General features: G+C 49.8%; 3 protein-coding genes across 6 annotated transcripts in view; all 3 read left to right on the top strand.

Moving 5' to 3' along the window:
- Positions 1-2,511, top strand: part of TUSC2 (tumor suppressor 2, mitochondrial calcium regulator) — a 4,897-nt gene extending 2,386 nt beyond the window's left edge. The window contains exon 2 of the mRNA XM_089664210.1: positions 1,671-2,511. Coding sequence (XP_089520336.1) covers positions 1,671-1,736 — 66 coding nt within the window. The 3' untranslated portion in view covers positions 1,737-2,511. The remainder of the gene's footprint in view (positions 1-1,670) is intronic.
- A 21,294-nt stretch (positions 2,512-23,805) lies between these two features.
- Positions 23,806-55,133, top strand: LOC149434023 (hyaluronidase-2-like). Of its 3 annotated transcripts, none has more exons than XM_089664209.1 (4): positions 23,806-23,881; positions 49,279-50,249; positions 52,379-52,468; positions 54,030-55,133. In XM_089664209.1, the coding sequence occupies exons 2-4, from the start codon at positions 49,305-49,307 to the stop codon at positions 54,441-54,443; spliced, it is 1,449 nt and encodes a 482-aa protein (XP_089520335.1). In that variant the 5' UTR covers positions 23,806-23,881; positions 49,279-49,304; the 3' UTR covers positions 54,444-55,133. The 3 variants fall into 3 exon arrangements, with proteins under 3 accessions (XP_089520335.1, XP_089520333.1, XP_089520334.1); XM_089664207.1 differs by lacking the exon at positions 23,806-23,881 and adding an exon at positions 39,754-39,991; XM_089664208.1 differs by lacking the exon at positions 23,806-23,881 and adding an exon at positions 46,841-46,990.
- Positions 55,134-66,677: 11,544 nt separating this feature from the next.
- LOC149434022 (hyaluronidase-2-like) overlaps positions 66,678-72,089 on the top strand; it is a 10,855-nt gene continuing 5,443 nt past the window's right edge. The window contains exons 1-2 of one of the 2 annotated variants that reach the window (XM_089664205.1): positions 66,678-67,126; positions 67,897-68,859. In XM_089664205.1, the coding sequence (XP_089520331.1) occupies positions 67,930-68,859 (930 nt within the window). In that variant the 5' untranslated portion in view covers positions 66,678-67,126; positions 67,897-67,929. Of the gene's footprint in view, positions 67,127-67,180; positions 67,417-67,896; positions 68,860-72,089 lie in introns of those variants that run through there. The other variant, XM_089664206.1, reaches the window with a different exon arrangement.

Here is a 72,089-nt window from a genome sequence, read left to right as displayed (position 1 = left end):
CGCAATTTTGCATTGATGTCACTAGGGGGCGTTTTTGCATTATGGAAGTGACTTTGCATGTAAGTCTATGAGACGCGGAGACTTCTGATCTGAGCCATTTGGGTGATTTCTGTTATCATTAGGATTTAAAAAGGAGCCAAACAACTATTTAATAATAAATGGCTTCATAGGATCATCATCCTTCAATAAAAGAGTATTTTTTAGCATGATCAGTCAGATTTTCAATATCAATGCCAAAATTTCACAATTTCTGCTGGGGGAGGAAAATTTTTGAGTACAACTGTAAGTCTATGAGATGCAATTTTGCACTGAAGTCACTAGGGGGCGTTTTTGCAGTAAAGTCTATAGGGAAGTGACTTTGCATGAAAGTCCATGAGACGTGATTTTGCATTTAAGTCACTAGGGGGCATTTTTGCATCATGGGAGTGACTTTGCACATAAGTCTATGAGACGCGGCTTTGCATTGATTTCACTAGGGGGCATTTTTTGCATTTTATCAGTAGAGGTGCGACTTTGCATGTAAGTCTATGAGACACAACTTTACATTGATTTCACTAGGGGGCATTTTTTGCATTAAGGTCAAGGAGGATGCGACTTTGCATGTAAGTCTATGAGATGCAATTTTGCATTTAAGTCACTAGGGCGGCGTGTTTGCATAAAAGTCAATGAGGACGTGACTTTGCATTTAAGCCTGTGAGATGCAATTTTGCACTAAAGTCACTAGGGGGCATTTTTGCATTAAAGTCTATAGGGAAGCGGCTTTGAATATAAATCTATGAGATGCGATTTTGCATTGAAGTCACTAGGGGGCGTTTTTTGCATTGAAGTCACTAGGGGGCGTTTTTTGCATTGAAGTCACTAGGGGGCGTTTTTTGCATTGAAGTCACTAGGGGGCGTTTTTTGCATTGAAGTCACTAGGGGGCGTTTTTTGCATTGAAGTCACTAGGGGGCGTTTTTTGCATTGAAGTCACTAGGGGGCGTTTTTTGACAGCTGCAGCCATCATCCGGTATCATTTTTTATTTTTCAGCTGGCGCAAAAAAAAAATTGCGTTTGAAAAACCGCTGCGCAAATAACGTGACATAAAAAAAAATTGTGGACACCCACCATTTTATTCTCTACGGCCTCTGGGGGGGGGGGGGGTTAAAGTAAACTGTATCTGAGCACCACAAACAAACAAAGTGCTATTTAATTTATTTTTAATATTCAAAGTAAACTCCCCCCTCCATGCTGAGAAATCACTATGAACACTATGAACCCCCCCCCTCCCTCTCCCCCAAGCATCTCTAGCCGTGGCCATCTTGAGTAAGGGCAGATTAGTGTAGCATTTACTTACCGGAATCCATCTGCCCTTAGCTCAGTCATGCAGGCAGGATGGTGTGCTTAGCTGAGAAAACCCCTCCTCCCCTCATGGAGACTCCCGGGATGTGTGACGCCACGAGGGGATGTGTGACGCCACGGTGGGATGTATCTGTTTTTATTCTGTGAATGTTATCACATGATGTTTATAATGTATACTTGATGCTTTGTATCCACCAATCACATTTAGGCCTGTAGCAACAAATGACCAAATCCTGAATGTGATTGGAAACATTGTAACTGTCAATGAATCTGATTGGTCCAATGAATCTCGGTCCTTACACTGTCCTCACTCTCCTCCCCTCCCCCACAGGGCACCATCAAGTTAGACCACCCGTGCATCCATGTGGACTTCCCTGTCGTACTCTGTGAGGTCTGACACTGGCTACCGCCCTTGCCTGCCATGCTGTACCCTCCTCTACCAACATCCGCCCCCCACGCCGTGCTCCCGGGACAGGGAGCCAGAGGAGAGTCATGGGGAAGGGACGCACAGACCGCCCCCCGATAAAGACTTCCAAACTGTGCGACGCGAGGTACAATAGAGACGCCATATTGGACAGAATCGCTGCTGACGTGGATATTTATTTCCTGTATCCGGAATCGGTCACTTGACTACGTCCTGATCTTTGCCCCCCCCCTCTGCTTTAATATTTCCCTTCTCAATCATGGCTGCCTAGGGAGGAGGTGAGGGCTCCGCCCATCCCGTTGGGTTGTGGACCCCCCCACTAGAGGATGTTTGTGTCCGGACTCGCAGTGTATTCATATTCGATTTTGACGTCCAACGCTCGTCTTAGTCGGTTTTATGTACACCGTGTGACCAGTGACCGTGGTGGGCCGTGCTGTCGATGGACGATACATCTGTGGGATGGATGGATGGATCCTCGATACAATCACAAGTGGACGTGACTTCTTCTGTAGCAGAGCGTTCCTTCATCGTACGTTTATTTATTTCATGTATGTTTTAGTTTGTGTTCTATAATCCCGAGCTGTGAAAAGAAAGCCCCTCTCCTCATCTCCCAGCATCCTTCACTCTGCACTGCCCCCCCCCCACCCATCAGACTGTGATTAATGCTCTACCCTAACAGTAGAGGGAGTTGGAGATGTGAGGGGCTAGGAAGAAATCTCCCCAATAAAGCGTATGTTTGTAACAAGGACTCCGTGTTCTGTGTATGACTGTGAGATTCTGTGTATGGTGGTGAGCTGCGGCGGGGTCGGGCCGCGGGAGGCGAGCTGCGGCGGGGTCGGGCCGCGGGAGGCGAGCTGCGGCGGGGTCGGGCCGCGGGAGGCGAGCTGCGGCGGGGTCGGGCCGCGGGAGGCGAGCTGCGGCGGGGTCGGGCCGCGGGAGGCGAGCTGCGGCGGGGTCGGGCCGCGGGAGGCGAGCTGCGGCGGGGTCGGGTCGCGGGAGGCGAGCTGCGGCGGGGGTCGGGCCACGGGAGGCGAGCTGTGATAGGATTGAGCTAGGAAAGACGGGCTGTGGTGGGGTTGAGCCGTGGGAGGCGAGCTGTGGGTAGGTTGTGCCGTGGGAGGAGATCTGTGGTGGGGTTGAGCTGTAGGTGGCGAGCTGTGGGTGGGTCGGGTTGTAGGTGGCGAGCTGTGGGTGGGTCGAGCTGTAGGTGGCGAGCTGTGGGTGGTTCGGGTTGTAGGTGGCGAGCTGTGGGTGGGTTGAGCCCTGGGAGGAGGGCTCTGGTGGAGTTGAGCTGTAGGTGGGGAGCTGTGGGTGGGTCGGGTTGTAGGTGGCGAGCTGTGGGTGGGTTTGAGCCCTGGGAGGAGGGCTCTGGTGGAGTTGAGCTGTAGGTGGCGAGCTGTGGGTGGGTCGGGTTGTAGGTGGTGAGCTGTGGGTGGGGTTGAGCTGTAGGTGGCGAGCTGTGAGTGGGTTGGGTTGTAGGTGGCGAGCTGTGGGTGGGTTGAGCCGTGGGAGGAGGGCTGTGGTGGGGTTGAGCTGTAGGTGGCGAGCTGTGGGTGGGTCGGGTTGTAGGTGGTGAGCTGTGGGTGGGGTTGAGCTGTAGGTGGCGAGCTGTGGGTGGGTCGGGTTGTAGGTGGTGAGCTGTGGGTGGGGTTGAGCTGTAGGTGGCGAGCTGTGAGTGGGTTGGGTTGTAGGTGGCGAGCTGTGGGTGGGTTGAGCCCTGGGAGGAGGGCTCTGGTGGGGTTGAGCTGTAGGTGGCGAGCTGTGGGTGGGTCGGGTTGTAGGTGGCGAGCTGTGGGTGGGTCGGGTTGTAGGTGGCGAGCTGTGGGTGGGTCGGGTTGTAGGTGGTGAGCTGTGGGTGGGTTGAGCTGTGGGAGGAGGGCTGTGGTGGGGTTGAGCTGTAGGTGGCGAGCTGTGGGTGGGTTGAGCCGTGGGAGGAGGGGCTTTGGTGAGGTTGAGCTGTGGTGGGGTTGAGCTGTAGGTGGCGAGCTGTGGTGGGGTTGAGCTGTAGGTGGCGAGCTGTGTGTGGTACTCCAACAGCTGCACTCCAGGAACTGGGCATCATCTACCTCTGCCCTGGAAGGGTAAATCCTTAGGTAGCAGGGGTGCCAGCGCAGGGACTAATACTTACCTTCCTCTCTGACATGTGGCGGAGCTCCTCTTCCCTCTGACAGGAGTGCTCCATGATGGGGGGGGGGGGGTTGGATATGTTGCCTCCTCACTGCCTGTTTTTTCACCTGAAAATGCCGACCCGCTGCGCCCCCACCACACGCATGTCACTTCGATGGGTCGTATTTGGCGTATGCCAGGCCATGGCTGCGGCACGTTTCCTCCCCGGAGTGGCTGCGAGTCCAGGTTTCGGTGGGTGGGGGGGGGTACTTTTTTGAGCTGCAGACAACCCAGACACAACGCGTCCGGCGCACCAACCGATGATATAGAAACGCACGTGCTGTCAGCTCAGGAACTCCATCCTCACTCCACCCGGAGCCAGGAAACCCTTCCCGGAACATTCCGACGAGTCAGCAGATCCCACATCTCACTCCTCCCGCTGCAGCCGCTGGGAGACAAACAGGCCGAGACTCCGGGAATGTCCGCGGAGCGCCGTGCTGACCGCTGCTGTTTGTTTTCCCAGTTTCTGAAGTTTGAAATGGAAGATTCTAGTAGTGAAGAGGGTGAGATACAACATGAAAACCTCTCTGAGATCAATCATCTTTACCACATCCAGTCATGAGATTCATACAGCTCTGCCACACCCCACACCCAACCTGCAGACCTGTATTTCTGTCTATCCAGTCCTGGGATTTACACAGCTCTGCCACACCCCACACCCAACCTGCAGACCTGTATCTCTGTTCATCCAGTCCTGGGATTTACACAGCTCTGCCACACCCCACACCCAACCTGCAGACCTGTATTTCTGTCTATCCAGTCCTGGGATTTACACAGCTCTGCCACACCCCACACCCAACCTGCAGACCTGTATCTCTGTTCATCCAGTCCTGGGATTTACACAGCTCTGCCACACCCCACACCCAACCTGCAGACCTGTATTTCTGTCTATCCAGTCCAGAGATTTACACAGCTCTGCCACACCCCACACCCAACCTGCAGACCTGTATTTCTGTCTATCCAGTCCAGAGATTTATACAGCTCTGGTGCATAGTAAATCCAACCTGCAGACCTGTGTGGATGTCCATCCATTCCTGGGATTTACACAGCTCTGCCACACCCAGCCTAAAGACCTGTATTTTTGTCCATTCAGTTCAGAGATTTACACAGCTCTGCCACACAGCATGCCCAACCTGTAGACCTGTATTTCTGTCCATCCATTCCTGGGATTTACACAGCTCTGCCACACAGCATGCCCAACCTAAAGGCCTGTATTTCTGTCCATCCAGTTCTGAGATTTGCACTTGAAATCAGCATCTCACCCGACTTCATTGTAATTCTCACGATTTCAAAGTCGGGATCGGTGTGACCCGGGAAGGGGGGGGGGGGGGTAAAACAGGAACTTGGACTGACCGGGTCACATGATCGCAGTGTTTAGCGTTGAATCCATTCACTGAAATCATTTCTCTTCCATTCATTGCCGGGCGTGGCTCTTCCTAATCCTCACCGTGGGGTTTATAGCGCCACCTACAGGAGCAGGACACTAAGCTGAAAATGAAACTCAGCACCGCCTATGGGCGGTCCTAGCTGGTATAACCCCGCCTCCTTGCTATAGGCGAACTAGTTCTGTCTGCCTGTCCCGTGGCCCACGCATGCCCGATCATGTGATAAGTGACTGCTGTCATGTGATAAGCGGGAAGAGGGGGGGGGCATCTACTTACTGATCCATGGGTAACACTCCCGACACTGATCCTCCTGTCAATCAAAGTGGGGGCGGGGCAGGGGGTTGGCCCAGGTAGCACTGACAGCAGGTGCTGGGTTATATGTGTCCCCGGGGTCCAGGACGGGGCTTCTCCCAGCCAACCCAGCGCAGAGCTGAAGGTCTACATGCGCTCACTGGCCTGACTAAGTGGTTTGCCTATAGCAGAGAGGCGGGGTTATACCATCTAGGACCGCCCATAGGCGGTGCTGAGTTCTTAGTGTCCTCCTGTAGGTGGCGCTATACACCCTATGGTCAGGATGAGGGAGCGAGCCGTGTCCCTCAATGGACTTTATGGTGAGGAACACAAATCCTGCTTTTAGGTCCAACCCCCCCAACATTATTCTATGAGCAGAGACCCCGGAGAGTGGAGGTGGCGGCACGTGTCACATGTAGCGTGATATTAGCAGAGCGGCTTATCAAACACAAAACATACACTATTTAGTGCACACGCTTATAGCATGATGTCCGTCTCATATCACATGACAGCAGTCGCTTATCACATGACAAGAGTCACTTATCACATGACAAGAGTCATTTATCACATGTCAGCAGTCGCTTATCACATGACAAGAGTCAGTTATCACATGTCAGCAGTCGCTTATCACATGACGAGTCAGTTATCACATGTCAGCAGTCGCTTATCACATGATAAGAGCCAGTTATCACATGTCAGCAGTCACATATCACATGACAAGGGTCACTTATCACATGTCAGCAGTCGCTTATCACATGACAAGAGTCAGTTATCACATGTCAGCAGTCACATATCACATGACAAGGGTCACTTATCACATGACAGCAGTCGCTTATCACATGACAGCAGTCGCTTATCACATGACAGCAGTCGCTTATCACATGACAAGAGTCACTTATCACATGTCAGCAGCCGCTTATCACATGACAAGTCGATGATCACATGACAGCAGTCACTTATCACATGACAAGAGTTACTTATCACAAGACAGCAGTCGCTTATCACATGACAAGAGTCATTTATCACATGACAGCAGTCACATATCACATGACAAGGGTCACTTATCACATGACAAGTCGATGATCACATGACAGCAGTCACTCCTAAAATGCAGGCAGTCCTTACAGCATGAGAGCAGCTTCTTATATCACATGACGGCAGTCTCTTATAACATAAGGAAGGTCTCATCCCATGAGGACAGCCTCGTATCCCATGACCACATTCTCCGCCAGTCCCTTGTTACAGGCTTCTCTCCTGTCATGTGAACAGTCTGTTGTCACAGGGCAGCGCTCTCAGCAGTCTCTGTCAGTGTTGCAGGGTACTGGATGCAGTGACAGGTCCCCTTTGTGTCCCCTGTATATGGAGCACACGGTGTACTGGGGGAGGTGATGCGGCGGGTCATCTGGAGGTTCCTGTACAATACATTTCCTGGATGGACGAGGTGTGCTGACCCTCTGCTGACGCTCCCGCTGACCCCGGAGGATATCCTGGAGGGTCCCCAGTGCTCCCTTCTCCCCTCCACTCAGGGACAACACGTCACCCGCACAGCTCTCACATGGATCCTGGTGTGACCCCACTCATGGGACCATCTGACGCTGCCAGGAAAATGCAATGGTGGTAGGGGGCGCTGCAGGGGAATGATGGGGAAATAGTAGGTGAAAGGTGGGTGAATGACAGGGAATGGTGTGGGAATAGCAGAGGATTAGTGGGTGAATAACTACAGAAATAGCAGGGGAACAGTAGATGAATGAAAGGGGAATAGTTGGTGAATGATGTGGGAATGGCAGGGGAATAGTGGGTGAATAACTAGGGAAATAATGGAGCAATAGCAAAGCAACAGTAGATGAATGAAAGGGGAATAGTAGGGGCATGGCAGGGGAATAGATGGTGAATGATAGGGGAATAGTGGGTGAATGGTGGGTAAATGACAGGGGAATGATGTGGGAAAGACAGCGGAATAGTGGGTGAAAAAAGGGGAATGATGGGGGAATGGCAGGGAAAGTGGGGGTGAAAAAAGGGGAAAATTGGGGCAATAACAGGAAATAATGGAGGAATAGCAAGGGAACAGTAGGTGAATGGTGGGTAAATAACAGGGGAATAGTGGGTGAATAACTAGGGAAATAATGGAGGAATAGCAAAGCAACAGTAGATGAATGAAAGGGGAATAGTTGGTGAATGATGTGGGAATGGCAGGGGAATAGTGGGTGAATAACTAGGGAAATAATGGAGGAATAGCAAAGCAACAGTAGATGAATGAAAGGGGAATAGTTGGTGAATGATGTGGGAATGGCAGGGGAATAGTGGGTGAATAACTAGGGAAATAATGGAGGAATAGCAAAGCAACAGTAGGTGAATGAAAGGGGAATAGTTGGTGAATGATGTGGGAATGGCAGGGGAATAGTGGGTGAATAACTAGGGAAATAATGGAGGAATAGCAAAGCAACAGTAGGTGAATGAAAGGGGAATAGTAGGGGCATGGCAGGGGAATAGATGGTGAATGATAGGGGAATAGTGGGTAAATGACAGGGGAATGATGTGGGAAAGACAGCGGAATAGTGGGTGAAAAAAGGAGAATGATGGGGGAATAACAGGAAATAATAGAGGAATAGCAGGGGAACAGTAGGTGAATGATGGGTAAATGACAGGGGAATGATGGGGGATTGGTATGGGAACTGTGAGTGAAAAAAAGGGAATGGCAGGGGAATAGTGGGTGAATAACTTGGGAAATAATGGAACAATAGAGTGTTAATGGTGGGTGAATGAGCTGGAAATGATGTGGGAATGACAGGGGAATAGTGGGTGAAAAAGGAGAATGATGGGGGAATGTCAGGGAAAGTGGGGGTGAAAAAAAGGGGAAAATTGGGGGAATAACAGGAAATAATGGAGGAATAGCAAGGGAACAGTAGGTGAATGGTGGGTATATGACAGGGGAATAGTGGGTGAATGATGTGGGAGTGGCAGGGGAATAGTGAGTGAACAGGGGAAAGATGGGGGAATGACTATTGAATGAATAACGGGAAATCATGGGTGAATAACAGGGGAATGATGGGGTAATAATGGGAATAGCAGGTGAATGGTGGGATGCAGATGCTGTGAGTTGCATCATTACATGGAGACGTCAGAAATTGGCCGAGTTTGACCTGGAATATTCCATCGGCGCCCTCCAGCAGTCCCCCGAAGTACAGCTACCTATAGAAATAAATGGGAACTGCTGTGTGCATGCGCAGGGATCATCTGGGTTCATGCCGGATAGAAGATCGACCAATCAGGGAGGAGGGTACATATCCCAGGTGGGCTGAGCTCAGTGTGGTGGCATTGGGGGGGGGGGGGTGAAGTTGTCCTTTAAGGATTACACAGCCTGACAATCACTTTCTGTTATAGGGTGACAACACTGTGTCCCCGTCATTCAATTGCAATCCTGTGTTGTCACCCTGTGAGACCTACAAGTGGTGATGTGATCGCGCATTACCAGGACATAACGCAGGGTTGTCACCATCAGCGTTGGCTATATTTTGGCCCCTCCCTGCCGCTGTTTATCGGAATGAAGACGTATCTGGACCTCTATGCGGCTCTTCAGTTTCCATTTTTCTTACATTCCGCTCACTCTGGCCAGTCTCAGCGGTGTTCCCATGTGCCCAGGCCGGTGGGTGAGGGGCGCAGCCCCTTCTATCAGGAATTTCCAGCTCTGCGCAGCTCTCAGAGCGATCCTCCAGGCGTGTTTGGACAGGCGCTCGGCAGGGAAGTCAGATAAGAGGCCGAGTCATCCCGCCTGTTGACGAGCGCAGGACACGAGATCTGTGCGCGCCGCTGACCGCTGCAACTGTTCACAAACCCGCCGCCCACATCTGTCAGGACAGGTTCTCTTCAAAGTCGATGTAATCCCAATCCCCGGAATCTCATTGGACCTTGCCCGGGTCATTGTCAGACCCATTGAAACTGCAGCTCTCATTAAATGTATCCTTGGTGATGCTGCCATGGAGGTTCTCATTCAGGAACTTCCTGTTATAGGGTGACAACTCTGTCCCTGTCTCCCAATTGTGCTCCTGCGTTGTCACCCTGTCATCCTTGTTCAGGCACTTCCAGTTAAAATGTGACATCACTTCATCCCTGTCTCCCAACTTTGCTTTGGTGTTGTTACCCTGTCCTCCTTGTTTAGGCACTTCCTGTTAAAGGGTGACAACACCTTGTCCCTGTCTCCCAACTGTGCTCTTTCATTGTTATCCTGTCATATTTGTTCAGCCACTTCATGTTATACGGTGACAATGCTTTGTCCCTATGTCACAGTTGTGCTCTTGTGTTGTCACCCTATCATAGGGTGACAACATTTTGCTCTGACAATTGTGCTCCTGCATTGTCACCCTGTCATCCTTGTTCAGACACTGCCTGTTAAAGGGTGACAACACTCTGTTCCTGTCTTTTAATTGTGAACCCGCATTTTCATTCTTGTTCAGGCACTTCCTGTTATAGGGTGACAACATCTTGTCCTGTCTGACAATTGTGTTCCTGTGTTGTCACCCTGTCATCCTTGTTCAGACACTGCCTGCTAGATCTCATCTCATGATCTGACATACTCTGCATGTGTTCCTGTCTTCTAATTGTGTTCCTGTGTTGTCACCCTGTCACCCTTGTTCAGAAACCTCCTGTTAGAGGGTGACAACACTCTGTTCCTGTCTTCTAAGTGTGGTCCTGCATTGTCATCCATGTTCAGGCACTTCCTGTTATAGGGTGACAACATTTTGTCTTGTCTGACAATTGTGTTCCTGCATTGTCACCCTGTCATCCTTGTTCACACACTGCCTGCTAGATCTCATCGCATGATCTGACATACTCTGCACATGTTCCTGTCTTCTAATTGTGTTCCTGTGTTGTCACCCTGTCACCCTTGTTCAGACACTGCCTGTTAGGGGGCGAGAGTGTCTTCTAATTGTGGTCCTGCATTGTCATCCATGTTCAGGCACTTCCTGTTATTGGGTGACAACATTTTGTCCTGTCTGACAATTGTGCTCCTGCATTGTAACCCTGTCATCCTTGTTCAGACACTTCCTGTTATAGGGTGACAACATTTTGTCCTGTCTGACAATTGTGTTCCTGCGTTGTCACCCTGTCGTCCTTGTTTGGAACAGAGCACAGCGATGTTCTCATCAGTTCATTGTAAAGGGGGGGGGGGGGTGTCCTTGACCTGGCTGCGTTGCTCAAGTGGTTCAGACTGCACTGAGGTCTATGGGAGAGCAGGGCCTGGTTGTGCTGCCTGGCAGGGGTGCCCGGATCACAAGCCTGGCTGAACAGAGTCACAAATTCTTTTCTGTGAACGAAGAGTCTTTTTCAGGGATCTGAAGACATGACGACCATCGGAATGTCGTGGGAACGCTGGGACGGCGCTTTCATGGACTCCGACCATCTTCAGCACTCCATTATCTGCCGGGAGAAGCCTGCCAGAGGCGTCGAATCAAAGGACAGACTGAAGTGCCGCCAGAAATAAACCGTCTGAGGGAGACGACAATGAGCCGATTGTTACCCGACCACAAAGACTGAATCCGGAGACAACGCCGAGCCGGCCAATGACGTCCGTCCAGCGTGACCACAAGACTCGCACAGAGCGCGCTCACCCACAGCGACCAATCAAGAGGCGGCTTTTACCATTCTTGGAGCTCTGAGATGACGAAAGGAGAAATCTGATTGGGTGACGACACCCTGAGCTGCTTTATTAAAGAGACCCGCCAGACCAGGGGCGGACTGACCATTTGGGCACTCAGGCACTGCCAAAGGGCCCGGGGTCAGTAGGGGGCCCTATGAGATACCCCTAGTACCTTTCATAGGCTTTTTTGTTCGTGTCACTGGCAGGGGCCCTTGTGGGCGGTTCGTGTCACTGGCAGGGGCCCTTGTGGGCGGTGCGTGTCACTGGCAGGGGCCCTTGTGGGCGGTTCGTGTCACTGGCAGGGGCCCTTGTGGGCAGTTGGTGTCACTGGCAGGGGCCCTTGTGGGCGGTGCGTGTCACTGGCAGGGGCCCTTGTGGGCGGTGCGTGTCACTGGCAGAGGCCCTTGTGGGCGGTTTGTGTCACTGGCAGGGGCCCTTGTGGGTGGTTTGTGTCACTGGCAGGGGCCCTTGTGGGTGGTTTGTGTCACTGGCAGGGGCCCTTGTGGGCGGTGCGTGTCACTGGCAGAGGCCCTTGTGGGCGGTTTGTGTCACTGGCAGGGGCCCTTGTGGGTGGTTTGTGTCACCGGCAGGGGCCCTTGGGGGCGGTGCACGTCACTGGCATTTGTCATTGTGGCTAGCCATGCAACTTATCGATCGCATACAAACACCGATGTATTGATCTGGACCGGCTTTTTGGGGGTGGCTGGTGATGCGCAGCCAACGCTGGAGTGCATATAGACAGGAAGTGGCTGAAAGAGGCTGCAGGAGATCAGCGGCGCTGCGATGGGAGGAGGATGAAAAGAAAAGCTGACGAGCGCATAGAACACGGGAGGTCTTCTAGGAAGGACTCCCCTCCACCGATGGATGGGCTGACTTTAGCACGGCTGCGGCGCTTTCTGAATTGTTCACGCGCCGAGTGCAACTTGGCATGCGAATTACATGTCCTGTGACTTGCAAATCGCATGCCAAGTCGCACCCTATTGTCCGCAATCGCAGCGGTTTCCGCACCGCATCAGAATCGCACCCCGTTCCCACGAACCATTGCGGAGGTGTATTTTAAGTTAACGACACCCCGAAATCGGTTCGCAAACCGCGGTGCGATGTGCAGAATCGGATCGCACGAATGTGAGCACCCATGCAATCCGATTCTAGTGCAGACTAAAACAGGGTCCTGCGCCTTTTTGGTGCGGATGCCGTGTGATTTGAGCCATACAAAATGTATGACTCAAATCGCACCGCACAGAAATCGCATGTGATTCGCACAGGAATGCGGTGCGGTTCTATGCGATGTGCAGCACCGCATGTATGTGAACCCGGACTGACAACCCTATCACCGACCTTCTGTGTGTTTTGGATGCAGAAAAAAAAAAAGCAACTGAAACGCAAAACTTGCCCTAAGTCCCCGGGTGCGACTTGACATGTGATTTGCATGCCCTGCGACCAGGGGCGGACTGACAACTCATGGGGCCCCCGGGCAATAGGGGATCATGGGGCCCCTGTGTCCTTGCCCAAACTCAAAAAAGCCTATGAAAAAAGGTACCAGGCGCATCTCATGGGCCCCCCTACTGACCCCGGGCCCTCAGGCAGTGCCCGAGTTTCCAAATGGTCAGTCCACCCCTGCCTGCGACTTGCAAATTGCATGCAAAGTCGCACCCTATTGTCCGCAATTGCAGCGATTTCCACACCGCATCAGAATCGCACCCCGTTCACACGAACCGTTGCGGGTGTGTATTTTAAAATTAACGAAACCCCGAAATCGGTTCGCAAAACGCGATGTGATGTGCAGAATCGAATCGCATGAATGTGAGCACCCATGCAATTTGATTCTGGTGTGGACTAAAAAAGGGTCCTGCGCCTTTTTGGTGCGGTGCGGTGCGATTTGAGCCTTACAAAATGTACGTTTCCGATCGCACCGCACACAAATCACGTCATCTTCTGGGAATGCGGTGCGGTTCTGTGCGAATCACATGCGATGTGCCGCACTGCATGTATATGAACCCGGACTGACAACCCTATCACCGACCTTCTGTGCGTTTTGGATGCAGAAAAAAAGCAACTGAAACGCAAAACTGGCCCTATGTCCCCGGGTGCGACTTGAAATGCGATTTCCATGCCATACGACTTGCAAATCGCATGGCAAGTCGCACCTTATTGTCCGAATAACAAAAGGGTCCCGCATGCTTTTCCAGACAGACCCAACGAGACCCTCTATTCTCCTCTACGGGTGGCCAGACTTGTGTGCGTTTACATCCGGCTACCTCCACACCGATCCGGCAAAAGCAGACGGAAAGCAGAAATTCATAAATCGCATGGGGGGGGGGGGGGCAGGTGTGAGAGGCAAAGGGGTTAAAGGATCCATTGTTGAATGCTGTCATTGTTTGGTGTCAGGCCGCTGTGTGCGTTCTTCTATTTAATCGTTCGGATCCCGCGGCTCGGGGCGTCTTATGAAACTGATGGCGCTGACTCAGCGATTTCACGCCAGGCAGAGCGACTCTCGCAGGAACGGCCGGAGGGGAGAGGAGTAATCCGGGCCGGGAAATTGTTTATTAGGAAATGAAGGAGTGACATTTGTAATGAAGCGATATCACGATGAATGGCGTCTTTATTGGACGCTTCGCCCCGAACGCTTCTCATGTGGTTTGGCTGCGATTCATGGAGAAGTCCGGGGAAAAGAATCATCTTCTGTATCTAAATTGTATCAATTGTGGTCACAGACACGTCCTAGTCACCCTAACATATGAAATGCCGCCAAATGCGACCGGATGATTTCCTCCAATTAGATATTTTAATGTCCAGTTTTCTGTAAGGCCATTTTCTATTGGTTGCCGAGGTTTCCTCTTCGGTCAGCAGAGCGGTGGACGTCGCTGTGGGCAGTTGAATTTAATAAACCGTGAGCTGCGCAAACCGACAATAAATCCGACCTCTGGCCTTTCTAGGCTCAAATCACACTGCTCCTCCCCTTCGGTCTTGCACAGGTGTACCGGCTCCTCCCCTTCAGTCTTGCACAGGTATACCGGCTCCTCCCCTTCAGTCTTGCACAGGTGTACCGGCTCCTCCCCTTCAGTCTTTCACAGGTGTAGCAGCTCCTCCCCTCCAGTCTTGCACAGGTGTAGCAGCTCCTCCCCTTCAGTCTTGCACAGGTGTACCGGCTCCTCCCCTCCAGTCCTGCACAGGTGTACCGGCTCCTCCCCTCCAGTCCTGCACAGGTGTACCGGCTCCTCCCCTCCAGTCTTGCACAGGTGTACTGGCTCCTCCCCTCCAGTCTTGCACAGGTGTACCGGCTCCTCCCCTTCAGTCTTTAGCTGTCTGCCTGGAATATACATTTAGTGTTGCGCTGTATTGCGGAGCTCTAAGGGGTTAATTCCAGCGCTCATCTCCCAGCATTCCTCTATCACTGAGCGCTCAGCCCAAACTTCCTTCCTCTCCCTCTGCCAAGCTGCGAGCCTTGCAGGGTGGGGTGTCAGAGTCTCCTGGAAGGTCTAGCAGGGTGGGGTGTCAGGGTCTCCTGGAAGGTCTGGCAGGGTGGGGTGTCAGGGTCTCCTGGAAGGTCTGGCAGGGTGGGGTGTCAGGGTCTCCTAGAAGGTCTGGCAGGGTGGGGTGTCAGGGTCTCCTAGAAGGTCTGGCAGGGTGGGGTGTCAGGGTCTCCTGGAAGGTCTGGCAGGGTGGGTTTCAGAGTCTGGAAGTTCTGGCAGGGTGGGGTGTCAGGGTCTCCTGGAAGGTCCGGCAGGGTGGGGTGTCAGAGTCTCCTGGAAGGTCTGGCAGGGTGGGTTTCAGAGTCTCCTGGAAGGTCTGGCAGGGTGGGGTGTCAGGGTCTCCTGGAAGGTCTGGCAGGGTGGGGTGTCAGGGTCTCCTGGAAGGTCCGGCAGGGTGGGGTGTCAGAGTCTCCTGGAAGGTCCGGCAGGGTGGGGTGTCAGGGTCTCCTGGAAGGTCCGGCAGGGTGTGGTGTCAGAGTCTCCTGGAAGGTCCGGCAGGGTGGGTTTCAGTGTCTCCTGGAAGGCCTAGCAGGGTGGGGTGTCAGAGTCTCCTGGAAGGTCTGGCAGGGTGGGTTTCAGAGTCTCCTGGAAGGTCTGGCAGGGTGGGGTGTCAGGGTCTCCTGGAAGGTCTGGCAGGGTGGGGTGTCAGGGTCTCCTGGAAGGTCTGGCAGGGTGGGGTGTCAGAGTCTCCTGGAAGGTCTGGCAGGGTGGGGTGTCAGAGTCTCCTGGAGGGTCCGGCAGGGTGGGGTGTCAGGGTCTCCTTGAAGGTCCGGCAGGGTGTGGTGTCAGAGTCTCCTGGAAGGTCCGGCAGGGTGTGGTGTCAGAGTCTCCTGGAAGGTCTGGCAGGGTGGGTTTCAGAGTCTCCTGGAAGGTCTGGCAGGGTGGGGTGTCAGGGTCTCCTGGAAGGTCTGGCAGGGTGGGGTGTCAGGGTCTCCTGGAAGGTCCGGCAGGGTGGGGTGTCAGGGTCTCCTGGAAGGTCCGGCAGGGTGGGGTGTCAGGGTCTCCTGGAAGGTCCGGCAGGGTGGGGTGTCAGAGTCTCCTGGAAGATCCGGCAGGGTGGGTTTCAGTGTCTCCTGGAAGGCCTAGCAGGGTGGGGTGTCAGAGTCTCCTGAAAGGTCTGGCAGGGTGGGGTGTCAGAGTCTCCTGGAGGGTCCGGCAGGGTGGGTTTCAGAGTCTCCTGGAAGGTCTGGCAGGGTGGGGTGTCAGGGTCTCCTGGAAGGCCTGGCAGGGTGGGGTGTCAGGGTCTCCTGGAAGGTCTGGCAGGGTGGGGTGTCAGAGTCTCCTGGAAGGTCCGGCAGGGTGTGGTGTCAGAGTCTCCTGGAAGGTCTGGCAGGGTGGGGTTTCAGAGTCTCCTGGAAGGTCTGGCAGGGTGGGGTGTCAGAGTCTCCTGGAAGGTCTGGCAGGGTGGGGTGTCAGAGTCTCCTGGATGGGCGGGCTTGGTGCAGTGTGTGGGGGTGTCAGAGCTTTCTGAAAGTCCTGGTGGTGTGCAGGGGGGGGGGGGTGTCAGCCCCCTGGAAGGGCTGGAATCCCAGAGATCTCACTTGCAAAAGTACTTTTCAGTCTTTTTAAACCTGCAGCTTTCATTAAACCAATCCCCGGTGATCCTGCCATGGAGGTCCTTGTTCAGGCACTTCCTGTGATAGGGTGACAACGCTCTGTCTCCGTGTCCTAATTGCTCTACTGTGTTGTCACCCTGGCTTTGATGGCAATTCGCATGCCGCGGTCCTAAGCATTCCCGTTCATTTTTTCCCTTCTCTTCTTCTTCAATGTTTATAGGGACATGTGCGTTCCGGTGTGTTTTTGGTGCGTTCCGGTGCATTCTTTATGTGTTTTGCCGCATTCCAGGACAGTTCTGTCCAGGAAAAATGCTGCCTGTTCTACTTTTTTTTTCTGCAACCAGAATGCACTGGAGCTGCGAGCGCTGATGTGAACAATGACATTGACAACCATATCACCGACTTTCTGTGCGTTTTGAATGCAGAAAAAAGCAACTGAAACGCATGGAGTGTGAACCGGCCCCAAAGCCGCACACAGACGCGCCCGGCGCAGCGACATGCTCATGACGGTGGCGCTGTCCCCAGCGGAAGCCATGATTGAAATGTCACGGGTGGGGCGACCTCCACAGGAAAGGCAATAATGACAGGAAATGCGATCATCGCAATAAATATTATCCGTCGCCTCGTTACGCGTTATCAGCCCCGGGACACGGCGACTGCAGATTAGCCAATCAGAGCCGAGCCCCGAATTCTACGCACAAAGGGCGCCGCGCACACAATGGGCGCCTCTATACATTGTAATAAAGAGATAACTCCCGTCCAAGTCATTTATACAGGGAAAAAAAATTGCGTCAAACAGCGACTGGCTACAAAGACAGCGAAAAGTCTGGACGCAAATCCACGCCAGAAAATGCCGTTTTGTTGAAAATCTGTCCAACTGCGACATTTGTTTTCAATATTTGTACCTTGATGACATTTGGAGAGAATCAAAAATGGCCAAAAGCAGAACAGCGGGAAAAACGTTTTGTGGGGATTTTTCCATCTTGGATACAATAATGAAGGGTTACATCCCTTGTCAGCTATTTTGTCATCTGAGTCCCATTGAGGAGATTTCCCTTCACTTCCTTTCCCATTGAGAAGATTTCCCTTCACTTCCTTTCCCATTGAGGAGATTTCCCTTCACTTCCTTTCCCATTGAGATTTTCCTTCACTTCCTGTCCCATTGAGGAGATTTCCCTTTACTTCCCCTTCCATTGAGATGTCCCTTCCTGTCCCACTGAGGAGATTTCCCTTTACTTCCTCTCCCATTGAGAAGATTTCCCTTCACTTCCTGTCCCATTGATTAGATTTCCCTTCACTTCCTGTCCCATTGAGGTGATTTCCCTTCACTTCCTGTCTCATTGAGGAGATTTATCTTCGCTTCTTGTCCCATTAAGGAGATTTACCTTCACTTCCTCTCCCATTATTTCCCTTCCTGTCCCATTGAGGAGATTTCCCTTTACTTCCCCTTCCATTGAGATGTCCCTTCCTGTCCCACTGAGGAGATTTCCCTTTACTTCCTCTCCCATTGAGAAGATTTCCCTTCACTTCCTGTCCCATTGATTAGATTTCCCTTCACTTCCTGTCCCATTGAGGTGATTTCCCTTTACTTCCTGTCTCATTGAGGAGATTTATCTTCGCTTCTTGTCCCATTAAGGAGATTTACCTTCACTTCCTCTCCCATTATTTCCCTTCCTGTCCCATTGAGGAGATTTCCCTTCTCTTCCTGTGCCACTGAGGAGATTTCCCTTCACTTCCTGTCCCATTGAGATTTCCCTTCCTGTCCCATTGAGATTTCCCTTCACTTCCTGTCCCACTGAGATTTCCCTTTACTTCCCCTCCCATTGAGATTTCCTTTCCCGTCCCATTGAGGAGATTTCCCTTCACTTCCTGTCCCATTGAGATTTACCTTCACTTCCTGTCACATTAAGGAGATATACCTCCACTTCCTCTCCCATTGAGTATTCCCTTCCTGTCCCACTGAGATTTCCCTTCCTGTCCCACTGAGTAGATTTCCCTTCACTTCCTGTCCCATGGCTACAACAGGAAGTGAGGGAATTCCTGGTTGTCACCAGGACTAGTGTCCTTATTGTAAGATTTCTCCTCTATTCCTGTTTGGGGGCAACTTTTTTTCAGTCTCGGTGATCACCTCATTTCCTGGCTGGAGGATGTCCAGCATCATCTCGCATTTTCCTCCCCGGTCTGACTGTCCCTGGCCCCGCCCCTTTCATTCTTGGATTTCACTTCTTCCAATCATGAAGCCTCAGCATCACATGTAAATCCAGCCTGCCTAGGAACGCCCACTCCTCCAGGCTGACACCCGCCCCGCAAGGCATTTTGATATTTGCATAACTCCTCCTACTGCTTGCGGTCTTGAGAGGAGGACTGAAGCAGGGGGCTGTGATATTTTCAGCATTTGAAGCATAGGGACCCAGTGATGATAACAGGGTCCAAAAAAAGATATGTAGTGAAAACAGAACTTTTTTTTTAATATATATATAAGCAGAATAAGGGCCAGTTCACACCACAAAGACCCATCAAAGTGCCCCATCATTGGTGTCAGCGGGAGGAATAGTGCCCCATCATTGGTGTCAGTGGGAGGAATAGTGCCCCATCATTGGTGTCAGTGGGAGGAATAGTGCCCCATCATTGGTGTCAGTGGGAGGAATAGTGCCCCATCATTGGTATCAGTGGGAGGAATAGTGTCCCGTCATTGGTGTCAGGGGGAGGAATAGTGCCCCATCATTGGTGTCAGTGGGAGGAATAGTGCCCCATCATTGGTATCAGTGGGAGGAATAGTGTCCCGTCATTGGTGTCAGTGGGGGGAATAGTGCCCCATCATTGGTGTCAGTGGGAGGAATAGTGTCCCATCATTGGTATCAGTGGGAGGAATAGTGTTCCGTCATTGGTGTCAGTGGGAGGAATAGTGCCCCATCATTGGTATCAGTGGGAGGAATAGTGCCCCATCATTGGTGTCAGTGGGAGGAATAGTGTTCCGTCATTGGTGTCAGTGGGAGGAATAGTGCCCCATCATTGGTATCAGTGGGAGGAATAGTGCCCCATCATTGGTGTCAGTGGGAGGAATAGTGCCCCATCATTGGTATCAGTGGGAGGAATAGTGTTCCGTCATTGGTGTCAGTGGGAGGAATAGTGCCCCATCATTGGTGTCAGTGGGAGGAATAGTGCCCCATCATTGGTGTCAGTGGGAGGAATAGCGCCCCATCATTGGTGTCAGTGGGAGGAATAGTGCCCCATCATTGGTGTCAGTGGGAGGAATAGTGCCCCATCATTGGTGTCAGTGGGAGGAATAGTGCCCCATCATTGGTGTCAGTGGGAGGAATAGTGCCACAAGGGCCAGATAAGGACAAGCAAAGGGATGCAGTTTGGAGACCACTGGTCTAGAGCAGGGGTCTCCAAGCTATGGCCCTCCAGATGTTGAAGTACTACAAGTCCCATCATGCCTCTGTCTCTGGGAGTCTTGCCTGTGGCTGTCAGAGTCTTGCAAGGCCTCATGGGACTTGCATTTCCTCAACACCTGGAGGGCCATAGTTTTGAGACCCCGGGTCTAGAGGGTTAAGGTTTAGGGGGTTTGGGGCTTAGGGTTAGCAGTAGAGGGTTTGGAATAGGGGTTAGAGTTAGGGGGTTAGGACTTGGTGGGTTAGGGGGTTAGGACTTGGTGGGTTAGGGGGTTAGGACTTGGTGGGTTAGGGGGTTGGGGCTTAGGAGGGTTTCGGTATGGAGGGTTGGGGGGTTACGGCTTAGGGTTAGAGTTCGGCCACACCCAACTTCTCTTGCCGCTATTATCCCCACCTCCAATAAATGTGGACATGCTCAGCAGGGTGTCCCTACATTTCATTTTGGAAATCTGGTCACCTGACTCTTGGGAGGTGTAGTTCTGGGTGCGGGTTTCCTGCTACACGAGCAAGGTACATGCAATATGAATCTATGGGGGGGGGGGGGGGGGAGAGATTTGGGTCATTTCTGGACGTACACTTCATGGTATCTACAGACAGGAGATGGAGATGGAGCGCCATTGTCTGTAATATCGCAGCGACTGCAGTTTCTAGGGCCTCCTGCGGCAGCGGCTGATCGGCGCAGTAATCAGCTTATTCTACGCAAATAAAATCTATACAATCTTTTCATTGTGTGAAATTTCTGTGAAATGTCGCAAAAGGGATCTTCCTATTTCTGACTCGCATGGAGAGCCGTTCACAGCCGTGCAACTTGGCATGCGACTTTGTGGTCCAAAATTCGCATGACAAGTCACCCCTCCTCTCCCATGTTTCCCAATGGGTACCATTCATATCTGTGCGATTTTAAGTCGCAGCGACTTCAATGTAGTTCCTGCAATACTTTGGTACGACTTTCTGCAACTTGAGTGCCATAGACTGCAATGGAAACCCTCAAAAGTCGCATGAAAGTTGCACCCGAATGTTAAACATGCAACAGTTGTCCATTATCAATTAACCAGAGTTACATCAAAGTTACAGTAAAGTTGCACTCCAAAGTCGTGCAACTTTGGAGTCGTCCAAGTGTGAACGGAGCACTGCCTGAGGGCCCAGGGTCAGTAGGGGGCCCCATGAGTTGTCAGTCCGCTCCTGCCCAAGAGGTAAAAGTAACACACTGTACCAGGGGCGGACTGACCATTCGGGCACTCGGGCACTGCCCGAGGGCCCGGGGTCAGTAGGGGCCCCATGAAATGCCCCTGGTACCTTTTATAGGCTTTTTTGGGTGTGGTTTGAGTGTGGGTGAGGACACAGGGGCCCCATGATCCCCTATTGCCCGGGGGCCCCATGAGTTGTCAGTCCACCCCTGAACGGAGCTGTAGCACGCCCCAGGAAAGTAATAATAGTTCAATGGCTCGGTAACAGCCAATCACATGGCAGCAACTCAACTCATTTAGGGCGGGCTCACACCATAGAAACGCAGTCCAGATGCGTTTCTGCATGCGCATGTTTTTAAGCATTTTTGGAGCGTTCCGGAAGTGTGTCTACATGCGCATTTTTCTATAGTGTGAACCGACCCTAAAGGCCCAGATCACACTCCATGCGTTTCAGTTGCTTTTTTTCTGCATCCAAAAAGCACAGAAAGTCGGTGATATGGTTGTCAGTGTCATAGTTCACATCAGCGCTCGCAGTTCCGGTTGCAGAAAAAAAAAGTAGAGCAGGCTGCATTTTTCCTGCTCAGAGCTGTACTGGAATGCGGTAAAACACAAAAAAAAACGCACCGGAATGCATATGTGCCTATTTACATTGAAGAGAAAGAGAGGGGAAAAATTAACTGGAATGCATCAAAAACGCATTGGAAAGCACCAAAAATGCGTAAAAAATGCACATGCAGAAACTCATCCGGAATGCATCTGGAAGTGTTTCTATAGTGTGAACCGACCCTAAAGGCCCAGTTCACACTCCATGCGGCTCAGATGCTTTTTTTTTCTGCATCCAAAACACAGAAAGTCGGTGATAGGGTTGTCAGTGCCATAGTTCCCATCAGCGCTCGCAGTTTCGGTGCGTTCCAGATGCAGAAAAAAAAAGTAGAGAAGACTGCACAGAGCTGTACTGGAACGCAGTAAAACGCATCAAAAATGCACTGGAATGCACATGTGCCTAATTAAATTGAAGAGAAAGAGAGAAGGGAAAAAAATGAACTGGAATCCATAAAAACGCATCAGAAACGCGTAAAAAATGTGCATGCAAAAACGCATCTGGACTGCATTTCTATTTCTGCCCTAAAAGGCAGTTCACACTCCATGCATTTCAGTTGATTTTTTTTCTGCATCCAAAACGCACAGAATGTAGGTTACATGGTTGTCAGTGTCATAGTTCACATCAGCGCTTGCAGTTCCGGTTGCAGAAAAAAAAAAGTAAAACAGGCTGCATTTTTCTTGCACAGAGCTGTATTGGAACGAGGTAAAATGCATCAAAAACGCACCGGAACGCACATGTGCCTATTTAAATTGAAGAGAAAGAGAGAGGGGAAAAAATTAACTGGAATCCATAAAAACGCACCGGAACGCACCAAAAACACATCAAAAATGCATCTGGAAGACATCTGGACTGGGTTTCTACAGTGTGACTCGGCCCTCAGGACCGGTTCACACTCCATGCGTTTCAGTTGCTTTTCTTTCTGCATCCAAAATGCACAGAAAGTCAGTGATATGGTTGTCAGTGTCATAGTTCACATCAGCGCTTGCAGTTCCGGTGCGTTCCTGATGCAGAAAAAAAAAAGTACAGCAGACTGCATTTTTCCTGCACAGAGCTGTAGTGGAACGTAGTAAAACACAACAAAAACGCACCGGAACGCACATGTCCCTAAATCAATTGAAAAAAAGAGAGGGGAAAAATGAACTGGAATGCATTAAAAAAAGCGTCAAAAATGCACATGCAAAAACGCAGCCGGAACGCATCTGGACTGCGTTTCTATAGTGTGACTTGGCCCTTGGGGCCAGTTCACACGCATTTCAGTTGCTTTTTTTCTGCATCCAAAACGCACAGAAAGTCGGTGATCTGGGTGTCAGTGTCATCGTTCACATCAGCGCTCGCAGTTCCGGATGCAGAAAAAAAGTAGAACAGGCAGCATTTTTCCTGCACTGGAATGCGGTAAAATGCACCGGAACACACCAAAATCGCACATGTTCCTATTTAAATTGAAGAAAAAGAAGGGGAAAAAATGAACTGGAATGCAAAGAAATGCACCGGAACACATCAAAAACGCACCACAACGTGTAAAAAAAGCATCAAAAACGTGCATGCAAAAACGCATCCGGAGCACATGTGGACTGCGTTTCTATAGTGTGACTCGGCCCTCAGGACCGGTTCACACTCCATGCGTTTCAATTGCTTTTCTTTCTGCATCCAAAACGCACAGAAAGTCGGTGATATGGTGGTCATTGTCATAGGTCACATTGCAGTTCCGGTGCGCTCCGGGTGCAGAAAAAAAAAAGTAGAGCAGACTGCATTTTTCCTGCACAGAACTGTAGTGGAACGCGGTAAAACGCAACAAAAACGCACCGGAACGCACATGTCCCTATTTAAATTGAAGAGAAAGAGAGAGGGAAAAAAATGAACTGGAATGGATAAAAACACATCAAAACGCACCGGAATGCACCAAAAACGCATCTGGAAGACATGTGGACTGCGTTTCTGTAGTGTGATCCGGCCCTGATGCTGTAAAATGAAAAGTCGTGATTGTCTGCGATTCGGCGTGCGTGTCTGGTGCCGGCGGAGGATTCCTGCACTCGGGAGGAGAATTCCACCTGTCAGCAGATTCCAGACCTCTCCCCTCCTCCCCCCCCCCCATCCAGCATCACCTCCTCCAGTGCAGGCGCGGGACCCCCCCCCAACAAGTGACAATCCCCTCCATTATCAGATGCGATCTGCGCTGGCCCCCCCACGCCCCGCGTCTGCACAGAACACCGCCCTGGCCTCTGTCAGCACCGGCATCCATGAGAAAACATCCGATTCCATTCAGGAGAGGAAATCAGCAGAGATTTGGGTGGGGGAAGCGGGGCAGGAAGGAAAGGGGGGGGGCAGGGGACTGGGGGGGGGGGGATAGAGAAGAGACGCAGCACAAGTGCGCAGCGGACAGGCGTCGGAGGCGGCAGGAGCCGTGACAGGTCCTCATAGGGGCGCAGGTGAGTGAGCGGGCCGTCATTTGGTGGGGGGGGGACACATCGGGGCTGATTTACTAAAGGCAAATAGACGGCGCATTCTGCAAAGTGCAGCTGCTCCAGAGCTTCAAAAAAAATGAGGTGCAAAGAATACCCAATCACAGGCCGGGAGAATAAAAATGGCATTTTTGCTTGCACGTGATTGGACGATGGAAGGCAGCAGGGCTCCCCCTCATTTACTAAGCTCTGGAGCAACTGCAACTTGCAGAGTGCGCCGTCTGCCTTTAGTAAATCAGCCCCGGAGAGCCGCAGAGTAACCGGCAGAGGAAAATCTCCGATTGGTGAGGAATTCTTTCATGAACATGGAATGGGCAGAGAGAGAGCAAAATTCTACAGCAGCCAATCAGAGCTCACCTTCCAGCTGTCTATATTACCATGTTCTGGAGGAAACAACTGATAACCAGAAAGATGATTGGAGGATATTCCCGGGACAGAGGAGAGCCAAAGCCGATCGTTCTTACTGTTCAAAGTCGATGTTGGATACTATATACAGAATATATATATATAGAGAGAGAGACGGACGGAATGTTGGATGGATGGATGCGTGTGCTCTCCCTGTGTGTATGCATGCTCTCCCTGTGTATATGCGTGCTCTCCCTGTGTGTATGCGTGCTCTCCCTGTGTATGAGTGCTCTCCCTGTGTATGCGTGCTCTCCCTGTGTATGCGTGCTCTCCCTGTGTATATATGTGCTCTCCCTGTGTATATGTGCGCTCTCCCTGTGTATATGATATGCACGCTCTCCCTGTGTATATGATATGCGCGCTCTCTCTGTGTATATGGGTGCTCTCCGTGTATATGCGTGCTCTCCCTGTGTATATGCGTGCTCTCCCTGTGTGTATGTGCTCTCCCTGTGTATATGCGTGCTCTCCCTGTGTATATGAGTGCTCTCCCTGTGTATGAATGCTCTCCCTGTGTATGCGTGCTCTCCCTGTGTATATACGTGCTCTCCCTGTGTATATGTGCGCTCTCCCTGTGTATATACGTGCTCTCCCTGTGTATATGTGCGCTCTCCCTGTGTATGCGTGCTCTCCCTGTGTATATGCGTGCTCTCCCTGTGTATATGCGTGCTCTCCCTGTGTGTTTGCGTGCGCTCCCTGTGTGTATGCGTGCGCTCCCTGTGTATGCGTGCTCTCCCTGTGTATATGAGTGCTCTCCCTGTGTATGAGTGCTCTCCCTGTGTATGCGTGCTCTCCCTGTGTATATATGTGCTCTCCCTGTGTATATGTGCTCTCCCTGTGTGTATGCGTGCGCTCCCTGTGTGTATGCGTGCGCTCCCTGTGTATGCGTGCTCTCCCTGTGTATATGAGTGCTCTCCCTGTGTATATATGTGCTCTCCCTGTGTATATGATATGCACGCTCTCCCTGTGTATATGATATGCGCGCTCTCTCTGTGTATATGCGTGCTCTCCCTGTGTATATGCGTGCTCTCCCTGTGTGTATGTGCTCTCCCTGTGTATATGCGTGCTCTCCCTGTGTATATGAGTGCTCTCCCTGTGTATATGTGCTCTCCCTGTGTGTATGAATGCTCTCCCTGTGTATGCGTGCTCTCCCTGTGTATATACGTGCTCTCCCTGTGTATATGTGCGCTCTCCCTGTGTATATACGTGCTCTCCCTGTGTATGCGTGCTCTCCCTGTGTATATGCGTGCTCTCCCTGTGTATATGCATGCTCTCCCTGTGTATATGCGTGCTCTCCCTGTGTGTTTGCGTGCTCTCCCTGTGTATATGTGCGCTCTCCCTGTGTGTATGCGTGCGCTCCCTGTGTATGCGTGCTCTCCCTGTGTATATGAGTGCTCTCCCTGTGTATGAGTGCTCTCCCTGTGTATGCGTGCTCTCCCTGTGTATATGAGTGCTCTCCCTGTGTATATATGTGCTCTCCCTGTGTATATGTGCGCTCTCCCTGTGTATATGATATGCACGCTCTCCCTGTGTATATGATATGCGCGCTCTCCCTGTGTATATGGGTGCTCTCCGTGTATATGCGTGCTCTCCCTGTGTATATGCGTGCTCTCCCTGTGTATATGCGTGCTCTCCCTGTGTATATGAGTGCTCTCCCTGTGTATATGTGCTCTCCCTGTGTGTATGAATGCTCTCCCTGTGTATGCGTGCTCTCCCTGTGTATATACGTGCTCTCCCTGTGTATGCGTGCTCTCCCTGTGTATATGAGTGCTCTCCCTGTGTATGCGTGCTCGCCCTGTGTATATACGTGCTCTCCCTGTGTACAGTTGTGGCCAAAATTATTCAACCCCCAATGCTGTAAAGGGGTTTAGGGACTATAGTGTACATTTGGAATTGTATTCAGAATCAAATCCTACAAGGACGTTGTAACTACCCAAATGCAACTAAAATGACATCAATTGTTTATGTAATACAGTAGTAAATGGTTCTTATGTGGTTTCTTCATTGCCACAATTATTCAACCCCTTAAAGACTACCACTCTGAAGAACAGAGGTTCATACAGGTGCTTTCCATCAGGTATTGAAAACACCTGTGGATGTCACCGAGCAGCAATCAAGCATAATAAGCACCAATTAGGCAGCTTTAAAATGACTGTGATACTCAGCTCCTTCTAGACATTTACTGGTGTGGTTACAAACATGGTGAAGGCAAGAGAATGGTCCAGGAAGACAAGAGAAGAGGTGATTTCTCTTCACAGGAAGGGCAATGGCTATAAGAAGATTGCAAAGATGTTAAACATACCAAGAGACACCTTAGGAAGCATCATTCGCAAATTCAAGGCAAAGGGCACTGTTGAAACGCTACCTGGTCGTGGCAGAAAGAAGATGCTGACTTCGACTGCTGTGCGCTACCTGAAGCGTAGAGTGGAGAGAAGTCCCCGTGTGACTGCTGAGGAACTGAGAAAAGATTTGTCAGATGTGGGTACAGAAGTTTCAGCCCAGACAATAAGACGCACACTGCGTAATGAAGGCCTCCGTGCCAGAACTCCCAGGCGTACCCCCTTGCTGTCTCCAAAGAATAAGAAGAGTCGACTGCAGTATGCCAAAAGCCATGTGGACAAACCACAAAAGTTGTGGGATAGTGTTCTGTGGACTGATGAAACAAAATTAGAACTGTTTGGGCCCATGGATCAACGCTATGTTTGGAGGAGGAAGAACAAGGCCTATGATGAAAAGAACACCTTGCCTACTGTGAAGCATGGTGGAGGGTCAATCATGCTTTGGGGCTGTTTTGCTTCTGCAGGTACAGGGAAGCTTCAGCGTGTGCAAGGTACCATGAATTCTCTTCAGTACCAGGAGATATTGGATGGAAACGTGATGCAGTCCGTCACACACCTGAGGCTTGGGAGACGTTGGACCTTTCAACAGGACAATGATCCCAAGCATACCTCCAAGTCCACTAGAGCATGGTTGCAGAGGAAAGGCTGGAACATTTTGGAGTGGCCATCGCAGTCACCAGACTTAAATCCGATTGAGAACCTCTGGTGGGACTTAAAGAAAGCAGTTGCAGTGCGCAAGCCTAAGAATGTGACTGAACTGGAGGCCTTTGCCCATGAAGAATGGGCGAAGATACCCGTAGATCGCTGCAAGACACTTGTGTCAAGCTATGCTTCACGTTTAAAAGCTGTTATAACTGTAAAAGGATGCTGTACTAAGTACTAAGATTGAATGTCACTTGGGGGTTGAATAAAACTGATAATGCTGTGAGCACAGAAAAGACATTTGTGGTTATTTCATTATAACTGTTATGTTATATTTGTCTGACCTACAAGTGCCTCTTTAATGTAAATGTAAGCAAGATGACTGAATGATCAAAAGCAATGTCAAACTGCCCAAAACACTCAATTTCAGTGGGGGTTGAATAATTTTGGCCACAACTGTATATGATATGCGCGCTCTCCCTGTGTATATGCGTGCTCTCCCTGTGTATATACGTGCTCTCCCTGTGTATATGCGCGCTCTCCCTGTGTATATGCGTGCTCTCCCTGTGTATATGATATGCGCGCTCTCCCTGTGTATATGGGTGCTCTCCCTGTGTATATGATATGCGTGCTCTCCCTGTGTATATGCGTGCTCTCCCTGTGTATATGCGTGCTCTCCCTGTGTATATGAGTGCTCTCCCTGTGTATATGATATGCGTGCTCTCCCTGTGTATATGAGTGCTCTCCTTGTGTGTGTGCGTACTCTCCCTGTGTATATGCGTGCTCTCCCTGTGTATATGGGTGCTCTCCCTGTGTATATGGGTGCTCTCCCTGTGTATATGGGTGCTCTCCATGTGTATATGGGTGCTCTCCCTGTGTATATGCGTGCTCTCCCTGTGTATATGATATGCGCGCTCTCCCTGTGTATATGGATGCTCTCCGTGTATATGCGTGCTCTCCCTGTGTATATGATATGTGCGCTCTCCTTGTGTATATGGGTGCTCTCCGTGTATATGTGCTCTCCCTGTGTGTATGCGTGCTCTCCCTGTGTATATGTGCTCTCCCTGTGTTTATGCGTGCTCTCCCTGTGTATATGCGTGCTCTCCCTGTGTATATGGGTGCTCTCCGTGTATATGCGTGCTCTCCCTGTGTGTATGTGCTCTCCCTGTGTGTATGCGTGCTCTCCCTGTGTGTATGCGTGCTCTCCCTGTGTGTATGCGTGCTCTCCCTGTGCATATGCGTGCTCTCCCTGTGCATATGAGTGCTCTCCCTGTGCGTATGCGTGCTCTCCCTGTGCGTATGCGTGCTCTCCCTGTGTATATGTGCTCTCCCTGTGCGTATGCGTGTTCTCCCTGTGCGTATGCGTTCTCTCCCTGTGTATGCGTGCTCTCCCTGTGCGCATGCGTGCGCTCCCTGTGTATATGTGCTCTCCCTGTGCGTATGCGTGTTCTCCCTGTGCGTATGCGTTCTCTCCCTGTGTATGCGTGCTCTCCCTGTGCGTATGCGTGCTCTCCCTGTGTATATGTGCTCTCCCTGTGCGTATGCGTGTTCTCCCTGTGCGTATGCGTTCTCTCCCTGTGTATGCGTGCTCTCCCTGTGCGCATGCGTGCGCTCCCTGTGTGTATGTGCCGGTCCTGGCAGTGGCTGTAACCTGGGGGGAAGGTGAGAGCTCGGCTGGAAGTGTCTGAGTCCCACTCCGCGATCGTGTCCCCGCCCCCTCCTGCCTGGACTCCGCCCTTATTTGCCTATTCCCCATTATGGAGCCTCCATCAGAGAAGGGTGACCCCATCAGTTGGCTTTCCATTGGCAGCGGCAGTTTGCCGAGAGTTCCTCTGCTGGGGACAGAGATAAGGAGCTGCTGCCGGATCCAACTTTTCAGCAACTGCGCTCAACAAAACAGCATTTTGGGTGGAGTGAGTTGGCACGCTGTGCAGATCGCTGGCCCCTCAGGGCGGGCAGGTTGTGCCTGTAAACAGCTGCCATGGCAGTCCGCTGACGGCGGCATAAGGACCGCTTACAGTTGGATGGATACAAAGTATCGGAATGTTTCCTTGGAACTGATTGGAATTGTTTGGAGTTTCCTGTCAAAGGATTGCGGTTCTCCTTGTTCACCTTCAGTAAGTGTAGGACTAGTAAGAGTAGGACCTCTACCCTGAACCCAAGGGGGGGGGGGGGCAAGGCTCCCGACAGGGTCAAGGTTTTCCAACTTAGTCCACCTAGCCAGAAGGCCTGTCCTTGGGGCCAGCCGAAGCCGACCAGTTCAAACTGAGCATCAGAATGGGGGAAGAAAGGGGATTTAAGGGACTTTGAGCTAGTTAAAGGGGGCTTCCAGATTCTGATAAGTCCCCTCCCCCCACCACAGCCCAGAGACCCTTGTCCCTATCAACATGGGGACAAGGTGCTTTTGGGTGCCCCAAAGCACCCCCCCATGTTGAGGACATGTGGCCTGGTATGGTTCAGGAGGAGGGGGGTGGCGCTCGCTTGTCCCCCCCCCCCTTTCCTGACCTGCCGGGTAAGGGCCTGGTATGGACTTTCGGGGGGGGACCCCCACACCATTTTTTTTAATGTTAGACTGGGAGTTCTGCTCAAAATCCATACCAGACCCGAAGGGCTTGGTATGGATGCAGTAAGGTACAGCTTAGTGAATTGTGCCCAGTGAGCCTCTCATCGGGCCCCCTACTGACCCCGCGGGCCCTCGGGCAATGCCCCAATGGTCAGTCCGCCCTGCGCACAACCATCTCTAGAGAATGGTCCGAAAAGGAGAAAATATCCAGGGAGCAGCAGTTGTGTGGAGGAAAATGCCTTGTTGAGGTCAGTGGTGAATGGGCAGACTGGTTGGAGATGATAGAAAGGCAACAGGAACTCATGTCCACATGGACCAAAATCTCGGAGGAATGTTTCCAACACCTTGTTGGATCTACGCCACGAAGGATGAAGGGAAAAGGGGGTCCAACCCGGGACTAGCAAGGTGGACCTAATAGAGTGGCTGGTGAGTATATACATCATGTTGCCAAAAGTATTGGGCCGCCGGCCTTTCCACACACATGACCTTTAATGACCCCCCAGTCTTAGTCCGTAGGGTTCAATATTGAGTTGGCCCCGCCCTTTCCACGCACATGACCTTTAATGGCCCCCCAGTCTTAGTCCGTAGGGTGCAATATTGAGTTGGCCCCGCCCTTTCCACGCACATGACCTTTAATGGGCCCCCAGTCTTAGTCCGTAGGGTTCAATATTGAGTTGGCCCCGCCCTTTGCAGCTATAACAGCTTCAACTCTTCTGGGAAGGCCGTCCACAAGGTTTAGGAGGGTGTCTATGGGAAGGTTGGACCATTCTTCCAGAAGCACATTTGTCAGGTCAGGCACTGATGTCGGGGGAGGAGGCCTGGCTCGCAGTCTCCCCTCTAATTCATCCCAAAGGTGTTCTATGGGGTTGAGGTCAGGACTCTGTGCAGGCCAGTCAAGTTCCTCCACCCCAAACTGGCTCCTCCATGTCTTTATGGACCTTGCTTTGTGCACTGGTGCGCAGTCATGTTGGAACAGGAAGGGGCCATCCCCAAACTCCTCCCACAAAGTTGGGAGCATGAAATTGTCCAAAATGTCACCTTAAGAGTTCCCTTCACTGGAACTAGGGGGCCAAGCCCACCCCCTGAAAAACAACCCCACACCATAATCCCCCCTCCACCAAACCTTACACTTGGCACAATGCAGTCAGGTGACTTCTGCGCACTGTGTGCTTCAGGATGAGCTGACCCCGCCCTGTCATGTGATGTGGCCTACCACTTGGTGGCTGAGTGGCTGTTGTTCCCAGTGGCTTCCACTTTGTTATAATCCCACTAACAGTTGAGCGTGGAATATTTAGTAGCCAGGAAATGTCCCGGATGGACTTATTGCCCAGGTGGCCACCTATCACGGGACCACGCTTGGAGTCACTGAGCTCCTGAGAGCGACCCATTCTTTCACCAATGTTTGTAGAAGCAGTCTGCATGCCTAGGGGCTTGATTGTATACACCTGTGTCCATGGAGGGGATTGGAGCACCTGAATCACATGATTGGGAGGGGATTGGAACACCTGAATCACATGATATGAAGGGGATTGGAACACCTGAATCACATGATTGGGAGGGGATTGGAACACCTGAATCACATGATATGGAGGGGATTGGAACACCTGAATCACATGATATGGAGGGGATTGGAACACCTGAATCACATGATTGGGAGGGGATTGGAACACCTGAATCACATGATATGGAGGGGATTGGAACACCTGAATCACATGATATGGAGGGGATTGGAACACCTGAATCACACGATTGGGAGGAGATTGGAACACCTGAATCCAATGATTGGGAGGGCGGGGCCAATACGTTTGGCAAAATAATATATATAAAGTTTTTTTTTTCAAATCTTTTATTAAAGTCCTACACCCAAACCCCAATGGGATTACAGCACGGGAAGCCAGCTGTGTGTAGGGGAATGTCTTCCCCCAGGATCAGAGCTTTACCCCAATCCTCTTCAGCTTCGACAACCTCCGGACACATTCCCGTAGCTGAGTAAATGGTAACACTTCCCCTTTGATATGAGCCGGTCAGATGGTGTCACTCTTGGCTGCAGAGGGTGTCATCGGGCCACCGGCAGACAAGGTCTCCAGGGTCCTACACTTTGGCAGCCTCATTCTCTCTACTAAAGAGTTCTGACTTTTTTTCTGACTTATTAGGTCACACGCTCTGACATGTTCCCGTGTCTGTAGGTTGGGGGTAGCATAGTAGCCATTGCTCACAATGCAGGTTGATTGGGCACTGTGATCTGCAGCCATGGAATCTGTTGCTGCAGTCGGGACGCGGAGGGAGCACAGAGTGGGGCATTGTATAGGCTCGGCGGTGGCCCCTGGAAGGAACGGTGACAGGTCCTCTTGTGCCATTCCATAGGGTAGTAGCTCATCCCCCGGGGCTGTCGGCATGTGGAGGGAATTGTAGTTCAGGAACAGCTGTGTGGTCAGGGGGTAATGACGAGGTCAGAGGTCAGGACCGGGTACTTTGATTTAACCGTCCGGGGCAAAGCAACAACAGAAGATGGAATGTTACCCCTCAGGGCTATTCTTGTGGCACGCAATGGGCGGAGCCTGCATATCGTAATAACAGCCGGAAGGACTTCATCCCATCTACTAGAGACCCTTAAAGAGGACCTGTCATATCGTAACAAGTCCCCAATATATGGCAACAGGACCACTGGGCAGAGGAGATCCACCTGTTATCATTGAAGAGCCGTTCTTCAACTCCACCCCCATGACTCTGCCTAGGCTGAGATGATGTCATCAGTCCACTGCAGGAAGAAAGAACCATTTCCTCAGTCTCCTCTCCCCAGGGATCAGACTGTACATTGTAACTTTGTAGAAGGAGGAGGAGGCATTTCCTTAGTCTTCCCTCCGCCAGTGATCAGACTGTACATTGTAACTTTGTAGAAGGAGGCATTTCCTCAGTCTCCCCTCCCCCAGTGATCAGACTGTACATTGTAACTTTGTAGACGGAGGAGGAGGCATTTCCTCAGTCTCCCCTCCCCCAGTGATCAGACTGTACATTGTAACTTTGTGAAAGGAGGAGGAAGCATTTCCTCAGTCTCCCCTCCCCCAGTGATCAGACTGTACATTGTAATTTGTAGAAGGAGGAGGAGTAATTTCCTCAGTCTCCCCTCCCCCAGTAATCAGACCATAAATTGTAACTTTGTAGAATGAGGAGAAGGCATTTCCTCAGTCTCCCCTCCCCCAGTGATCAGACTGTACATTGTAACTTTGTAGAAGGAGGAGGAGTCATTTCCTCAGTCTCCCCTCCCCCAGTGATCAGACCATACATTGTAACTTTGTAATCAGTCACAAGGTGATATGCTGTAGCAGGGGGCTGATCTGTGTCAGACATTTGTGAACACTACCAAGAACTGCACATTCACCAGGATTTACATAATTGTGTCACCTCAGAGCCAACATCTCAGTCCAGGAAGTAGGTGGTGACCCGGGATGATGCCTGAACAAAGATGGCGCCGTCCTTCTGGAGAGATAAGCAAATGAGGGCAAAGTCAATGGGAGTCCTGTGATCTCTATGAGAGGTAATACATTACTGAACAGGTCACATGAACTCATTACTGAGCATGCTCCACTCAATAGGAAACCATAGATGACAGGTCCACTTCATAGAAGAGCTCTGCTCAGACCAAACCTGGCAAATCAGTCTGCAGGACTTGTCACGCTTTACATATATATTGTACATTCACATCAGTCCCCGCCCCCGAGGAGCGCACAATCTAAGGTCCCTAACTCACATTCATACATACACATACTAGGGACAATTTAGACAGGAGCCAATTCACCTACCAGCATGTCTTTGGAGTGTGGGAGGAAACCCACGCAGACACAGGGAGCACATGCAAACTCCAGGCAGGAGGTGCCGTGGTTGGGATTTGAACCAATGACCCGAGTACTGCCAGGTGGAAATGCTAACCATTTAGCTCCTGTGCTGCCCGTCAGTCAGTTTGCTGCATTGTAGGTTCCAGTAAATCACTTGCATTGGGTCTGCAGCCATCTGTCCCATTCCGTGCTGCTGACTGCGCCGGGGCTTTGTGCTCACAGATGTATCACGGCGTTCCCTTTGTTGTGTCTGTGTCCCCACTGTGTGCCGAGAGCAGACGGGGCAGATGGCAGAGGCCGGGGGTGGGGGGGCCACATTGTACGGGGATTCTGCACATAGCACAGGCATGTTCAGAGCGATGACAATGCAACTTACAGGGGGAGGGCGATCACCACGACTCTGTATAGAGGATGAAGGAAAGTTTACAGCTTGAAATGTGACAAAACGGGAAGAAAGGGATTTGGATGAGTTCATCATCATCGTCCTCATCATCATCATCATCATCATTATCAAATTATAAATAGGTGAACACAAAGAAAAATTATGACCAAGTAGTTTAGCTGAGTCTCCCATATTATTATTATTATATTGTCCAGAATCTGTACTTATATTCTTATTATATCCGTACATTATCAATAATAATAATAATAGACTCTGGATAATATGATATTGATAATAATATAAAAATCTCAGCTATTTAATTAAATTTAACAATTTACAATTATTATTATTAATAATAATAATAATAATAATAATAATAATAATAATGGTTTTAAATTGTTAAATGTAATTAAATAGCTGACTTTATATTATTATTAATAATAATAATAATAATAATATTAGACTCTGGATAATACAGTGGGGATGGAAAGTTTGGGCACCCCAGCTAAAAATGTGTATTAATGTGCATAAAGAAGCCAAGGAAAGATGGAAAAATCTCCAAAAGGCATCAAATTACAGATTAGACATTCTTATAATATGTCAACAAAAGTTAGATTTTATTTCCATCATTTACACTTTCAAAATAACAGAAAACGAAAAAAATGGCTTCTGCAAAAGTTTGGGCCCCCTGCAGAGTTAATATCTTGTACTGCCCCCTTTGGCAAGTATCACAGCTTGTAAACGCTTTTTGTAGCCAGCCAAGAGTCTTTCAGTTCTTGTTTGAGGTATCTTTGCCCATTCTTCCTTACAAAAGTCTTCCAGTTCTTTGAGATTTCTGGGCTGTCTGTCACGCACGGCTCTTTTAAGGTCTATCCATAGATTTTCAATGATGTTGAGGTCAGGAGATTGTGAAGGCCATGGCAAAACCTTCAGTTTACGCCTCTTGATGTAATCCCCCGTGGATTTCCAGGTGTGTTTAGGATCATTATCCATTTGTAGAAGCCATCCTCTCTTTAACTTCAGCTTTTTCACAGATGGCATCAAGTTACCATCCAAAATTTGCTGAAATTCCATTGAATCCATTTTTCCTTCTACTCGTGAGATGTTCCCTGTGCCACTGGCTGCAACACAACCCCAAAGCAAGATTGATCCAACCCCATGCTTCACAGTTGGACAGAGGTTCTTTTCATTAAATTCTGTGCCCCTTCTTCTCCAAACGTACCTTTGCTCATTCCGGCCAAAAAGTTCAATTTTAACCTCATCGGTCCACAGAACTTGTTTCCAAAATGCATCAGGCTTGTCTATATGTTCATTTGCAAAGTTCAAACGATGATTTTTGTGGTGAGGACGTAGAAGAGGTTTTCTTCTGATGACTCTTCCATGAAGACCATATTTGTACAAGTATCTCTTTATAGTGGAATAGTGACCACAACTCCAGTGTCTGCCAGATCTTTCTGGAGGGATCGTGCAGTCAAACGTGGGCTTTGAATTGTTTTTCTCACAATCCTGCGAGCTGTTCTGTCTGATATTTTTCTTGCTCTTCCAGATCTTGCTTTAACTTCCACTGTTCCTGATGACTGCCATTTCTTAATTACATTCCGAACAGAGGATATTGACATCTGAAAACGCTTTGCTATCTTCTTATAGCCTTCTCCAGCTTTGTGAGCGTCAACTATTTTCAGTTTCAGTTTTCTAGACAACTGCTTAGAAGAACCCATGGTGCTGATTGTTGGGGCAAGGTCAGATGAGTCTGGGCATTTAAAACCTTTGAGATTGACATCACCTGGTCTTCCCAGACGATGATTGAGAACAATCCATGACACTGGCAGGTCTCAGCTTGGCAAAGGGGGCAGTGCATGCTATAAATTCTGCAGGGTGCCCAAACTTTTGCAGACGCCATTTTTTTGTTTTCTGTTATTTTGAAAGTGTAAATGATGGAAATAAAATCTAACTTTTGTTGACATATTATAAGAATGTCTAATCTGTAATTTGATGCCTTTTGGAGATTTTTCCATCTTTCCTTGGCTTCTTTATGCACATTAATACAACTTTTTAGCTGGGGTGCCCAAACTTTCCATCCCCACTGTATGATATTGATAATAATATAAAAATCTCAGGTATTTAATTACATTTAGCAATTTACAATTATTACTATTATTAGGTCATGTGTGCACAGTGATTAAACATTCTGGTCGAGACAATTGTGCCACCGATGTTCTACAGATCTTCTCGCCATTATCTTCTGTCAGGGTTCTCAGCACTTCTGTGTCATATATAGAAAGAGTTGGGGTACCTGGGGGCTGGGGCCCAGCTAATATTTTTGGGAGGATTAATGGGAACAGGAAGTAGAGTAAGTCACCCCTATAAAGCACCCTAAATCCTTCACACTGTTCCCTATCCACCTTTATACACAGAGTGTCATCATCTTCGGCACCACAGGCCCCATGGAAGAGCCAGTAGTGGCCCCGGAGGTCAGGAAGGCTGAGAGGCTCCTCCATCTGGAGGACGATTAGTGAGAGTGAAGCCATTAGTGAACAGCTGAGAGGATAATGATGGATTTTGTGCAAACAGCTGGGGACTCAATATCCCGATGCACTACATCCAGGTTTTTCGGTAATGGAGATCTCTGCCGGCCATCAGATCCCCAGGGGTGGGGTGATGGTAATCCGGACTCGGAGTGGTACAAGAGGGAGGGGGGGGGGGAGGCAACACAAATGTCTGACTGTAGGAAGTGTGTGCTGCACCTCAATATAAGACACCTCACCAAGAATATCCCTGATATCCACCACATCTCCCAACTACCCCAATCATCAACCTCATCCCCAACTACCCCAATCATCAACCTCATCCCCAACTTCCCCAGTCATCAACCTCATCCCCAACTGCCCCAATCATCAACCTCATCCCCAACTACCCCAATCATCAACCTCATCCCCAACTTCCCCAATCATCAACCTCATCCCCAACTTCCCCAATCCTCAACCTCACCCCCAACTACCCCATCATCTACCTTATATTCATTACCCCAATCATCAAATTTATCCCCAACTACCCCAATCATCAACTTCATCCTTAACTACCCCAATCATCAACCTCATCCCCAACTACCCCAATCCTCAACCTCATCCCCAACTACCCCAATCCTCAACCTCATCCCCAACTACCCCAATCCTCAACCTCATCCCCAACTACCCCAAACCTAAACCTCATCCCCAACTACCCCAATCATCAACCTCATCCCCAACTACCCCAATCATCAACCTCATCCCCAACTACCCTAATCATAAACCTCATCCCCAACTACCCCAATCCTCAACCTCATCCCCAATTACCCCAAACCTCAACCTCATCCCCAACTACCCCAAACCTCAACCTCATCCCTAGCTATCCCAATCATCAACCTCATCCCCAACTACCCCAATCATCAACCTCATCCCCAACTACCCCAAACCTCAAACTCATCCCTAGCTACCCCAATCATCAATCTCATCCACAACTATCCCATCATCTACCTTATATCCATTACCCCAATCATCAACTTCATCCCCAACTACCCCAATCATCAATCTTATCTCCAACTATCCAAATCCCCACCACTGCCACCAATTATTTCACTACTGCAACTGACTACCAACTACCACAATGCCCACCACCACCCCCAACTATCCCCAATATCACTCCAAACTTCCCACCACACTTCATGTCCACACTACTGGCCTACTAAATACACCCTTACCCACCACTGCCCCCATCTACCGTAATCATGCCCCTGACTACCAACTACTGCAATCTCTACCACCACCCAACTATCCCCCAAAAGACTCCTATGACTGCCCCTAATCCCAAATATCTCATCAGTTCCCTCTAACTATCCCCACTGCCACCCCTGCTATCTCCTTCAACGGCCCAGGTTATCCCCACCACTTACCCAAAATCACCCCCACAACCGCCCCTGACCATCCCCACCAGCATCCCCGACTATCTCCACCACCGTCCTGACCTTCCCCACCACTGCCCCGGACTATTTCCCACCACTGCCCCTGACTAGTCACACCATGACCCCAACTATTTTCACCACCAACCAGAACTATCTCCTGCCCTGCCCCCACTATCTTCATCACTGATCCCAACTATCCTCACCACCACTCCTGAATATTCCCATTATTAACACTTACTACCCACATTAGTGACCCTGACTTTCTCCACCGGCTTCCTAGACTATCCCCACCACCTTCCCTGACAATTCCCACCATTGTCCCAACTATCCCCACCACCTTCCCTGACAATTCCCACCATTGTCCCAACTATCCCCACCACCTTCCGCGACCATTCCCACTACTGATCCCGACTACCTCCATTACCAACCCTAACCCCAACTGTCCCCATCACTGTCCAAAATTATCTGCACCGCAGGCCCCGACTGTACCTATCATGAACCCTAACTATCTCCACTACTGATCCCGACTACCTCCATTATGAACTCTGACCCCAAATGTCCCCATTACTGTCTCAAGCTATCCCCACCCCAGACCCCGACTACCTCCACCGCAGACCCCGACTACCTCCACCGCAGACCCCAACTACCCCCACCCCAGACCTCGACTTCCCCCACCCCAGACCTCGACTATCTCTACAGCAGACCCTGACTACCCCCAACCCAGACCCCAGCTATCCCCACCGCAGACCCCGGCTACCTCCACCACAGACCCCGACTACCTCCACCGCAGACCCCGACTACCTCCACCGCAGAACCCGACTACCTCCACCGCAGAACCCGACTACCTCCACCGCAGACACCGGCTGCCCCCAACCCAAACCCCGGCTACCTCCACCACAGACCCCGGCTACCCCCACCGCCTGACCCCGGCTACCCCCAACCCAGACCCCGGCTATCCCCACAGCCTGACCCCGACTACCTCCACAGCAGAACTCAACTACCTCCACTGCAGACATCGACTACCCCCACCCCAGACCTCGACTTCCCCCACCAGACCTCGACTACCCCCAACCCAGACCCTAGCTATCCCCACCGCAGACCCTGGCTACCTCCACCACAGACCCCGGCTATCTCCACCACAGACCCCGGCTACCTCCACCGCAGAACCCGACTACCTCCACCGCAGAGACCGGCTACCCCCACCGCAGAGACCGGCTACCCCCAACGCAGACCCCGGCTACCCCCAACGCAGACCCCGACTATCCCCACCCCAGACCCCGGCTACCCCCAACGCAGACCCCGACTACCCCCACCCCAGACCCCCGCTACCCCCAACACAGACCCCGACTATCCCCACCGCCTGACCCCGGCTACCTCCACCGCAGACCCCGACTACCCCCACCCCAGACCCCGGCTACCCCCACCCCAGACCCTGACTATCCCCACCGCCTGACCATGACTCCCTAGTTATTGTATTGCTTGGAATCACATGGACATTGTGAGATGGAATTGGATGGAAAGCTTTCAGCTCCCTGTGATTGGAATCAGAAGACATCGACTGAGACTGAACCGAAACCCTGCCCCTCCCCCTCCCCCGTATTGGTCGGCTCAGCTGCTGGGAAGTGATGAGTAATCTCCGGCACAGCCACCGATCTGAGTAACAGGAATCCCGGCACGGTGTGTCCCTTTAACCCGCATGCTCCGCCCCCATAGTGGGCGCTCCCATACAGAGGGGTGTGCCGGGCCCGGGCCTGGATAAGGGAGGCGGGGGGAGAGGGCGGCCCCCCCTGGACTGCCGGGCGGAGATGGTACAGTCCGGAGCGAGCTCTTTATGTGAATGAAAGGCCGGAGAGGAGATACAATGTATCCGGGGGAGTGAGGGAGAGGACTACCACCCCCACCGGGGAGCCAGGGGTGACTACTACTCCGCCTACCATTACCACCCCCCACCGGGCACCATGAGTGAGGGCTACTGACGGGTGAGTACGACTTCTCCATCTACTACTACCACCCCCACCGGCCACTGCTGGGAGTACAACTCCTATTACTCTCTATGCTATTACCACCCCCATTCTAGACAACTATACTACTACCACCCCCATCCCTACTCCTCTATATACTACTACCACCCCATCCCTACTCCTCTGTATACTACTACCACCCCCATCCCTACTCCTCTGTATACTACTACCACCCCCATCCCTACTCCTCTATATACTACTACTACCACCCCCATCCCTACTCCTCTATATACTACTACTACTACCACCCCCATCCCTACTCCTATATATACTACTACTACCACCCCCATCCCTACTCCTCTATATACTACTACCACCCCCATCCCTACTCCTCTATATACTACTACTACCACCCCCATCTCTACTCCTCTGTGTACTACTACTACCACCCCATCCCTACTCCTCTATATACTACTACTACCACCCCCATCCCTACTCCTCTGTATACTACTACTACCACCCCCATCTCTACTGTATATACTACTACTCCCATCCCTACTTCTCTATATTGTACTACTACAACCCCCACCTGGCACTGCTGCGAGTACAACTCCTATTACTCTGTGTACTGCTCCTCTTCTACATACTACCACCCCCATCTCTACTCCCCTTTATACCACCCCCACCAGGCACTGCTGTGAGTACAGCTCCTACTCCTTTTATATACTACTACCACCCCCACTGGGCACCGCTGTGAGTACAGCCCCTACTCCTTTATATACTACCACCCCCACCGGGCACCGCTGGGAGTACAACTTTTATTACTGTATATACTACACCACCCCACCATGCAACCAATACAGAGCTATACTATGCCTACTCCTCAGTGTACTACTACTACCCCCACCAGAAAGCCATGACAATTGTATTCCACGCCTGTTCCCCAATACGCAACTACAACCCCCACCAGACAACAAATGCAGCACTATATCACTAGTATTCATACTGTCTGTACTCCTAGGACTCTATATAATAATACCCCCACCAGACAGGCATCCCTATGTACTGATTATGGAGATATATACTGCTGTGTGCACTTCGTATATACTACTACCCCCACCAGACAGGCATCCCTATGTACTGATTTTGGATATATATATATATATATATATATACTGCTGTGTGCACTTCGTATATACTACTACCCCTCCAGACAATGCTGAGCAGAACCTCTATTTATTTATGTGTGTGTGTATGTATGTATGTATGTATATGTATGTGTGTATATATATATATATATATATATATATATATATATATATATATATATATATATATATATATATATATATATATATATATATATATCTCTCTATCCTTGCTGTAACAGGTTATTTGAAGCCCTAGTCCCGGCCATTATGAAGGCACAAATGAAAGCAGCTCGGTATTAATGAACACCTCATTCAATGTAGTTCTCTAAACACAAGCAGTGAGAGTTCCTGACTATGTCCTGACATCAGCCTCTTGCTGTCCCTTTACTCTGAGCTCTGACTGGGAGAGGGAGAAGTAGCACAATGAGCCAATCAGCGCCTGTGCTGACAAGAAGCATGCTGATAGAAGGAAAGAGCAGAGTGACGGAGAGATGAGCCTCATCGCTGTGCTGCTTCTTTCACTGTCCAATTATGGGCTGGGGGGGGGGGGTTGGGCAGGATGACCTGGGCTCAGTGGACTTGAGTAGAACGACGCTGAGGACATCTAGTGGCCAAAAAATAGAATTTCTGGGTTAAAGGTGAATATTGCAGGACATGCTGATTTATTTATTTTATTTTTAATGGGTTCTTCATATATTTATTTTTTTTACTGGAGTTCTGCTCTCTCACTGACCATACTCCTATGCACTGAGCCTCCAGCGGAGTCCGAAGAGCTGACCATCTAGAGAAGCGCAGCTCAGTCTGGTATGCTTTAGCGCAGGAGATAATTGTAAATCTCCAATGACACAGAGAGACCACAGAATCGCTTCCAGACACGCCGCAGTCACACATCCAGCACACACAAACCACATGTTACCGCAAGCTGCAATCATCCGCTGGGGGTGCGGACCTTTGCTACACTGTGCCTGGGGGGGGGGGTAGTTGTGGGCCAACAGTGGAGCTGGGGGGGGGGGGAATGGATGCAGGGTGACACTGGGGCAGTGGGTGACAGTGGGTAACCAAAGAGGGCGGGGGGGGGGGGGGGTGTGAGGATGATGGAGAGGACAGTGGTGAGACAACACTGATAAAGATCGGACTCGTTTCACTTGTACAGAATAACTTTCTCTCTTTTTATTTTATTATTTGTGCTGAAGTAACATTTTTGCAGTTTTTGGCACCACGAAAAAAAAAAAGTGGCCTTATCCAATAGGGAACTCGGGAACTGCACCACGAAGTGCTTGAATAATCCGTACAAACCCCTAACCTCCGGTATTCACACATCGTGATACATACAATGTACATTAAAAGATACAAAATAACAAGAAAAGGAAACAAATACAAAGTATCCATCCCACAACAAAAGGAAACCAGGAGAGAAACGACTCTTCTGTGCGAACAGAAGGTGTTCTCATGTCTCCTTCCATCACATGACCAGACATGTCGTCCCTTCTCACCATAACCTGTGATTATACAGTCTCTTAGGAATGTATCGCCTGATGATCCTGCCAGTAACAGCACTTTCCTGTTACAGATATGCAGCCAGATAGGCAACAGAAGGAGCTAACTGACAGGCTGACAACACTGCTGCTAACTGGGACGGTGGCTTAGTGTTGTCACCCCAGAACTGGAAGTGCTGTTATTGGTAAGAAACTTTGTAACAAAGCCATAGTAGTTCATCCACTGACACCACTGAAGGGGCACGATTCCTCCCAATGACACCACTGAAGGGCACGATTCCTCCCAATGACACCACTGAAGGGGCACGATTCCTCCCAATGACAGCAACAATGGGGCACAATGATCCCAAGGTTGGGGCATGATTTCTTCCGTGACCCTAATGATGAGGCACAATTCTTCCCAATGACACCAATAATGGGGCACGATTCTCCCAATGACACCAACAATAGGGCGCAATGACCCCAATGTTGGGGCATGATTCCCCAGTGATCCCAATGATTAGGCACAACTTCTCCCAATGACACCAATAATGGGACACAATTCCTCCCAATGACACCAACAATTCTTCCCAATAATGTGGCACAATTCCTCCCAATGACACCAATAATGGGGCACAATATCTCCCAAAGGCACCAATAATGGGACACCATTCCTCCCAATGACACCAGCAATGCTTCCCAATGGCACCAATGATGGGGCACAATTCCTCCCAATGGCACCAATAATGTGGCACAATTCCTCCTAATGATACCAACACTGGGGCACAATGACCCCAATGTTGGGGCACGATTCCCCAGTAACACAAATGATTGGGCAAAATTCTTCCCAATTGCGCCAATAATGGGCACAATTCCTCCCAATGGTACCAATAACAGAGCACAATGACCCCAATGTTGGGGCACGATTTCCCAGTGACACAAATAATGGGGCACAATTCCTCCCAATGATATCAATACTGGGGTACAATGACCCCAATGTTGGGGTACGATTCCCCTGTTACACCAATGATGGGGCACAATTCCTCCCAATGACACCAACAATGGGGCACAATGACACAAATGATTGGGCATGATAATGACCCATTAGCAATGGGGCACCATTCCCCTCACTGACACCAAAGATGGGCATTGTTTACTCTTACTGATGCCGGGACATTTTTTTACTTACAATGTCCACAGTCCGGCCCCCCTAAAGTCTGAAGGACAGTAAACTGGCCCTTTGTATAGAACGTTTGGAGACCCCTGCTGTATACAGTAAGGCATACTGGAAAATAGATTTTGCCCCAGTTCACACTAGAATGCGGTGAGGGAAACCCATGATCCGTGCACATTTCCCGCACCACATTCAAATTGCAATGCCCTTGCGGTCTACAGTGGGTGTCCGTGTCATCTTACTGGCACCCCAAATGCAGTGCGTTTACCTCCACCAGATCGCTTGGAACAAAACGACCCTGCGAATCAGTTGCAATGCAGTTCCAGAATTGGTACATACATGACTTCGGTGCAATGCGGTGTGACTTGAGCCAATGAAAAGTCAAAATGAAGGGGCTCAAATAACACCGCACTGAATCGCATGTGAATTGCACAGGAATGCGGTGCTGTTTCTGTGCGATTCATATGCTGTTCATAGTGTGAACCGAGGCTTGGGGCTCATTCACATCAGGTGTGCTCCAACAACACATTCAGAAGCACGCATTTCCCTTCACTGCTCTTTTGCAGATGTGTGCGGGTGCCATACATTCCTAATGGAGTCTCAACACATTTAGCAAATGCACATGCATTTGAGCATACCAAAATGCATGATATGGCACGATGAAAGAAAATTGTGGTGGCACTTTTATTTTCTTTTTTTTTTTTTTTTTTTTTTAAAAAAACACAACCTGCTGGAACGCGCTAAAAGCATGCATGCTCAGACGCACCTCCTGGTGTGAACAAGGCCATAGTCTGTCTGTGTCTATATAGATCTGAGCTGAGCGATTGACAGGTTGGACTGCTCAGGGCTATTCTGTTTTGTAGTCCCCTCCTATAATTACCCCCCCCCCCTTCCTTCAGGACAATCCCATCATGTGATAACTCTCAAAGCTAACCACAAGGTCTCCACCTGCTGATCTCTCTGTGTGATAATATGTAAAGGGAGGGGGCACGGCCCAGACATATAAAGGAGGAGAAGATGTGGAATGTGCAAGACAAAGAGACCTGAGGACAACAAAGACACCCTGAGGGATTGGGGGCGGGCTTTAATAAGGAAAGAGTGGGGGAGGGAATAGATGGTCACATAGTGTACATAGAACTCTGTGTTTTCCCCCAGAGCTGTATACACCCTGTATAGGTTTATGTTAATGATGGAGTTCAGGTGTCTCCAGTGAAGGATCCTTGTAATCCTCCATCAGAGACATTGTAGACAATTGTGCTCTTCCAACTTTGTGGTAACCGTTTGGTGAAGACCCTTCTCTGTTCCACTATGACTGTCCCGTGTACAATGCCAGCTCTATAAAGACTCGGTTTGACCAGTTTGGTTTGGAGGAACTCAAGTGTCCTGCTCAGAGCCCTGACCTTGACCCTACAGCACACCTTTGGAACAATGATGGTGATCCAGGTCTTCTCATCCAATATCAGTACCTGACCTCACAAATGGGCACACTTTTCCACAGACAATCTTCAAAGTTTTGTGTGAAGGCTTGGTGTGGCGTCAAACCTTGTTCTCCACAGAGCCCTGACCTCAATCCTACTAAACACCTTTTGGGATGGATTAGAATGATGATGATGAGCCAGGTCTTCTCAACCAATGTCAGTACCTGACCTCACACATGGGTAAAAATTCCCCCAGGCACACTTGTGGAAAGCCTTATCAGAAGAGTATATTAATGGTCATGAAGAAAATCCATAATAACTGTCATGGTTTTAGGAATGAGATGTCCAGCGCCATAAAGACATGGTTTGACCAGTTTGGTGTGGAAGAAATAGTATCCTGTACAGAGCCCTGACGTCAACCCTACTGAACACCTTTTGGGATGAATTGGAACAATTTTGGTGAGCCAGGTCTTCTCATCCAACATCAGTACCTGACCTCGGGCACACATTTCCACAAACAACCTCCAAAGTCTTGTCAAGGTTTGACCAGTTTGGTGTTGAGCAACTTGAGTGTCCTTTGCGATGGATTGGAATCCCAATAGCAGTCCAGGTCTTCCCATCCAACATCAGTACATGACCTCACAAATGAAGACCAATCCCCACAGACACCTTCCAAAATCTTGAGGAAAGTCTTCCCAGAATAGTGGAGGATGTTCTAGACAGAAAAGAGCCAACTCCATGTAATTAGCCATAGTGGAGGGGAGGGAGGGCAACTCCATAAAAATGGCCATGGTGGGGGGCAACTACATATTAATGAGGATGTCGAGGGGCAGCTCTTTAGGTAAGGCCATGGAGGAGGAAGGCCACCCCATATTAATGGACATGGTAAGGAACAACATCATGTTAATGATCATGGAGAAAAGGGGAACTCTATATAAATAATCATGATTTTGGACTGGGAGGTCCAACAGACTTGTGAAGATCATCAAAAACTGCGTCCCACATGCTACAAAAGTCTCTAATTGGTTTGCTGCGTTCTCGTCACTCCCTTAGACTTGACAAATGTGTCATTTTTAAGGGGAGCTGATTCACTCCATGGAAGTGCTTTGCAAAATTCTCATGCTGAGATCTTTTTCTTTGCCGCTGGATGGTGCTCACCACGTGGAATAATGCGCCTGATGCGGACCTACCTAGAACATACCGTATAACCATAGTAGGCAGAATGCGTCCAACCCAGACCATTGACTTTATTTTCTATGAATACGATGGTGGACTTCGGAGAGGAGGGGGAGGGGGGGAGTATCTGTCCCCATCCACTTGTATCGGTTTCCAGGGAGTATTTGTCTGCATGTCTGGAGTTCAGATTTAGATAATTCCCACTTGTCCAGTCTCCAGACCAAACAAACCTTCAGAGGATGGAGACCGCGTGCAAGGTCAGGTAATTAACAGGCAGCAACTGTCAGACTTTAGATGGCCTCTGACCCCTGACACAAGCTGAAGTGTTAGACCCAGACGGAGTAAATCAAGGGGCCAAATATAAATTGTACGTCAGCCGGAGCAGTTCTGGTCATTGGAAACCCAACGGATGGTCCCGAAATAGATACACGGATCGGTACACCCTGTACTAACGGCGTCCGGCATCCTACCTTCCCTGTTGTTATACAGGATTTATATGGCGCCAACAGTCTGCGCAGCGCTGTACAATATGAAGGTAGACATTACAATTTGGTAGAAGAGGAAACAGAGAGCCCTGATCCTGGGAGCTTACAATCTAGAGGAAGGGTCGAGTGATACAAACGGTAATAGCTGTGGGGGGGGGGGGAGGTGAGCTGATGGAGGAAATAAATGGCGGTTTACTAGGTAGAAGTAGGTAGACTTCTTTAAAGAGGTTTTCAGGGTTTGTCTGAAGGTGGATAGATTAGGAGACAGTTGGACAGATTGAAGTAGGGAGTTCCATAGGATGGGAGATACTCGTGAGAAGTCCTGGAGGCGAGCATGGGAGGAGATGACACGGGAACTAGAGAGCAGAAGGTCTTGGGAGGATTGAAGAGAGTGGATTGGTTGGTATTTTGAGACCAGGTTGGTGATGTAGCCGGGGCAGAGTTGTGGATGGCTTTTTGTAAGTTGTTAGTATTTTGAATTTTATTCGTTGGGCGAGTGGAAGCCAGTTACAGCCTTTGTGCCGGGAGTCGGAGCCCCCAAGCAGACTGTCGCACAATGTCTGGCACTGTGCATATGCACTTTTTTTTTTTTTTTCGGGGGGGGGGGTGGGTTTCTCTTTCTCCCCTGTAAAGCGAGTAAAAACTGTATATGGGTGTTATACAGTTTATGGTCCTATTGATATATTGGGGGGAGAGGAACATCTCGGTTGTAATGTATACAGATTATGGTCCTATTGATATATGGGGGGGGAACATGTCGGTTGTAATGTATACAGATTATGGTCCTATTGATATATTGGGGGGGGGGGGGAGACATGTTGGTTGTAATGTATACAGATTATGGTCCTATTGATATATGGGGGGGGGGGGGGACATGTTGGTTGTAATGTATACGTGTGTGTATATACAGATTATGGTCCTATTGATATATTGGGGGGGGGGGAGACATGTTGGTTGTAATGTATACAGGTGTGTGTGTATATATACAGATTATGGTCCTATTGCTATGGGGGGGGGGGGAGGGGATCATGTTGGTTGCAATGTATACAGATTATGGCCCTATTGCTATATGGGGGGGGGGGAGAGGAACATGTTGGTTGTAATGTATACAAGTGTATATACAGATTATGGTGCTATTGATATATTGGGGGGGGGGGGGGGGATCATGCCGGGTGTATACAGATCATGGTGCTATTGATATATTGGGGGGGAGGGGATCATGCCGGGTGTATATACAGATTATGGTCCTATTGATATATTTGGGGGGGGGGACATGCCGGGTGTATATACAGATTATGGTCCTATTGATATATTGGGGTTGGAGGAGGGGAACATGCCGGGTGTATATACAGATTATACTGATATATTGGGGGGGGGGGGCATGCCGGGTGTATATACAGATTTATACTGATATATTGGGGGGGGGGGGGACATGCCGGGTGTATATACAGATTATACTGATATATTGGGGGTGGGGGGGGGGGGACATGCCGGGTGTATATACAGATTATACTGATATAATGGGAGGGGAGGGGAACATGCCGGGTGTATATACAGAATATACTGATATATTGGGGGGGGACATGCCGGGTGTGTATACAGATTATATTGGGGGGGGACATGCCGGGTGTATATACAGATTATATTGATATACCGGGGGGGTACATGCAGGGTGTATATACAGATTATATTGGGGGGGAGGGGAACATGCCGGGTGTATATACAGATTATATTGGGGGGGAGGGGAACATGCCAGGTGTATATACAGATCATACTGATATATTGGGGGGGACATGCCAGGTGTATATACAGATTATATTGGGGGGGGGGGAACATGCCGGGTGTATATACAGATTATATTGCTATATTGGGGGGGGGGGGAGGGGAACATGCCAGGTGTATATACAGATCATACTGATATATTCGGGGGGACATGCCGGGTGTATATACAGATTATATTGGGGGGGGGGCATGCCGGGTGTATATACAGATTATATTGGGGGGGGGGTCATGCCGGGTGTATATACAGATTATATTGGGGGGGGCATGCCGGGTGTATATACAGATTATATTGGGGGGGGCATGCCGGGTGTATATACAGATTATATTGGGGGGGGCATGCCGGGTGTATATACAGATTATATTGGGGGGGGCATGCCGGGTGTATATACAGATTATATTGGGGGGGGCATGCCGGGTGTATATACAGATTATATTGGGGGGGCATGCCGGGTGTATATACAGATTATATTGGGGGGGGCATGCCGGGTGTATATACAGATTATATTGGGGGGGGGGGCATGCCGGGTGTATATACAGATTATATTGGGGGGGGGACATGCCGGGTGTATATACAGATCCTATCGATTATACGGGGGTCCATCATATGCTGGTTATAATGTTGCTCTCTCTGTTTTCCTCTCCAGGTTTTCTCTGTTTCTGTATTTTCAGAATGACGTTCCACGTCGGCCTCTCCTGCGTCCTGTGGTGCCTCCTCGTCGTCGGTGATGATGCCCGGGCATCCAGCAATGATCGGGACAAGCCCACCGCCAGACCCGTATTCAGCAGTCGCCCCTTCATGGTGGCATGGAATGCACCCACCCAGGACTGTCCGACGCGTTTCGACATACCGTTTGACCTGCGGCTCTTTGACCTCAACGCCTCCCCCAATTTGGGGTTCACGAGGCAAAACCTCACCATCTTCTACAAGGAGCGCCTGGGGTTCTACCCTTCCATCACCGAGCGCAACGTTTCCATCAATGGAGGCGTGCCGCAGAACGCCAGCCTGCGGGCCCACCTGGACGAGATGCCGAAGGGGATCAACAAATACATCCCGGAAGCCGATAAGGAGAAGGACGGACTGTCGGTCATCGACTGGGAGGAATGGCGTCCCATTTGGATCCGGAACTGGCAGGCGAAGGACATTTACAGGCAGGTCTCGCGGCAGCTGGTGAATTCTCGCCATCCCAACTGGACGAGCGAGGACCAGGTCAGGCAAGCTCAATATGAATTTGAGAACGCCGCCCGCGAGTTCATGGCGGAAACGCTGCGATACGGCAAAAACTTTCGACCCCGACAGCTGTGGGGGTATTACCTGTTCCCGGATTGTTACAATCACGACTATCAGACCAACTGGGACAGTTATACCGGCAAGTGCCCCGACGTGGAGATCTCGCGGAATGACAAGTTATGGTGGCTGTGGGAGGAGAGTACCGCCCTTTTCCCATCCATCTACCTGGACCCCATGCTGACTTCTTCCTCAAATGGACGCAAGTTTGTTCACCACCGCGTGAAAGAGGCCATGAGGATCGCCTACAAACACCACCGAGACTACTCCGTCCCCGTCTTTGTGTATACGAGGCCCACCTACATGAAAAGGCTGGACTTCCTGTCCCAGGTGAGACGACTGCGACGCATTCCAGCCCACCGCATTGTCGCTGCACTCCTCACTAATCAATCAATACATCATTTTTATGCTGCTTGGAGATGTTGCAGCTTTCAAAAAAGTTGCTGTATTAATGCTTCAAGTCTTCAAACAGCTGCCACAAGTAATGATCATCTGCTCCATCTAGTGGCTATAATGTGGTATTTTCCTGAAATGGCTCAAGCAGGAAAATACTGTATTATGGGCCATAGATGGGAGCGGACGATCATAGGGAACATTTTATTCCTGATGGCTGTGAGAATGCTTGAGGCATTTCCCCTTCTTTTTCCCCTGAAATGATTAATATCTATATCTTTTCCTCTTTTTCCCTTCTTTTCTCCTCTTTCCTCTTCCCCTTCTTTTTTTTTTTTTTTTTTTTTTTCTCCTCTTTCCTCCTTTTTTTTTCTCCCTTCCTTTTTCTCCTCTTTCTCCTCTTTCTCCTCTTTCCTCTTTATTCTCCCTTCCTTTTTCTCCTCTTTCTCCTCTTTCCTCTTTATTCTCCCTTCCTTTTTCTCCTCTTTTTCCTCCTTTTTTTCTCCCTTCCTTTTTTCTCCTCTTTCTCCTCTTTTTCCTCTTTATTCTCCCTTCCTTTTTTCTCCTCTTTCTCCTCTTTTTCCTCTTTATTCTCCCTTCCTTTTTTCTCCTCTTTCTCCTCTTTTTCCTCTTTATTCTCCCTTCCTTTTTCTCCTCTTTCCTCTTTTTTCTCCCTTCCTTTTTTCTCCTTTCCTCCTTTTTTTTTTTTCTCCCTTCCTTTTTTCTCCTCTTTCCTCTTTTTTTTCTCCCATCCTCTTTCCTCCTTCTTTTTTTTTTTTTTTTTTTTTTTTTTTTCCTCCTCTCTTCATATAAAACCTTCCCCATAGCACAGTAGCAGAGCCGGATAGGAGGAGTGTGCTGCATCATGGGATCTGTATTTTTCCTTTCCTAGCCCACATTGGCTTACATGGTATAGGATGAGGAGTGGCCACACACAGCAGGTAAAATTCAGAGCTTAGCAGCATGTACTGACTGTTACATGGAGACTCTCTGGATACTTTGTATAAAGGGTAAGCTCTGAGATCAGTAAATCGATCAGGGATCATCTCGCCTACAGATCGTGTCACTCTGCTGTAATTGCACAGATGCTGCCGAGGAGCTTGATTTCAGCAAGCTTGCATGCGGCTATCGGTGGGACATGCTGGGACTTGTAGTTCATGGGGGCAGACACTGATGAGTGAAGTGAAAGAAGTTCTAGCAGCCAATCAAAACTCTACATAGCACCACTGAGGCAGTTTATTGTGAATAATCTCAGATGACAAGAGCAGTCGGAGGTGCCCAACCCCAGGCGGGAATCTGGCTCCGCCCACACATCGGGGGCCAAAAAATGTTTTCATGGAAGAAGGAAAGGAATGAGCAAAACGGGAATTTCTGCAAGACGGGGCGCGTCCATCCCAAACAAAAAACCTTTCACATTAACCCCTAAATGCCAAGTTAGCTTTCGGCCCCAGGTCTGCGCAATCTGTCTCTTGTGAACTACAAAACTCCCCCCTTGGTTCTCAGTAGGGAGAAGTGGAAGTATTGTCCATATCCAGAGAGCAGCCAAGGGTGACAACACTATTCCTCCGTGGTTTCAGAACAGTGAGTGTTGTCACTGTAGGACAGGAAGTGTTAATGGCAGGATCACCAGGTGAGAACCAAGGGGGGGGGGGGGGAAGGCCTTCGAAAAGAAAAGAAATGCAGCCTCCATGTAAGGAATGATAACATTTAATAAATGAAGGAAGAGCAAACAAAAAAGAAACATTATTTATATATATATATATATATATATATATATATATATATATATATATATATATATGGGCGTCCAAACTGAACCCAGGCATGCTCATCCTCATCCCTACCCAAGAATATTGGGGTAACTATGGGTCTGTGGTGCCAGCTCCTGGGGCATTAGAAGGGCAGAGCAGGGGATTTGCACTCAGTTTGCCAGAACTCAGAAGTTGAGGGCTTCAGGTTTATTTAACATTGAAGTTGATGAATGATGTACAATGCCTGGGCTGCTCCTATGATGCCCCTGATGATCTAAGACTCTAATTTTAAATTTATTTTTAATCTTTTACCTCCAGGAGGATCTCATCTCCACCATTGGGGAGAGTGCTGCGCAAGGGGTGGCCGGAGTAATATTTTGGGGTGAGGCAGAATACACCAAAAATAAGGTGAGTGGTTCCCACTTCTACCCAGACCTGCTCCCCTGTCCTGATCCTTTGTCTCCCTTTGTTTACTAACAGTCATCCTCCCTGTCCGCTCGGGCACACTGCTCTGGATGGCTGTGCACAACAGCCATGATAGCAGTGTGATTACAGTGAACCCGCCCTAGTAAAACACTCCCAGCTCACAGTTAACCCCTTGATCACCCTTCATTGTTAACCCCTTCCTGCCCGATGCCATTAGTACAGTGGCAGGCCTTTTTGTTAGCATTGAGCACTGTATTGGTGTCACTGGGGATGTCAATGATACAAAGTTAGTTTCCCACCCCCCAGTGTCAGAATGTCCGCCGCAGTCCCGCTACAAGTCGTTTATCGCCGCCATTACTAGTAAAAATGGGGGGAAAAAAAGAAATCCCAGTATCTATACCGCCATTTTTGTAAACACTAACTTTCACGTAAACCAATTAATTTACACGTATTGGGATTATATATTTTTTTTTTTCAGATGTGTAATAGCAAAAAGTGTTTTTTATATATATATATATATATATATATTATACATTTTTTTTTATTTTTATTTTTTTCTTAAAATTATTGGTCCCCCTTTTTCACGCACAGGTGAACAAATACCATTGAAAGAAAGTTCTTTTTTGTGGGTAAAAAAGGGTGTACATTTAATTTGGGTGCAGTGTTGCATGACCGTGCAATTAGCAGTTAAAATAATGCAGTGCCATAACGCCATAAAATGGCCTGGTCAGGGGGGGGGGGGGGGGGAAGGCCTCTGGAGGGGGATGTGTTTGTACCAGGGGCGGACTGACCATTTGGAAACTCGGGCACTGCCCGAGGGCCCGGGGTCAGTAGGGGGCATCATGAGATGCCCCTGGTACTTTTTTTTTTTTTTTTTTTTTTTTTTTTTTCATAGGCTTTTTTGAGTTTGGGCAAGGACACAGGGGCCCCATGATCCCCTATTGCCCGGGGGCCCCATGAGTTGTCAGTCCGCCCCTGGTTTGTACATGTGAGTTGCCAATTTGTTTTAACTAATAAGCATGCCCTTTATACTACACTTAGTAGGCGCTCTCTCACCCTGCTTTCTCCTACTGCAGGGATGTCAAACTGGCGGCCCTTCAGCGGTTGTGGAACTACAAGTCCCATCATGCCTGCCTTTGGGAGCCATGCTTGTGACTCTCAGCCTTGCAGTGCCTCATGGGACTTGTAGTATAGCAACAGCTGGAGAGCCACCAGTTTGACACCCGTGTCCTACCATCTCATGTCCTACCATCTCATGTCCTACCATCTCATGTCCTACCATCTCATGTCCTACCATCTCTTGTCCTACCATCTCTTGTCCTACCATCTCTTGTCCTACCATCTCTTGTCCTACCATCTCTTGTCCTACCATCTCATGTCCCGTTTTGCACAGATGGATGGTTTTGGTGATTTTTGGAATGCTTGAAGGGTGATTTGAGCTGTAATTGCTGTTCAAGGCCCACTTGCTGCCAACACCTGGCAATATGGTCCATGATGGTGGTCATTGCCGACCCTTTTAGTAATCTGACTCTCCTCCCTGCAGGAAACCTGCCAGAAGATCAAGTCCTATGTGGATGAGGATTTGGGTCGCTACATTGTGAATGTCACCACCGCGGCGTCTCACTGCAGCCAGGCGCTGTGCGACGGGAACGGACGCTGCCTGCGCAAAGAAAACATCACCGACGCCTTCCTGCACCTCAACCCCGCCAGTTTCCGCATCGTGACGGCCAGCACGCCCACGTCCAACGCCTCTGTTCCTATCTGGGCGGAGGGTCGGCTCTCGCCGGGGGACGTGGCCCTTCTGAAGACTCAGTTCCGCTGTCAGTGTTACATTGGCTGGCACGGGGGCTCCTGCAGCCTCCAGAATAGTACCTATAAAATCGCGGGAGCCGCAGAGCTCTTCTATGGCCGCGTATGGTTGTGGTTATTATTGGCTTCCGTTCTCATGCTGCTTTAAAGGTCGCAGCCTTCGCGGGACACTTTCACTTTTCGACCCTACAGCGGACGCCGACCGCGGGAGTGCCAAGCCGTCTCCAATCCGCAGCAATGAGAGGGGGGGGCGTGAACATTATTTATTTGTTACTGAACTCTCCATCCTGAGCCAGGATGGCTCCGTGTATTCCTACCTCTAGGATCTGATGATGAAGGGGGGGGCCCCCCTCCACACACCTGCCGCTACGTCAGCAGTAGGTACAAGGGGCGAGCGGGTCACCTCAGCCCGCCAATTCTAAGAACTGTGCAATATCATTCTCTTCCAGTGTCCCGGAGATTCGGGAAGCTGTTTTTTGTTTTTTTTAACCAACTTGATGCCTTGCTAACGATCGTTTGCAATCCTTTCCGCCCTGATCCGCAGCTCTAATGGCGGCAAGGCGCTCAGGAAACCTACCATTGTGCCACTCACCACCGGTGCCTCCATCTGTTCTTCAAGTGCTGCTCCAGTCTTTTTAATATTTTGTAGACTGACGTTGTGCCTTGCTTTTTATATAAGCTGCGTTTCGTCTGCAGTATCATCATGAAGCCTCCATCGGGGGGCCTTGAGAACCCCAAATCCGGAGAACCAAACTGGAGACTTTGTCATCTTCTCTACCAGCTCTGCCGAACCAAACACAGGAGAGACCTGGAAGAATAAAATGTTACAACTTTTCAAGTTGTGTCTCTTATTGTGGTGTTTGTTTTTTTTTTTTTGTTTTTTTTTTAAATCAAAATTCTGTTTTTTGTATTTGCCATCAGAGAGTCCTAATGGCCTTTTGTACAGCTTTTGTAAACAAATTCTGTGCTACTCTCTCTTTAAATTTCCATCTTGCAGCAGGAGAATGTGAAGAATACTGGTAAGCGAGTCCTAGCTTCATTAGCTCACCCAAAGAATCTTCTGCATCCAGCATCCCTGGAAATCCCTGCTGCTTTCTTTGGTTCCATCCACTAGCTCACGTGTCCTGTAGTGAAGGATGGAACCAAAGACTGCAATGGGGGGTGAAGCAGCCCTGCAATTTCTTGTCCCCTGCTGCATTTTTTTTGGTTCCATCCACCAGCTCCTGTGTCTTGTAATGATGGGTGGAACCAAAGACTGCAATGGTTGTCCAACACACCCAGCAATGCCTTGTCCCCTGTTGTTTCTGTGGTACCATCCACCAGCTCCTGTGTCCTGCAATTAAGGCTGGAACTGAAGTCTGCAATGGGGAAGAGCGACATTCATCTCCCTCTGCCGTTTCTTTTCCCTCTTCTGCCTTTTGTGGTTCCATCTTCTGGCTTCAGTGCTCTATAGTATTGGATGGAAGAAAAGACCACAGCAGGGGCTGCAAGCATCTGACATACCTGGCAATGCCTCACTCCCTGCTGAATTCTGTGGTTCCTTCCACCTGCCCCATATCTTGTAGTGATGGATGTAACCAACATCCACAGCAGGGGGGGTGCAAGTATCTGGCACACCCAGCAATTCTTTGCTCCCTCCTGACCCCTGTGGTTCCATCCACTGCCCCTTTGTTCTGTAATGAGGGATGTAACCAAAGTCTGCAATGGGGGAAACCGCCATCCAACACACCCAGCAATGTCTTGTACTCACCGCCCTCTACAGTCCCACCCACCATTCTCTGTGCTCCCTAGTGACAAATGGAACCAAAGACTGCAGCAGTAGGCTCTAGCATCCAATACGCTGCAATGCTTTGTACCCTACTACGCCCTGTGGTTCCATCCACTGACCTCTGTGTCCTGTAGTACAAAATCGATCCAAAGATCATCAACATTTGTGACCAATAAATCTGTGAAAAGTGTGGCAGCATTTGTATTCGGCCCCCCCGGGGTCAATACTTTGTAGGACCCCCTGTGGCTGCCATTCCAGCTGCAAGTCTTTTTGGGGATGTCTCTTTGCACATCTAGAGAGATACATTTCTGCCCGTTCTTCTTTGCAGAATCCCTCAAGCTCTGTCAGTTTGGATGGAGAGTGTCTGTGAACAACTATTTTCAGGTCTGGCCACAGATTCTCCACTGGATTTCGGTCTGGACTGTGACTGGGCCATTCTAACACATGAAGATGCTTTGATCGGAACCATTCCATTGTAGCTCTGGCTGTGTGTTTCGGGTCGTTGTCCTGCTGGAAGGGGAACCTCCATCCCGGTCTCAAGTCTTCTGCAGACTCTCACAGGTTTTCTTCTAAGATTGCCCTGTATTTGGCTCCATCCATCTTCCCTTCAACTCTGACCAGCTTCCCTGTCCCTACTGAAGAAAAGCATCCCCACCACATGATGCTGCCACCACCATGTTTCACGGTGGGGATGATGTGTTCAGGATGATGTGCAGTGTTAGTTTTCCCCCACACATAGCGTTTTGCTTTTAGGCAAAAAGTTGAATTTTGGTCTCCTCTGACCAGAGCCCCTTCTTCCACATTTGCTGTGTCCCCCACATGGCTTCTCACAAACTGCAAACGGGACTTCTTATGTCTTTCTTCCAACAATGGCTTTCTTCTCGTCACTCTTCCATAAAGGTCAGATTTGTGGAGTGCATGACTAATAGTTGTCCTGTGGACAGATTCCCCCATCTGAGCTGTGGATCTCTGCAGCTCCTCCAGAGTTCCTATGGGCCTCTTGGCTGCTTCTCTGATGAATGCTCTCCTTGCCCGGCCGGTCAGTTTAGGTGGACAGCCATGTCTTGGTAGGTTGGCAGTTGTGCCGTACTCTTTCCATGTTCAGATGATGGATTGAACAGTGCTCCATGAGATGTTCAAAGCTTGGGAGATTTATTTATAACCTATCCCTGCTTTAAACTTCTCCACAACTTCATCCCTGACCTGTCTGGTGTGTTCCTTGGCCTTCATGATGCTGTTTGTTCACTAATGTTCTCTAACAAACCTCTGAGAGCTTCACAGAACAGCTGGATTTATACTGAGATCACATGACACACAGGGGGACTCTATTTACTAATCAGGTGACTTCTGAAGGCAATTGGTTCCACTAGATTATAGTTAGGGGTATCAGAGTAAAGGGGGCTGAATACAAATGCCGCCACACTTTTCACAGATTTATTTGTTACAAATGTTGGAAACCATTTCTCATTTTCCTTCCACTTCACAATTATGTGCCACTTTGTGTCGGTCTATCACATCCAATCCCAATAAAACACATTGTAACATGATCACATGGGGGGCATTTCAAGGGGGAGGGGGACTTTTTTTAAGGCACTGTATGTGCGGTGTGTGTGTGTATATATATATATATATACACGTTGCTGCATGTTTATTTTGCACCTTAAAGCGGAACTTCACTCTATCAATAGACACTGACTACTTTTTAATCCTTATGCCGCTAGCATTATTAAATAGATAGGAAAATATATCATATTTACTTGTTTTAAACTTTTTTTTTTTACATTTCTTCAGTCACTTCCTCTTTTCCATGCCTAGACAAATGATGTTACACATCTCAGGAGAAGGGGGGGTGGGGAGGGTTCTTAGCCAATGCCTGAGCTAAGGGCAGATGGATTCCAGGATTTAAATACTACATCTGCCTTTACTCAAGATGACCGCTGCCAGAAATACCAGAGCGTGCTTTTAAAAATGAATTCTCAGCAAAATAAAGTAAGGAGAAATGGATGGAGGGGTGCGTTTTTCTTTGAATATTTACAGTGAATTAAATTCATTTGACTGGGCTACCTACCTCATCCAAATCGCACATGGCGCACCATAGTAAACTGTTCGTGCTGTATAATGGTATTATAAAAACATAATAGTATAAGAAGGCATGGTACTTCATCACCATTCGTTTTGGTTCCTGCATCGAACCTAGCCTTTAGGACACATTCACACTTGCAAATGGTAATTTAGCCCTGATGAAGGGAGGTGTCGAGCCCCCGAAACTCATTGGTAATTTAGCCCTGATGAAGGGCAGTGTCGAGCCCCCGAAACTCATTGGTAATTTAGCCTTGACGAAGGGCGGGGTCGAGCCCCTGAAACTCATTGGTAATTTAGCCCTGACGAAGGGCAGTGTTGAGCCCCCGAAACTCATTGGTAATTTAGCCTTGATGAAGGGCGGTATTGAGCCCTCGAAGCGCATTGATAATTTAGCCCTGAGAAAGGGAGGTGTTGAGCCCCCGAAACGTAATGGTAATTTAGCCCTGATGAAGGGAGGTGTCGAGCCCCCGAAACATAATGGTAATTTAGCCCTGATGAAGGGAGGTGTCGAGCCCCCAAAACGCATTGGTAATTTAGCCCTGACGAAGGGCTGTGTCGAGCCCCCAAAACGCATTGGTAATTTAGCCCTGACGAAGGGAGGGGTCGAGCCCCCGAAACTCATTGGTAATTTAGCCCTGATGAAGGACGGTGTTTAGCTCCTGAAATGTATTGGTAATTTAGCCCTGATGAAGGGAAGTGTCGAGCCCCTGAAACGCATTGGTAATTTAGCCCTGACAAAGGGAGGTGTTGAGTCCCCAAAACGCATTGGATGTTGCAAAATAAAAGATCTGAAAGGGCTGTACAAACTCTTGTAGCGCTCCCACACTTGCAAATGGGCCCAACACCAATTACATGCAAGAACTGTCTGCACCCAGGGCTGATTAAACGCAGGTGACCATTACATGAGCAATTACATACAAGCAGCTATGATTAGCGCGGGTGCCAGCTGCTTCCCATTGCTTTCAGTGGGGCTGCCTCCCACAGCTGATCACCGGGCCCCCCTTCCCTGCTGGGTTCTTGTATGTAATCCCTATTGGACCCAACAGCAAGTGTGAATATGGCCCAAACTACGCCCAGCGGACATCCCCTCCGGTCCTCCCATTGCTGTCTCCAGTGAGCCTCCATTAGCCTGCAATAGGTCATAATGGAGAACAATGAGCTGCACTTCGCAGGACAGGAAAATACAACTTTATCGGACGCATTGTGGTGGTAATTTGGAGCTGAAGCGTCCTGCCGCGGTCGCTGCGCCTATTCAGCCTAATGGCTTACTTAAATGATCCCTTAATTGCCTTTCTTCATCGGGTTGTTGATCCTTTCCTCTGCAATGCAGACCATTCCTCGGAATCTATGACCGTCCTCTGCTTCCTCTTCTCTGACCAGAACAAAAAGAAAAAATAAACTTTGAAAATCAGGAAGTTTATTCTAATAAAGGAAAATGTGCAAAAACTCTTCCCCATCCGCCACATCAATAATATTTTTAGCTTTGCAGAGATTTCTGGGACAAAATTCCGACTACATTTAAATATTGAGTATTGATTGCTGTGTGTGAAACATACCGATGTGCTGAAAATGGATACATTGTGTCACCGTGTCTCATATTTCCTGCTCAATTGTTGAACAGATGGGAGCGCTACAATAGTTTGTAAATATTTTATTTTGGAAAAGTCAATGTGTTTTGGGGCTCAACACCCCTCCCCCCTTCATCAAGGCTAAAATACCGATCATGCAGGCGCCTGTATCATCTGTAATTTAGCCCTGATGAAGGGAGGTGTTGAGCCCCTGAAACGCATTGGTAATTTAGCCTTGATGAAGGGAGGTGTTGAGCCCCTGAAACGCATTGGTAATTTAACCTTGATGAAGGGAGGTGTTGAGCTCCTGAAACGCATTGGTAATTTAGCCTTGATGAAGGGAGGTGTTGAGCCCCCCCGAAACGCATTGGTAATTTAGCCTTGATGAAGGGAGGTGTTGAGCCCCCGAAATGCATTGGTAATTTAGCCTTGATGAAGGGAGGTGTTGAGCCCCCAAAATGCATTGGTAATTTAGCCCTGATGAAGGGAGGTGTTGAGCCCCTGAAACGCATTGGAGTTCAACACCCCCCCCCCTTCATCAAGGCTAAAATGCCGATCAAGCAGGTGCCTGTATCATCTGTGATTTATCCCTGGTAAAGGGAGGTGTTGAGCCTCCGAAACACATTGGTAATTTAACCCTGATGAAGGGAGGTTTTGAGCTCCCAAAACGCATTGGTAATTTACTCCTGATGAAGAGAGGCGTTGACCCCATGAAACGCATTGGTAATTTAGCCTTGATGAAGGGAGGTGTTGAGCCCCCGAAACGCATTGGTAATTTAGCCCTGATGAAGGGAGGTGTTGAGCCCCTGAAACGCATTGGAGTTCAACACCCCCCCCTTCATCAAGGCTAAAATGCCGATCAAGCAGGTGCCTGTATCATCTGTGATTTATCCCTGGTAAAGGGAGGTGTTGAGCCCCCGAAACGCATTGGTAATTTACTCCTGATGAAGAGAGGCGTTGACCCCATGAAACCCATTGGTAATTTAGCCCTGATGAATGCATATTGGGTGTTCAACACCCCCCCCTTCATCAAGGCTAAAATACAGATCATGCAGCTGCCTGTATCATTTGTAAATTAGCACTGAGGAAGGGAGGTGTTGAGCCCCCGAAACACATTGGTATTTTAGCCCTGATGGAGGTGTTGAGCCCCCGAAACGCATTAGTAAATTTACCCTGATGAAGGTAGGTGTTGAGTCTCTGAAACGCATTGGGGCTCAACACCACCACCCCTTCATCAAGGCTAAAATACTAATCATGCAGGTGCCTGCATCATCTGCCATTTAGCCTGATGAACGGATGTGTTCAGCCCCCAAAATGCATTGGTAACTTACCCCTGATGAAGGGAGGTGTTGAGCCCCCAAAACGCATTGGCTGTTGCAAAATAAAAGATTTGAAAGGACTGTACAGACTATTGTAGTGCTCCCATCTTTTCACCAATCTAGCTGAGGCTCCAGCAGGACAGTTGCAGGTGAGAATCCTCCAGGACCGCATGTTATAACATATCACCATAAGGTCCCTTTATCACAAATCACATTTCTGGCTGATATTCATCTTCTGTAGTAAAGACCCCAACAGCGCGATCCCTGTGGCCTCCGACATCCTCACGAAACCTACGAAAATGTAGCCAGTGTGTTCCCTGGTTCTGGCCCTACCCCCTTTCTGAACTCCCTTCAGCTGTACATTGCAGTAGAAGAGGGAGGTTGCACAACACAGATTATGTGACAGGCTGCTCTTGTCCCGGGAGGGTGTCTATAGTTGTCTTTACAGAATGTGCCTCCTACGCGCCCCCTGGGGCATACATCAGGCACGTCCTATGACTGAACGCGTCCTTTGGATGCAGCTGATCACAGATCGAGGTAAAGGGCCAATCATAGCAGCCCTTTACCATGGGATCAATTGTGTCCAATCACAGCTGATCCCATGTAAACAAATGCCGGTTTATGGCATTTCCTTCCTTCGGCGTTGTCACTGTGTGAGGAAAGGTGAGCCGATAACCGACAATCCTGACAAGACACATTTACGCTGATAATTAGGGCACTGATCAAAGTTGCTGAGTTGGGACCCCTGTAGAGAAGTTTGGGCATCTGTAGGGGGGTAAGAAGGACACCGGGTACAGAGGAGCCCCAAAAAAGTAATGAACACCCAGGTTTTTAGAGGGATCTGCTAGAGGGCTTTTTCTGTCTAGGTTCAGGCTTAGTAAGGATTGAGAAGTCAATAGGTCGGGGCCCTTGTAGAGTAGTTTGGGCCTCTGTAAGGGGTAAGAAGCCTATATGGTACAGATGGGCCTCAAAAAAGTGAGGAACACCTGGATCATTATTGCAGGATGAGGGGGAATTGTCTGTCTGGGGTAAATTTTATCAAGGATTGAGAAGTCGTTGAGTTGGGACCTCTGTAAATTGGGCCTCAGTAGCGGATAGAAGCCCATTTGGTACAGATGGGCCTCCAAGATTGGGAAGCACCCAGATTATTAGTGCAGGTCCAGGGAGATTTGTCTGTTTGGGGTTAGCCGTAGTAAGAATTGAGAATCGGCTGAGTCAGGGGGCCCTGTAGAGTAGTTTGGTCCTCTGTAAGAACTAAGAAGCCTATGTGGTACAGATGGCCCCCAGAAAAGTAAGGGACTCCTGTATTATTAGGGCAAGGCTAGGGAGCCTTGTCTGTCTGGGGTCAGGCTTATCAAGGATTAAGAAGTCGCTGAGCCAGGGCCCCTGAAGAGCAGTTGGGGCCTCTGTAGTAATCAGAAGGTCATGTGGTGCAGATGAACCCCAAAAACTGAGGAACACCCAGATTATTAGTGCAGGGCTGCGAAGATTTGTCTGTTTGGGGGTCAGTTTTAGAAAGGATTGGGAAGTCACTAATTCGGGCCCCAGTAGAGCAGTTTGGGCCTTTGTAGCGGGTACAAAGCCCTTGTGATACAGATGGGCCCCATCAAAGTGAGGAACACCCACATTATATGCAGGGCTAAAGAGATTTTTCTCTCTGGGGGTTAGCCTTAGGAAGGATTGAGAAGTCACTCCTGTAGGGGCTTCTGTGGAGTAGTTTGGGCCTCTGCAGGGAGTAAGAAGCCCACATGGTACAGATGGGCCCCAAAAAGTGAGGAACACTCAGAATATTAGTGCAGGTCTAGAGGTTTGATTGTCTGGGCTAAATCTTAAAAAGTGAGAAGTTCCTTAGTCAGGGCCACTGTAAAGTAGTGTGGGCCTCTGTAGGGCGTAAGAAGCCCATGTGCTACAGATTGTCCCCAAAAACTGAGGAACACCTTATATTATTAGTGTGGGGCTAGGGAGTTTTGGCTTTCTGGGGTCAGTCTTGGTAAGGATTGAGAAGATGCTGAGTTGGGGCCCCGTAAATGTAGTGTGGGCCTCTGTAGGGCATAAGAAGCCCATGTGCTACAGAAGGGCCCCAAAAAGTGAGGAACACCTTATATTATTAGTGTGGGGCTAGGGAGTTTTGGCTTTCTGGGGTCAGTCTTGGTACGGATTGAGAAGATGCTGAGTCGGGGCCCCATAGACTAGTTTTGGCCTCTGTAGGGGGTAAGAAGCCCACTCCACTTGGCCGCAGAGCTGGTTTCCAGTGCCGAAATGGCACCAATCTAATCCCCGAGGCTGTTGCATAACAGGAGATAACAATCTCCATTCACTTTGGAGGCGGTTTGGGTGTTGCATCACCAGGAGCCGTGTATGGGCCTCCAGCGCCGTGCAGCTCCTCCTGCGGCATCCTTTCTTCTCCATCCACCACTAACCCAAACACTGCGTCCTGCAACATCTTCCAGATGTGACATCCAAATTTCTCCGCATCCACTGACGGGAGCCCCCCCAGGGTGGGAAATGAGGATTAACTCTTTCATGGCTGGTCACAGCTAGGACTGTAAACTGAACGGGAACCCGAGACAGGAAACATAATGGATAAACTGGTCCATGTGAAAGAGGATCTATGGACGGTGATGGAGGAAAGTTTCCAGAATTAGAGCCGAATCCATGCAAGACAAAGGTGTCACAGTGTGTGTGTGGGGGGGGGGGATTCTAACTGTCACTCTCCAGCCTCCTTTGGATGTCAGTACATGTTGAACAACAGGAGACACATGCCCCCAGTCCCCGATAATGGTGCGGTCACACGGCGCGGCTCTCCCCCAGTCCCCGATAATGGTGCGGTCACACGGCGCGGCACTCCTCCAGTCCCTGATAATGGTGCCGTCACACGGCGCGGGACTCTCCAAGTTCCCGATAATGGTGTGGTCACACGGCGCAGCACTCCCCCAGTCCCTGATAATGGTGTGGTCACACGGCGCAGCACTCCCCCAGTCCCTGATAATGGTGCAGTCACATGGCGCGGCTCTCCTCCAGTCCCCGATAATGGAGCAGTCACACGGCGCGGCTCTCCCCCAGTCCCCGATAATGGTGCGGTCACACAACGCGGCACTCCTCCAGTCCCTGATAATGGTGCGGTCACACGGTGCGGGACTCTCCAAGTTCCCAATAATGGTGTGGTCACACGGCGCAGCACTCCCCCAGTCCCTGATAATGGTGCAGTCACATGGCGCGGCTCTCCCCCAGTCCCCGATAATGGAGCGGTCACATGGCGCGGATCTCCCCCAGTCCCCGATAATGGTGCGGTCACACGGCGCGGCACTCCTCCAGTCCCTGATAATGGTGACGTCACACGGTGCGGGACTCTCCAAGTTCCCGATAATGGTGTGGTCATACGGCGCAGCACTCCCCCAGTCCCCGATAATGCTGCGGTCACACGGCGCGGCACTCCCCCAGTCCCCGATAATGGTGTGGTCACACGGCGCGGCACTTGCCCCAGTCCCCGATAACAGTGAGGTCACACGGCGCGGCACTTGCCCCAGTCCCCGATAATGCTGCGGTCACACGGCGCGGCACTCCCCCAGTCCCCGATAATGGTGTGGTCACACGGCGCGGCACTTGCCCCAGTCCCCGATAACAGTGAGGTCACACGGCGCGGCACTTGCCCCAGTCCCCGATAATGCTGCGGTCACACGGCGCGGCACTCCCCCAGTCCCCGATAATGGTGTGGTCACATGGCGCGGCACTTGCCCCAGTCCCCGATAACAGTGAGGTCACACGGCGCTGCACTTGCCCCAGTCCCCGATAATGGTGCGGTCACACGGCGCGGCACTCCCCCAGTCCCCGATAATGGTGTGGTCACACGGCGCGGCACTTGCCCCAGTCCCCGATAACGGTGTGGTCACACGGCGCGGCACTCCCCCAGTCCCCGATAATGGTGTGGTCACACGGCGCGGCACTTGCCCCAGTCCCCGATAACAGTGAGGTCACACGGCGCGGCACTTGCCCCAGTCCCCGATAATGGTGAGGTCACACGGCGCGGCACTCCCCCAGTCCCCGATAATGGTGTGGTCACACGGTGCGGCACTTGCCCCATTCCCTGAAAATGGTGAGGTCACATGGCGCGGCACTTGCCCAGTCCCCGATAATGATGGTCAAATCGTACGAATGTTTTTCTGAAAAGAATATGCGCCATGAGCCGTGACCTGGAAGGAACAAAAGTTTCGCCTGATAAATGGGGTGAACTTTATGACTCGGTCGGCCGATTTTCGAAATCATTGATGGCGCCATCGGATTACCGAGCGAACAACGGTTTTGATTTTCGGAGGAAAAAAGTTCGGAATTCAAAGCATGTATGGCGTGCATTAGCGGGCAGCTCCTTGGTTAACACACCTGGCTAGCAGAGTCCTGGGTCAAGTCCATGCATGGAGTTTGTATGTTCTCTGTGGATTTACTCTGGAGCCCTTCCACAATATGCACTATAACTTGTATCTGCCAAAGAATTGGTGTGGTGGGGGCATTGGACTATAAGCCCCAGCAGGGGAGGGGACTGACACAAAAGGTATTGTGGGATCACTGAGCCTGGACATGGTGATCTGCTGATCTGCAAACTTCCTGTTCTTTATTCCTATAGAAGAATGCTGACAACTTTCACCTTGTCTGACTCCTAGAGCTGTCCCCATTGTTTTCCTGTCCTTCCAGAAGTCACAATGTGGGGGGGGGGCAGGAAACCATATTATCACATCAGTGTCATGATGAGGAAATGAGATTATTCACAGGCACAATGATTTCCTCTCCCCCAATAAACACAAATCCCACCCTGGGACCCCCCCATACATTGTCCATACCCAGTGAGGGCCAACACTTCACTACAGAACACATAATGCAAGGAGTGTGGCTCCATCTAGTGGAAGAGTGGCAGAATGCAGGCTCACAAAGGGTGTCTTCTAACATTTAGGGGCCCAGAACAATGACACACTGACACTTGGGGGTCCAGAACAATGACACACTGACACTTGGGGGTCCAGAACAATGACACACTGGCACTTGGAGGTCCTACAGCAATGAACCACTGACACTTGGGGGTCCAGAACAATGACACAATGGCACTTGGTGGTTCCAGAACAATGACACAATGGCACTTGGGGGTTACAGAACAATGGCCCACTGACACTTGGGGGTCCAGAACAATGACACACTGACACTTGGGAGTTCCAGAACAATGGCCCACTGGCACTTGGAGGTTCCAGAACAATGGCCCACTGGCACTTGGGGGTCCAGAAAAATGACACAATAGCACTTGGGGGTTCCAGAACAATAATAAAAATAAAATAAAATAATGGCCCACTGGCACTTGGGGGTCCTGAACAATGACACATTGGCACTTGGGGGGTTCCAGAACAATGGCCCACTGGCACTTGGAGGTTCCAGAAAAACGACACACTGGCACTTGGGGGTCCCAGAACAATAACACACTGACACTTGGGGGTTCCAGAACAATGGCCCACTGGCACTTAGGGGTTCCAGAACAATGGCCCACCTCCCAACACAACGTATACTTGAGATCAGTACAGTGTCAGGTTAGGGCAGTAAAGTATCAGATTAGGGTGGTAAAGTGTCAGATTGGGGCAGCATAGTGGCAGGTTAGGAGTGGCTTTGGTGGGGGGCACAACTAAAATCTGGGGAGGCATAGCCCACCCCAGCACCCCCCTAGATCCAGTCATGCTTACTTGACATTTAACAGTTTGCACGGCGCTTTACAACTTGCCATTTCCTCAATTACCTGGTCCAGGTACGACATCTAGAGGACGACCCAGCCGATCTGTCGGGGACCGATCACAGGAGCTTACGCTCTACTTCCTCATGACACAACACTGAAAAGGTCAGAGATGACATCAGCCAGGAAAGCACACCTTGAAGAACAGATCAGCAGAGCGTCCTCTTCTCTCTTTGTACGGGGAGGGCGTGGCTGCCTACCATGAGGACTAGGAAACGGCGAGGTCCAGGTATGCAGCCTGACAGGTAGTCCCATTGCTGGTATGCGGTCAGTCCTGCATGCGAAGATTCAGAGGCCGATGGGCCCCAACGAGAGGAGCTCCTGATTTTTCAGGTACATTGGAGGCGGAGGGAATGGGGGGATCCAGGATTGGGAAAGGTGTCCGATCAAATGAGGACAAGCGATGACGGTGAGTCGGGTTCTCATTAGAACTTGATTGAACTCTTAGTCATTGTAACATTTCTGGGAAATGCATTGTTGCACAATCCCGATTCTTCTGACGTCATTGCGCTACAACATATCAACGTCCTGAGAGAAGACAATCGTAGCAGATATGAGGCTACCACCCAGGTGGAGAGACCTGATCCCGGCGTAGGGTGAGCCGAGACTCCTGGTGGGGTCAGGTAAGCCCGGCTTTTAAAGGGTAAACCTAGTCTGGGGTTAAAGTGTACGTACGGCCGATCAGATTTTAGTTTTGGATGGAGGAGAGAAGAATTAGAAGCCTTTTATTGCTGGTTGTGCCCCAGAAGCCAAACCTGCCCATAAATTCTCAGAATCAGCCTTGACAATTTCCCCTTAGAAACTTCTGAAAGGTAATTTTTTTTGTTCACTTTTTTTTTTTAATTTTCAATATGGATTGTGAATGGGAACACACGACAACCACACAGACAGAGGGGTTCTCACATTTGACTGCAAAAATGGTTTCAGGATGTTGAATGTTCCGTTGGGTTTTAGGGCTTTAGATTTTATGGCTGTTTTATTGGTTAATATTGGGGTGAATGTAAAGTTTGGGTGGAGGGAAAGGTTGAAGGGACCTTCCTTGGGGGGGTTGGGATGGTAATAGGCCGTTGTTGATCATCATTTTCCTTTTTCCTCCTCTGTAGGACTTTTCAAACTTGGTTCCCAATTTTCTCAGCATGATGTTCCCCGTTGGCCTCCCCTGTGTCCTGTTGTCTATCCTGGCTGCTCATGGCCAATCATCCATCACCGGGAAATACAAGCCCACCCCCCCACCTTTATTTATGGATCGTCCCTTCATGGTGGCCTGGGCAGCTCCCACCCATAGTTGCTCAATACGTTTCAATGTGTCCTTTGACCTGCGACTCTTCGATCTGAGTGCCTCGCCCAGTGAAGATTTGGTAGACCAGAACCCCACCATCTTCTACAAGGAGCGACTGGGGCTCTACCCTTACTATGACCAGCTTAACGTATCCATCAATGGAGGTGTGCCCCAGAACGCCAGCCTCCAAGACCACCTACTCAAGATGGTGGATGGACTCAACACATACCTACCATTCACCAATAAAGACGGATTGGCGATCATCGACTGGGAGGACTGGCTTCCAACTTGGCTACGGAACTGGAATGCGAAGGATATATACAGGCAAGCCTCGCGGAAGCTGGTGGCCTCTCGTCATCCCAACTGGGCGGCCGATGATGTGAACGACGAAGCTAAGGCTGAATTTGAAAGCTCAGCCCGTGAGTTAATGGTGGAAACACTCCGGCAGGCCAATAAGTATCGACCCCGCCAGCTCTGGGGGTATTACCTGTTCCCGGATTGCTACAACCACGACTACCTGAAGAACTGGGACGATTATACTGGAAAGTGCCCCGAGGTGGAGATGTCACGAAATGACCTGCTATGGTGGCTGTGGGAGGAGAGTGACGCCCTTTATCCATCCGTCTACCTGGAACCCCCGCTCCAGTCTTCCATGAATGGGCGCAAATTTGTGTATCACCGGGTGAAAGAGGCCATGAGGATCGCTCTTCAACACACGGGCTACCTGCTCCCCGTCTACGTGTACACAAGACCCACCTACAAGGCAATCCTCGACCTTCTCTCCCAGGTGAGATGAACAGCACGATAGGAAAAAAAATATAAATATCTCAAGTTATTATAAAAAGACATGTATGACAATTAATGACAGGTCCCCTTTAAGGGTACGTCAACCCCGACAATGAACTTGTCTTAGTTGTTCCCGCTTGGTCTGTTCAGCAGCTGATCGAAAAATGCAAAAAAACACACCTGTTGATCCTGCCAGAAATCTTGTGGGCTGATAAATTGCTGCGCTCTCTGCCTGTGCTGACTGCTATCAGTTACATTGTTACCAGTTCTCTCTATGGACTACAGAATACATGGAGATGAGGAGAGAGCAGAGGAGAGGGGTGGACTGACCATTCAAACACTCGGTCACTGCCCGAAGGCCCGGGGTCAGTAGGGGGCCCCATGAGATGTCCCTGGTACCTTTCACTGGCTTTTTCATAGGCTTTTTTGGGTGTGGGCGAGGACACAGGGGCCCCATGATCCCCTATTGCCCGGGGGCCCCATGGGTTGTCAGTCCGCCCCTGGGAGAGGGCAAGCTTTTCTGTAGTCCTGTCCCAGGAGACTACGGGACCTTCTTTATATGTACAGTATGATACAGTGATCTCTAAACTGGGGCCTGGGGGGGCAGAAGCAGCCTTTTGCTTGTCCTTAACCGACCCTCTCACTGATACAAGACACTATATCTCCAATTGACAGCAACGATTTGGGCATTATTCCTCCCAAAACCAATGATGGGGCACAATTCCTCTCAGTGACACCAATAATGGGGCACTATTCATTCCATTGACACCAATGATGGGGCACAATTCCTCTCAGTGACACCAATGATAGGGCACTGTTCCTCCCAAAACCAATGATGGGGCACAGTTCCTCTCAGTGACACCAATGATGGGGCACATATCCTCTCCCTGACACCAATAATGGGGCACTATTCAATCCATTGACACCAATGATGAGGCACTATTCCTCCCACTGACACCAATGATGGGGCACTATTTCTCCATGAGATGCCCCTGGTACCTTTCATAGGCTTTTTTGGGTGTGGTTTGAGGGTGGGCAAGGACACAGGGGCCCCATGATCCGCTATTGCCCGGGGGCCCCATGAGTTGTCAGTCCACCCCTGTGGGGCACTGTTCCTCCCACTGACACCAATGATGGGACATTGTTCCTCTCACTGACACCAATGATGGGGCACTATTCTTCCTACTGATACCAATGATGGGGCACTATTCATCACACTGACACCAATGATGGGGCACTGACACCATTGATGGGGCACTGTTCATTTCACTGACACCAATGATGAGGCACTATTCCACCCACTTGCATCAATGATGGGGCACTATTCCTCCCACTGACACCAATGATGGGGCACTGACACCATTGATGGGGCACTGTTCATTTCACTGACACCAATGATGGGACATTATTCCTCCCACTGACACCAATGATGGGGCACTATTCCTCCTACTGACACCAATGATGGGGCACTATTCTTCCCACTGACACCAATGATGGGGCACTATTTCTCCCACTGACACCAATGATGGGGCACTATTCCTCCTACTGATACCAATGATGGGACACTATTCCTCCCACTGACACCAATGATGGGGCACTGACACCATTGATGGGGCACTGTTCATTTCACTGACACCAATGATGGGACATTATTCCTCCCACTGACACCAATGATGGGGCACTATTCCTCCCCAACACCAATGATGGGGCACTATTCCTCCCACTGACACCAATGATGGGGCACTATTCCTCCCACTGATACCAATGATGGGGCACTATTCCTCCCACTGACACCAATGATGGGGCACTATTCCTCCCACTGACACCAATGATGGGGCACTATTCCCCCCACTGACACCAATGATGGGACACTATTCCTCCCACTGATACCAATGATGGGGCACTATTCCTTCCACTGATACCAATGATGGGGCACTATTCCTCCCACTGATACCAATGATGGGGCACTATTCCTCCCACTGACACCAATGATGGGGCACTATTCCTTCCACTGATACCAATGATGGGGCACTATTCCTCCCACTGACACCAATGATGGGGCACTATTCCTCCCACTGACACCAATGATGGGGCACTATTCCTCCCACTGACACCAATGATGGGGCACTATTCCTCCCACTGACACCAATGATGGGGCACTATTCCTCCCACTGACACCAATGATGGGGCACTATTCCTCCCACTGACACCAATGATGGGGCACTATTCCTCCTACTGACACCAATGATGGGGCACTATTCCTCCCACTGACACCAATGATGGGGCACTATTCCTCCCACTGACACCAATGATGGGGCACTATTCCTCCCACTGACACCAATGATGGGGCACTATTCCTCCCACTGATACCAATGATGGGGCACTATTCCTCCTACTGACACCAATGATGGGGCACTATTCCTCCCACTGATACCAATGATGGGGCACTATTCCTTCTACTGACACCAATGATGGGGCACTATTCCTCCTACTGACAACAATGATGGGGCACTATTCCTCCCCAACACCAATGATGGGGCACTATTCCTCCCACTGACACCAATGATGGGGCACTATTCCTCCCACTGACACCAATGATGGGGCACTATTCCCCCCACTGATACCAATGATGGGGCACTATTCCTTCCACTGACACCAATGATGGGGCACTATTCCTCCCACTGATACCAATGATGGGGCACTATTCCTCCTACTGACACCAATGATGGGGCACTATTCCTCCCCCACTGACACCAATGATGGGGCACTATTCCTCCCACTGACACCAATGATGGGGCACTATTCCTCCCACTGATACCAATGATGGAGCACTATTCCTCCCACTGATACCAATGATGGGGCACTATTCCTCCCACTGACACCAATGATGGGGCACTATTCCTCCTACTGACACCAATGATGGGGCACTATTCCTCCCACTGACACCAATGATGGGGCGCTACTCCTCCCACTGACACCAATGATGGGGCACTATTCCTCCCACTGACACCAATGATGGGGCACTATTCCTCCCACTGATACCAATGATGGGGCACTATTCCTCCCACTGACACCAATGATGGGGCACTATTCCTCCCTCTGACACCAATGATGGGGCACTATTCCTCCCACTGACACCAATGATGGGGCACTATTCCTCCCACTGATACCAATGATGGGGCACTATTCCCCCCACTGATACCAATGATGGGGCACTATTCCTCCCACTGA

The sequence above is a fragment of the Staurois parvus genome, unplaced genomic scaffold (genome assembly GCF_062004578.1).
Source record: "Staurois parvus isolate SC_StPar_1 unplaced genomic scaffold, SC_StPar_1.0 ptg001855l, whole genome shotgun sequence".
Lineage (NCBI taxonomy): Eukaryota > Metazoa > Chordata > Amphibia > Anura > Ranidae > Staurois > Staurois parvus.
Note: the sequence above shows the minus strand (reverse complement) of the source record. Positions and strands in the feature narration are given on the sequence as shown.

Bases quoted from the DNA above. Each gene is read 5' to 3' on its own strand.
- LOC149434023 (XM_089664209.1), top strand. From the start codon at position 49,305: ATGACGTTCCACGTCGGCCTCTCCTGCGTCCTGTGGTGCCTCCTCGTC. The intron at 50,250-52,378 runs GTGAGACGACTG...TTTTACCTCCAG, and splicing joins GGCTGGACTTCCTGTCCCAG to GAGGATCTCATCTCCACCAT. The intron at 52,469-54,029 runs GTGAGTGGTTCC...TCCTCCCTGCAG, and splicing joins CAGAATACACCAAAAATAAG to GAAACCTGCCAGAAGATCAA.